Source organism: Mchenga conophoros, linkage group LG3 (assembly GCF_057382185.1).
Source record: "Mchenga conophoros isolate Kocher_MC1m ecotype Shallow Benthic linkage group LG3, M_conophoros_male_GT1.1, whole genome shotgun sequence".
NCBI classification, from domain to species: Eukaryota; Metazoa; Chordata; class Actinopteri; order Cichliformes; family Cichlidae; genus Mchenga; species Mchenga conophoros.
Genome location: NC_140528.1, coordinates 24,710,851 through 24,782,939, shown reverse-complemented (window position 1 = coordinate 24,782,939; position 72,089 = coordinate 24,710,851). Strand labels below are relative to the sequence as shown.

The 72,089-nt window shown below is 44.1% G+C and overlaps 2 protein-coding genes and 1 long non-coding RNA gene across 3 annotated transcripts; 1 reads left to right on the top strand and 2 right to left on the bottom strand.

Annotated features, from left to right (window-relative positions):
- Positions 1-2,150: 2,150 nt before the first annotated feature.
- Positions 2,151-4,418, bottom strand: LOC146577801 (mitogen-activated protein kinase kinase kinase kinase 2-like). Its single transcript, XM_085268415.1, has 5 exons — positions 4,220-4,418; positions 4,017-4,140; positions 3,799-3,857; positions 3,611-3,714; positions 2,151-2,447 (listed from the first exon to the last, which is right to left on the bottom strand). The coding sequence occupies exons 1-5, from the start codon at positions 4,245-4,247 to the stop codon at positions 2,397-2,399; spliced, it is 366 nt and encodes a 121-aa protein (XP_085124541.1). The 5' UTR covers positions 4,248-4,418; the 3' UTR covers positions 2,151-2,396.
- Positions 4,419-18,288: 13,870 nt separating this feature from the next.
- On the top strand, positions 18,289-36,020 carry LOC146577800 (NACHT, LRR and PYD domains-containing protein 12-like). Its single transcript, XM_085268229.1, has 10 exons — positions 18,289-18,416; positions 18,529-18,678; positions 18,790-18,903; positions 23,256-23,332; positions 23,449-25,303; positions 26,814-26,990; positions 28,724-28,930; positions 32,125-32,301; positions 34,681-34,854; positions 35,530-36,020. The coding sequence occupies exons 1-10, from the start codon at positions 18,328-18,330 to the stop codon at positions 35,537-35,539; spliced, it is 3,030 nt and encodes a 1,009-aa protein (XP_085124355.1). The 5' UTR covers positions 18,289-18,327; the 3' UTR covers positions 35,540-36,020.
- Positions 36,021-55,302: 19,282 nt separating this feature from the next.
- Positions 55,303-58,011, bottom strand: LOC146577799 (uncharacterized). Its single transcript, XR_014891414.1, has 5 exons — positions 57,091-58,011; positions 56,433-56,989; positions 56,069-56,234; positions 55,788-55,943; positions 55,303-55,556 (listed from the first exon to the last, which is right to left on the bottom strand). It is a non-coding gene; the product is annotated as an uncharacterized LOC146577799 (long non-coding RNA).
- Positions 58,012-72,089: the final 14,078 nt, after the last annotated feature.

The following is a 72,089-nucleotide window of genomic DNA, read 5'->3' as shown; positions in this document are numbered from 1 at the left end:
ATTCTTTTCTTGCACGTTTAGTTTTTCTTTACTACAGCACTGAGTTATTTCACGAAGTAAATTACTTTCATATTCCCGTTTTTCCCTGTTCAGTTCTTTGCAGAATTTTATAGTGAATTCTCTGATTTTGAATTTAATAAGTTCCCATTTCTGTATATTACCCACTACTGAGTCATCATTTTTTATATCTGTAATTTTATGTCTAATTTTATCACAATACTTGTCCTTATTTAAAAGGCTGGCATTAAATTTCCAATATCCCCTGCTACTACGTTTCATCCTTGTTGGTTCTAAGACAAGATCAATGAAACAGTGATCAGATAGGGGTGCTTTGGAGATTTTAGATGGTGAAGTACACCTCAAAATGTCATCGCTCACTAACCAATAATCAATTCTTGACCTGCTTTCTCCATTAGGTTTAAACCATGAATAATTCTTAACTCCAGGATTCAAACTTCTCCAAATGTCTGTAAAATTATTATCACTAGAAAAGTTCTCAATAATGTTATTCTGTTGCCTCCTTCCTAAGCGAGGAGGCCATCTGTCCATCCATTCATCTGAGGTCATGTTCCAGTCTCCTCCTATTAGGATGTAATCTGTGGGGTACATAACTTTAAACTCTGAAATAACATTTGTTAGATTTTCCAATAGACGTTTATTTTGACCTTCGTTATTATGTCCATAAAGATTTGTAACAATTAGAAATATACCTTCGCTCTTCAAGCTGCAGTTGACCAATGACCCTCACTATCAGCTTTATATGTTATAATCTCCCCTGGGAACTTATTAAAACAAATCGCCACACCTCCAGATCTGTTAGATCCACGACTGAAAAGAATCTTGTCTCCCCACTGATTAGCCCAAAAGGTAACATCGGCATCCACAGAGTGAGTCTCTTGTAAAAACAGACAGTGACATTTTTGCCCCTTGCAAAATAAAAAAAGTGCCTTTCTCTTAACAATTTCCTTCAAACCCCGAACGTTTAATGAACCAAAAGAAATTTTTGAGTGAACCATAATAAGAGTATGCTAAGAAAATAACTTTTTTTTTAAAAAGAAAAGAAAAATATATAAACATGAGTTTAAATTGTAACACTTGTCACCAACTCAGTGACTAATAACCTTTAACTTTAAGTAGAACTCTTTTGTCCCATTAATAATATTCCACTGTATACAGTCTTACATCAAGTCTTTCATTCAACGTCGATGATCCTCCGTCCTTCGATGTATCCATGAGGACCCCGGAAAAAGGCCCGTTTCCCAGCCCGTCTGGCTTGTTCAATTTGCGGCCACAGCCGCCTCCTCTCTTCCCAGTCCTCCCGCGGCAGTACCTCAGCGAAGTGGAAACCGCCGTTCTTACAGACAGCCGAATCTTTGGTGCGACGCCAAATCTCCTCTTTCACGTGTCTCAGAGCAAACAGAATGATGATATGTCGGACCTTGTTCTCAATCTTCTTCCCAACTCTATGCACCACATCCACAGATTCTTCAAGCTTTGATATCATATCAGGTGCGATCTTGCCAAGAATTCCAATAACCAGCGATCTGACACCTTCATCTCTTTTCTCTTCTAATCCTTTAATCCGGAGGCACCACCTCATTTTGTACCTTTCTTGCTCTCACACTCTCTCCTTGAGATCGTAGTTATCTTTGGTCAACTGCTCGTTTCGTCTCTCCAACTCTTTAACCTTTTGTTTACATTCTTTCACCTCCTCCGAGTTGAACTGAACCGCTTTGGCTAGGCTGGCTAGCATCGTACTAGCTTGCTTGCATTGCACACTCAGGTCAGCTAGCTGCTCGTCCACTCTTTTTTCAAGGTTTTTTCTACGTAGTCATGATCCGTTCCTTCTCTGCTGTCTTCCTTTCCATCACATGGCGATGTTGTTTCTTGTTTTTTGAGGTCGAGTTTGAATTTAGCAGGTTTAACTATACTTGGGGCAGTCATTTTACTACTTTCGAGTGGAAACAATAACGAACACAAAGTAAATTCTGGGACAAGTTCAACGAGCTCCTAATTCGTGCGACTGCTCATCTCGCCATCTTGCGCCACCGTCTCACTACTAGATGAACTTGTGACACACAAACAGTACACAGATTGAGAATGAGCATGAAAGACATTTGAAGGATTCACAATATGCGAGGGGACTTACTTTCCAAGGTGATGAGAACAGTGTCTCGGTCCAGCTGGGTTACCTGCACGACTCTGAGTGCTCCACTATCTCCTGATGCACGGAAAGAAGGAAGCTTGTTGCAACAAGTTGAAGCTTGAAGCTTCAGGAAGTCAGCAGAGACACGCAGAAACGGTCCTACCTGGCACTGGAACAGGAGCGCCGTTCAGCTCTATAATATCAAACCTGAGCTGTTGGCCGGTTGGTGGTTTATCATTACTACAGTCTCTCACTCCAACACACAGCTGAGAAGAGAATCTGGGAGTCTGATGGCGAGTTGCTGTGAAACAGTCACCAAGGAAAACAAAAAAAACTAAATAAATTCTCATGGATGGTTAAGTGATGCTTGTTAAACCTGAGCTGAACCTGTTCATACAACCGTCAAAAACAGCACAACAGAATTCTTGTATGATTATTAAATCTTGAGATTAAAGATAAACCGATGCCATCCACCCATCCATCCATCCATCCATCCACCCACCCATCCATCCATCCATCCATCCATCCATCCATCCATCCACCCGTCCATCCGTCCAGCCGTCCATCCATCCATCCATCCATCCATCCATCCATCCATCCATCCATCCATCCATCCACCCGTCCATCTGTTCGTCCAAACATCCACCCACCCACCCATCCATCCATCCATCCGTCCATCCATCCGTCCATCCATCCGTCCACCCGTCCACCCATCCGTCCATCCATCCATCCACCCACCCATCCCTCCATCCATCCATCCATCCATCCATCCAGCCGTCCATCCATCCATCCACCCGTCCATCCATCCATCCATCCATCCACCCGTCGATCCATCCTTCCATCCATCCATCCATCCATCCATCCATCCATCCATCCATCCATCCATCCATCCATCCATCCATCCATCCATCCCCTAACTGCACGTCTTTGGACTGATGCCACTTTTCCATAATGTTGTGGCACAGGCGTGTTTCTCCAAGCAGCACTGTGTTAGGACTGCAGACAGGCTTAACACAGAGCTCTGTTCTCACAGTACATACATTATCGTTATGAAATGTGCGAGACATTCACAAAAAAACTGTCAATTATCTGTGCTATGTGATCTAATGGTGCATGCTGGCGTTGAACTGTGTGCTGATAACACTGTTCCTGTAGCACAGAAAACACATGGTAACCATTCAGTTACACGAGCTTGGACCCAGAGAAGGTGCTGTTGGTGTTTTTGGACGGCGTTTATACAACGTTTCTTTTATTTAGTCTCTAAAATCTTGTTGGGCTTGAATAAAAAGTATGCATATGTTATTAAAAAAAATCAATTACATTCTTCAGCTTCAGATTTTGATATGCTGTCTGTCTACTTTTATGTAATCCAGGTCTAATGGCTGGTTTGCATTGTGGAAATAGGGGTAGAGTTAGAAAGGAAGACATTTATTCAGGTGGCAAGTTCGACATATCTGTACAAACCTTTAGATGCATGAACTTTTGAAGAGGCTCATACCACAAGAGTAAAACCAGGCCAGATGGGACAGCCCCGCACAGATATGTACTATCTGTGTATGGGTTTCTTGCTGAAACAGAGAGAGCAGGACTAAGTGTCTGCAGTTGTTCTCCGTGAACAAACAGACTGACCAGAGTAACTCGGCATTGCTTACCTACACTGCACCTCCTACAACCTTTAGTGTCAGGAATCTTTACAGATATGGTAAACTTTCTGTGGCCAACAGAGAATATCCAGGTCAGAACAAGCAGACAAAATTGGGTTTACAGTATCCTCCTTCCTCAAAATCAAGTGGTAGCATCATACATGACATTATTAACACTGCTGCACCTACAGCTCCTGTTTCCCTGCATCTGTGATGGCGTGTCGTACCTGAGACTGATCCGCTCAGTGAGGCGGTTGGTGCTGAGCGACAGGCTGCTGTGTTTCTTGTGCAGATGTCCTTTCTGTTCAAACAGAGCTGGCAGGCTGTGCGAGTAAAGCTGGGCCGACTTGCCTGCAGGATGGAGCCTTTTTAGAGCAGCATATTATCGAGTGGACACAATGTTCTCCGTTTGTGTCACGCTGTTTGTTACCTGATACGGACATCAGCACATTGTTCATAACATATAGCCATATACATCGCTGAGGGAGGAGCTGTGGGGAAAAGACAAGCAGTTCACTGAGACTTCAAACATCCAGCTTCAGTCATCAGACTGTTCCAGAAACACCATTTCCTGGTTTTCAGTGCTCCTCCTTTCATCAGGAGCTGCACTCCTTACTCAGGTTTTTCAGGGTGATGCGATTAATGACTTGCACCTTTTTGTTATTACTTACATTTTTACACAATGCTCTTCTACTCTGACTGACACTTTCAACTACCAGCTTGACCGCGCATCACTCTTTTCTACCTCAAAACGACCAGTTACACATGTCTGCATGAATTCTGCACGCACGTTTGCACTACAAGCTGCACACAAACACGTGCGCACATCCATGATTTACTCCAAACCTAACTTAACCTTCGGCGCTTTTTAACTTTCAACCCCTTCAGTGGAAACATCGGGAGAAGTTTGCCAGTGTGGGATTATAATATTATTTTATGCCACGTTAGACCCCTAATTGAAGATTGTGAATTATTATGTAGTTTTAGTTTGCATTATTCTCCTGAATTAGAAGAAGGTGATAACTATTGCATTTGTTAAACTGATTTGCATTACATTAGACTGCTGATTTATTGTGAATGAATGATATTGTTTCATGATGCATTATACTGCTGAGTTATAAGAAATACTGTTCGCAGAAAGTCATCGCCTTATTTGTCTGATTAGAAGAGAACAGAACATGCTGGAGTTTTCTGCCCCATCTCAGCAGGAGCAGATAAACAGGGAGCCAAGGTCGTAGCTTAGGCGCCGTGTGAGAGAAAAGCATGTGAATGTTTAGGCTTTTATGATAAGGTGGGGGCACCAGAGGCTATAAGAGTTTGATCAATGCTCCACCATTTTGAGATCTGATGCTGTCTGCGTACGGTGTCCATCTCCCACGCGTGTGATCATTAAAATCATCGTTTGACTCAACCCGGTCGGACCAGTGTTGTTATTGTGGTTTTTCCTCTTGTATCCATCCCCAATATTTGAATCCGTAACACCATCAAACTCGTCGTTGGAGGGGAGAGGGAGGGGAAACAGGAGGACAAAGGATGGCGGGAACAACTGAGCTGTAGTGCTTTTTGTTTTTCAACTGTGCAATATTTGCAATATTGCTTTATATTCGACCTTTTTTGTGGGGCAAATAATATTGACACCAGTCATTTTGTGTTTTTCTGAAATTATTCTGTTATTGTGTACAAAATATTAAAAAAATTCAGCTATATATGTTGATGCATGCTTTTATTACCAGTCGCATTGATTGCTGTAACGCCCTGCTCTCTGGTCTCCCCAAAAAGAATATATCACCCTTACAACTTTTACAAAACTGCAGCTCGTGTGCTGACGAAGACCAGAGGGCGGGCCCACAGTACACCGGTTTTAGAATCGCTGCATTGGCTCCCCGTGTATTTCAGGATCGATTTTAAAGTTCTTTTATTGGTTTTTAAATGTCTTAATGGTCTGCTTCTCTCAATGACTATCGCCCTGTAGCCCTCACCTCAGTAGTGATGAAGTGCTTTGAACGCCTGGTCAGAGACTTCATCATTTCTTCACTACCAGACACACTGGACCCACTACAGTTCGCTTACCGTCCAAATCGTTCCACAGACGATGCCATCTCTCATCTCCTCCACACATCACTCACTCACTTGGACACTAGAAGGGGGAATTATGTTAAAATGCTCTTCATAGACTACAGCTCTGCATTTAATACCATAATTCCCTCCACACTCACCACCAAGCTGGAGCATCTGGGACTCAGCTCATCTATGTGTCAGTGGATCTCCAACTTCCTAACTGGCAGACCACAGGCAGTAAGGATGGGCGGACATGTCTCAGCCTCCACCACTCTCAGCACTGGAGCCCCCCAGGGGTGTGTTCTGAGCCCCCTGCTGTACTCTCTGTACACATATGACTGTGTGGCCACTACCAGCTCCACCACCATCATCAAGTTTGCTGACGACACCGTCGTGGTGGGCCTGATCTCTGATAACAACGAGACGGCCTACCTGAAGGAGATTAGGAATCTGGAGAACTGGTGCCAGAGGAACAACCTCCTTCTAAACGTCAGTAAGACAAAGGAGCTGATAGTGGACTTCAGCACTAAGCAGGAGAGGAACTACCAGACCCCTGTCATCAACGAGTGCCCAGTGGAGAGAGTGGACAGCTTCAAATACCTCGGAGTTCACATCACGCTGGACCTGTCATGGTCCTGTCACATCAACACCGTGGTGAAAAGGCCCGACAGCGTCTCTACCACCTCAGACGCTTGAGAGACTTCCAACTGCCCTCCAAGGTGCTCAGGAACTTTTACTCGTGCACCATAGAGAGCATCCTGACGGGAAACATCTTAACCTGGTTCGGGAACAGCACCATGCAGGACAGACGAGCTCTACAGAGGGTTGTGCGGTCAGCTGAGTGCACCATCCGCTCCGAGCTCCCTGACCTGCACTCAATCTACAGCAGGCGGTGCTGGACCAAGGCCAGGAAGATCGTGAAGGACCTCAGCCATCCCAACAACAGACTGTTCTCTCTGCTGAGGTCAGGAAAGCGATTCCGCTCCCTGAAGACCAACACAGAGAGACTGAGGAGGAGCTTCTTCCCGCAGGCGATACGGTCTCTCAATCACACCACCACACAGTACTGACCCACACATATGGTTCTTACACACACACTGGACTTTCTGGACATTGTTTTCACTTCATCACTTAAATCACTTTAAGCATATTTGCACTGCACAAGACATAATGTGGATTGCACAACACTGGTCACTATATTCTTCATTTCCAGTTAATACTTGTACAGCTGCTGTTATTGTGTATATATTTATTTATTTATATTTCTTCATACATTCTTATATAGTTCTATATTGTGTATTTTGTTGTACAGTTATTTTATTTTCAACTTTAATTTATATATTTTATCTTATTCTCCCAGTTAAATTTACCCTTCATTCTAATTTGTGTTGTACAGTTATTTCATTTTTAACCTTAATTTATATCTTATTCCCTCCTAGTTAAATTTACCCTTTTTAATTTTTCCTATTTATTTCCTTTTTTTTTTTTCTTTAGGTCACGAGCAGTTGTCCAAGCATTTCACTGCATATCGTACTGTGTATGACTGTGTACGACTGTATACGTGACAAATAAAATTTGAATTTGAATTTGATTTGGGCCGTCTTATCTCTCAGATCTGCTTTTACCATACGAACCCTCGCGGACCTTGAGGTCCTCTGGTACTGGCCTTCTGACTGTTCCCAAAGACAGCACACATACTCACGGAGAGGCAGCTTTTCAGTGGTATGGTCCTCGTCTGTGGAACAGCCTGCCGGAGGAGCTCAGGGCCGCAGAGAACGTACATGTTTTTAAGAACAGGCTCAAGACCACCTTTTTAATTTATCTTTCACCTAACGTTTATTTATTTTATGCTTATTTATTCTATCCTGTTATTCTATTTATTAATTTAGGTTTTACCTAATATTTATTGATTTTATTCTTACTCATTTTTTATCTTCTTACTATTTCTATTGTATCCCGTTCTTATTTACTTTATCTTTTTACCCTGTATATATCCTATTGTGACATATCTCCAGTGTTTCCTCGGAGGGGGCTCTCTGCACCGGGGCTGTGATCGACCGTGGCTGCTGGGGCTCTGGGGGTCCTCTCAGCCTGGCTGGGGGGGGGGAGGGGGGGATATGGGTGCATTCATGATTGTTTATGTTAATGAGAGTGTGGGGGGTTAGTTGGAGGGTGGGGTGCTTTTAACCATGTAAAGCACTTTGTGCTACTTTTTTTGTATGAAAAGTGCTTTATAAATAAAGATTGATTGATTGATTAATTTCCCAGCTTTGGTCATTATATACAGTATTTTGGAGACAGAGAGTTACAGGACTCTCTCCCAGACCACGGACTCATAATACAAGTCAGAGCTTTATAAAAAAAAAAAAGTTGTGTTTTCTAAATTGGAGTTCAAGTTATTTGTACTTCCAATAGTGTTAACATACTACACAGGTCATGAACAAGATTTCTTTTACATTTTCATTGTAAATGGGCTGAAGCAGTTCATTAAAAGTAGTCTAACATAAATGTAAACGCTGTAATTTGATTATTTTAATAAACCATGAAACTTGGATGGATTCGATGCCGGCGTGACCACAGTGCACACGTCTGCTGTCGCTCACAGTGGTCCAAGGAACCGCTCAGGGAGTTTGTGTGTTCGCTCAGACACCTGAAAAATTAGAGGGAACATTGGGCCTCTGACATTCAATACCCAGTTATTAAAATGTTAAGTGTAAATCATCCCCAGCCCACAATAGCAGCTGAATTTACTACGATTTCAGATCTTTTTACACGTCAATAAGAAACCACCGATGTGTAAAACAGGCTGACAACAGAATGACGTAAACCACACTGCTGCAACTGTGCAGCTCTCAGGTTTTATCTATTGTTTCTCTGTGTGGCCAGCAGGGGGAGGTGTTTTTTTTTTTTTAATATTAATGAAAACATTTTTCATGAAAGTTGCAAATTTGTTATCTGTTTTTATGACATTTTTCACTGTGGATTACAACAACATCAACATTAGAAAATGAAATACATTTATAGTAGGTGATCATTAATCACTATTATTGGCACTATTAAAGGGCCCCAAAAATCAAACTTTGCTTAGGGCACCACGGAGGGCCAATCCTTTTTACACTTCAACGATTGTACACAAAATACAATCATCCATCCTTCTATCTATTTATTTTTGTCCACTTATATAATTCAGCATCACAGGGAAGCTGGATCCCAGTTGTTTTTCACAGAGGGCCAAGCAGTGGAGGGAGCTGCCGACCTCCCAGCAATACATGTAAAAGCTTTATTTTATGCTGACTCTGGTCATCTTTATCTATCATAAAAATTTGCTTCACGATCTGAAACACGTAAGTGTGGCAAATATGCAAATAGCTAAGAAATCAGGATGGGGTAAATCGTTTCTCACTGCACTTCTGTTAGGCGACTGAATAAAAACACAAAGTCAGCAGTCTGGCTATGAATGTCTTTAATGTTTCCAAGATCAGAATCACATCAGGGTGTACAACCTCACCCCTGGCGCCGTTGCCCACCTCTCAATTTTAAATACACGTAGACATTGAGGGGTACCAGGAGGGGCTATGCGCTTACCTGCTGCTGAGTAATTGCATATGAGAGCATGAGGGTGAGAATGGATGTTTGTATCTGTGTGTGCCTGTTTGTCTGTGTCCATATGTCAGGTCGGGTATCAGACGCCACCTCTCTGGGGACATCTCAGGCCCTCCAAGGTATGGAGGCCTATCTCCCCCCACCACTCCCCCTGCCAGTGGCAGACGCCTTCAGACATCGGTGCATTGGTGGTTCTTTGTGTCTGGGGATGGGCGTCCAGGTACTGCTTGTCGGGGCCTGGAGCCTGGGGCTCGCTCGGGCTCCTTCAGGGTGGGGTGCCTTTGGCCTCTCAGCCTGGGGCTCGGTCACTCTGGCACAGCTGGCTGCCGGCGGAGCTCACGGGCACGTCACGTTTAAATCATGCTTTTTATCCATTTTTGTTTTTTAATGTTCTGTAAAGAACTTGGGATCACCTTGTTGTTGAATTGTGCGATATAAATAAACTTGCCTTGCATTTTGGCTGCTACCTCAAAGCACACTGTGCGCTGTCGATCTTACGTGCTGCACAATAATATTCAATATTTAGTATTTACAGTTATATTCACATAGATCATCGCGATGCTGTTGTTTATTATATTGCTCTCTTTTGTTTGCTTGTTTTCTCTTTTTTCTTTCTCAACAGGTGATCCAGGTGATTGATAGATGGATTTTTTGTCTGTTTGTTTTGTTGGCTTGGACAACTTCCTACCAGACCCGTGGAAGTGGAAGCTTCAGTGAGGAAAGATTCCTGCTCCCAGCCGTTCATTGGCTCGGCATTTTAAACCCCTAAAGGGTCACCTGGCCTGTAAATAAACAGGGCCAATAAAACAAAAATCACAAGAATAATACAAAACTTTCAGCCAGTTTATCTTAATACATTAACTTATTCTTGTGTACACAGTAATTCATAAATAAATAATGTATATTATCAATAAAGATTGATCTAAACAGTTTAACTGCTATGTGCAGATAAAGGTTGCATAGCTTTAAAACATTTGCTATCCAGCAAATATCAGTCAAACTCAACACAAAAGGAAACACAACAATGGTTCAAATTGTTTGGACCGGTGATCCAAATCAACTGGCGTTGGTCAAACAGATGTGTGGTAGACTTACTCTGAAGGAGCTGCTACCGACAAACCAGCAAATAAACACCAAATATTTCATCTGTGACATTTGTGAGGTTTCCTCAAACACACTCCGTCAGTCTTGTTGCTGTTGAACGACAAACTATTTAAAAATGTCGCGGGTTTACCTGGTCATATTCTCATTCACGGGGCGCTCGCCAAAACAAAAGCAAACCATTAACACCACGCCGATGCTGTTCACAGGACAGCAAGAGTAACGATCAGGAGCATCTGGTCTTCGTTATCGTTCCCCTCGTACGTGTTATTACTGCGATTTCAGCGTTTTCGCTTCACAACTAAAGTGTGCAGTTTACTTTGTGTGCACTCAAATGGAGTCAAGTCAATTAGCGCCACCTGTGGTCAAGTGCCATAGCCTACAGCCAGATGAACTTGTGACACACATCTGAGTCACGTTTGAATTCCTGTTTCATGCACAATACATTTGTAACTTTTCATTTTTTCTGTTTTTGTGTCTTGCAAATAAACCTTTAAACTGATTTGAAATGATGTTATGTATTTATTTTTGGCCCTTATCTACGGTGGCCCTGAGAGGCCAAACGGACTGCAACTTAAGAAAACACCAGCAATAAAAAAAAAAAACGCTGCAAAAGCACAAAAAACACAACTGAAATAGGAAAAAAGAAAACGGAAGTGTTTCTGGGGAGACAATAGTAATTAGTAATAAACAGAGCCAGTGTGACTAAGTGGAGCTTGTGAGAGTGAGTGGATTGAAGAAAGTGAGGGACTCAGATGTGTCAGTTGGTTTGTCTTTGTTTGTGAGTGTGGAGGAGAGTTAGATTGGGTTGGTTTTAAAGCTAAGTTAAGAATATTCTGAATTTCAATTCATTTTTATTTACATAGCACCAAATCACAACAACAGTCGCCTCAAGGCGCTTTATATTGTACAGTTTAATTTCCAAAACTTGCATATGATCTTCAGTTTGCAGCTGGACTATCACATAGCAGCTGGAGCAGTCTCACATGGAGGCCAGTCCACTGCTGCCACCTGTGGCCAAGTGCCATAGCCTACTACTAGATGAACTTGTGACACACATCTGCAGCAGAGGCTGAGTGGCTGCTCTCACACCTGGAGCATCCAAATCGACCCACAAACACGCTGAAAGATGCAATGCCATCAATGTGGATTGTCCAGACTGAGAGACCTCTTCCCTCTGACCCCTCCCCAAACCCTCAAACCCTCCTACCCACCTCGACATACAAACTCTGTGTGGCTTCACGTGTTCTGTTGATGTTTACATGATCGAAATAACTTGAAAACAAACACAAACAAACAAAGAGGAAGACCGCACCGGAAGGAAACAACTACAAGTCCCAGCATCCTCTGTGTTTAGGGAGCAGCAGTGAAAGTGAAAGCAGGAGGAGGAAGGTGGAGCTGAGGCAGGTGAGTGTTAACATGAATATGTTTCTTCTTATGACATAAAATAATTCCACGCTGTTCGTGTCTGTGGGTGAAATGTGAGGCCGGTCGGCTCCTCTGAGCGCTGGTTTCCTGTAAGTAGAGAGGAAGTGAGTTTAGCTGAGCCTCCGTTTAGTGTGAGAGAGCAGGAGGAGAGTGAGAGCTGTGCTGAGGCAGGGTGAGTGTTAACACCGCTCTGACATTACTGTGTCTCTGTGGCGGGAACAACAGGCTCCGTCAGTGGAGGCAAAAATAATCAGACTTTGGTTTTTCAAAGGAAACAACTTTATGTCGGAAGTTCCCGCACGCTCATTGGATAACGATGTGTCAATCTCGAGCTATTAGCCAATGAGCGTGCGGATTCACAGAAAGACCCGCCTTTATCACGGGGTGACGTTATGAAACTGTGACGTTTGAGCCACTTCCTGTTCTCAGTCCCAGCGTCCTGATCACCGAGGTTTCTGTTGCTCTGATATCTGATATTGATTATATTGGTAAACAGGCTGTAGCATAAACATCAAACACAGCTGAAGCAGTTTTTGGATGGTTGGCTTCAAATGATCCGTCGGTTTGAAAAGTAAAAACAATTAAAAAAAGGTGAAGCTGATGCAGGGTGAGTGTTAACACCAGGACTTTAGAGGGAAGAAGAGTCACAGCTCAGCATGTTGTTGACGGGTTGTTGTTCAGTCGGGGGAAGACATCTGAATCATTGCAGGGGGAATGGCTTTCACAACTTTAATGAATTTACTCTGAGTACATAATATGCCATAATTATCTATGAATTTGTTATATGTTAACACATTTCCGTCATTGTCTAAAAGGTGTAAAACCGTCCAAATGCCATGATCCATCCAATCCTTATAAAAGATGGATTTTCTTTTATCGTATACATCTGTTGTTCCAAATCGAATTTGTATGTGGAGAAAAAATATGCTTGTGTATCATTTTCCAGTACTGGAGAACCTGTTTGTGAAAATTGGATAATTTAATTTGGAAATTTCAAAGTCGCACTTTATAAGAAATTCAATGCCACCCAGCTTCTCCAAAATTACTTTGGGAAAATAAAACCAAATACTGTTTGAATTATTTATGAAAGATTGCAACCATTTGAGTTTGATGGAACCATCATTGCTTCAAAATCAATCGCATTCAAACCTCCTTCTTCAAATGACTTCACTATATCATTCTTCCTAACATAATGTTGCTTGTTTCTCCAAATGTAATTGAAATTAATTTGATTTATATTATTGATTAGACTATTGGAAACATATAAACATTGTGATGGATAAATCAATCCAGAGATACCTTCTGTTTTAGTAAGCAAGACACGTCCAAAGATGGAGAGGTGTCTTTGTAGCCTGTAATCTTTTTGATTTCTGGGTAATTTGCTCAAAATGTAGATTTTCTCTATTATTTGTGTTCTTTGACATTATAATACCCAAATATTTAATGTCAGTTTTAATAGCTATGTTAAGAGAGCTACTAGGTCACAATCACGAATAGTTAATAATTTGCATTTTCTAATATTCAGGTACAAACCAGAAGCCTTTGAGAAAAGTGAAATTTCATTCATGTTCTATAAAAACTGACGATTCCTCGTCTAACATTAAAGCGTTTAGATGTTCCAAAAGGTAAAGAAGCAGAACTATTGAGTCAGAGTATAATAAAGAAATTAAATCCAAGAAGTTTTGTTTACCAAAACCAAAATAGGGTAGAGCTTTTAAAATAAAAGGATGTTCGACCGTATCAAATGCCTTATAAAAGTCTAAAAAAAGAATCACACCATCATCTTCAATTAAGTGATTAGAATCCAGTAGATCTACAACCAATCTAATATTATTGGTCGTAGATTATCGATTAGTCTTTTATCTTTACCAGGTTTGGGAATAAGGGAGATAAGACCCTGTTTCATTGTCGTTGCTAACATTTCATTACTAATGATTTCAGTAATAGTTTTGAAGAAAAATTCTTTTATTTCTTTCCAGAAGAATTTATAAAAGATTGCAGTCAAGCCATCCTGACCAGGAGCTTTGTCATTTTCAGTTTGTTTAAGGCTTGATCTCAGTCATCCAGTGATATATCAGAATCACAAATTTCTCTGAATACAGAATCGATTTTTGGAGTATAAGGTTCAATCTGATCACAAAAAGTTAATGAATCAGCAATTAAATATTTTGAGGAGAATAAATTTGAGTAAAATTTATGTTTTTCTTCCGCTACAGTCTTATGATTTGTGCATTCCTCCCCATTTATGATTAATGTATTAATAGATTTCTTTTCTTGCCTCCGTTTCTCCAAATTGTAGAAATATGAAGCACTTTTTCAGCTTCTTCTATCCATTTTGCACGAGCTCTAATGTAAGCTCCATGAGCCTTTTTCTTGTATAGATCATCTAATTGAGTAAAGACAACAGGGATTTCTTATCAGCCTCTGACATAAAATGTCTATTACAATAGTTATTTATATCGTAAAGTAATTTACTTTCAAATTCCTTCTGTTGTCTACTTTTCATTTTACTAAACGTAATTGAAAATTCTCTAACTTTAAATTAAAAAAATTCCCATCTATGTATGTAATTGCCAATTGTTACGTTGTTGTAAATGTTATGGAGGAGCTCTTTAACTATCTTAACATACCCGTCATCAATTAATAGATCTGCATTTAATTTCCAGTAATCTTTTTTAAACTGCGTTTTATTTTCAGGGTTAAGTTTAAAAGTAATAATACTGTGATCTGTCAACGGGGCTGCTGAGATGGAAACATGTGAAACATCTATATAGTAAAGTCGACCCAACCACAGTATGGAACGCCAGGAGTGCCATAATGAATTAATTAAATGCACCATTGAATAATAAATTAAATGTGACAATAATTAATTAAAATTTGAAATAATTAATTAAAATGGGAAATAAATAATTAAATAAACTTTTTTGACACATTTAATTAATTAATTAATTATTTCACGTTTTAATTAATTATTACCACATTTAAATAATTATTTAATGGTGTATTTAATTAATTCATTTTGGCACAGTTGACTCCTTCAGGTCTCACCATAAATTTATTTTATGTGTCAACCTCACCCATCAAACCCAGGGGGCGGGGTTAATGCTGATCGAGTCAGAACCATTGCTTTGGCCTGGTGGCCATTGTTTTTAGAAGGCGTTACTGCACACCAACAACTGCCATGTGGAAACTAACAGAACTGAACTTTGAAAAACCCTGTTTGTGTTTGTGTGTGGGATGGACTCAAGCGCAGACAAGGCAGCTAGAATACAGTTCCGTTTTTTACTATACAACACCAGGTGCAAATATATACAAGTGAGATGGCAGGGGGAATCCAGGGCACAGGGAAATCCGGGAAAGGAGCTCTTCACACACGAGGGACTTCATAAAAAACACAGCACACCAAGGGTTCCAGGGAAACGGAATTCCTGTTTACAGACAACAAGTGATTAATCCAAAGGGTCAGCGATACGAAAAGGCAACAAGAGACTAGTACTCCGGAGCTTACTACCGAGGTTACTCAATAGTCCAGCGACGAGATGTTTCCAGCCTCTGCCTTAAGTAGTGGATGAGTTTAGGCGATGAGCCACAGATGTGTGATTAACTTCAGGTGCAAGGGCCAGGGGCGGGAGCCCGCAATGAGCTCCGCCCTGGCGAGACACAGCTAGCGTGAGAGAGGTAGATGTAAACAAGAAACATATGTAGCCAACCTGAGTCAGCCGGGCAGACACGGGGACCATGACAGTTTGTGTCTCACCAAATACCGTTTTAATATTTTTTAGCCGAGAATGTAGCGGTTTAATCTTCAGATGTCTGGTCGGTTTGTCAAGATACAGCTTTTTTGCAAAAGTGCTTCGATGATTTCGGAGATGTCTGCCCAGCCCAGTCTCACGGCAAAGCGTGGGACAGACCCGCTCGCCTCGCAAGCAATCGAGCTGCTATTACCACCGACAAAGCGCAGGCCGGTACACAGCTGTAATAACCCCCGCTGCACACTGACTTCATTTACAGAGGTTATATTTATCGTGTTTTTATTTCCTGATGTTCGTATGTGTCATACGTGTTCCAGTCACCAATTCTGAATTATAACTAACATTAAAAACATGTTTAAGGAGGAGAGAGAGCAAAAAGATTCGATTAACATCTGATGTTTGGGTTTTTGTTCAATAATCAGCGTGACCTGATAAACACATAAAAGAAATAACGTTGGTGTTTCCGTCATGTAGTAACTGTTAGGTTTAACTGTACAAAGGTGGTTCGACACTATGAAACACACACAGACTTCATGATGTTCGCCTCATTTTTTTATTGTGAATATTAATCATGAGGGTAAACGGCCCTGTACACCACGGAGCGAGGTCAGCATGTCCACCATATCTTCAGCTCTCTGAGTTAACCCATCAAACTAATCTAACGCTCATCTACGAATAATTCACGGCTCATATCAATATGATTTTACAGAAAATCATCCTTATTACTGCCAACTATTCCAAATACCATCAAATGTTAAAGGAAAATATCAGGATGAGTGTCTGTGAGCTGAGAAGGACGTGAAGCGAGCAGTTTATCCCAGAGCTGAAGCTGCTCTGTGTGCAGAGATGAGCTCAGATTCCTGCTGTGATTGATCAACAGTCACAGAAATGTAGACTTGTAGTTATTACTGCAGTATGGTCACAGCAGATACTGATAAACATGTATTATGAGGATGGATGATCAAGTTTCTCACTCTCTCCTTTAAATCTCAGTTTTTTCTTCTTCACAGTTTATCTGTTAATTTATTAATGAATAACACTGAAAGAGTTTCTGTTATATTTCCCCTTGAACATCAGCTTATTAGGGCGGCATTAGGAAATAGCCCCCCTCCAAAGAATGAATAAATGAATGATGATAATAATAAAATGATTCAAAAGCAGAGCTCAGAGTGGTAGAATGGTCAAACATGGATCCACGGGTGGTTCAACTGCATTTGGTGACGTGACTAAAGCAAATCTTTCAAATAATCCCACCATCAACGGGATGTTGTCTCCTTTACTACGGTTACTTTACTTGGTCGCCGTGTGAATTTCTTTGAAATGAACCAAATTCTTTTATTTGTTGGTTGTTGCATATTTAACCTCTACAGTCAGGAAAGGAGGAGATGAGGCCTCAACAATGTTGGGTTGTAGCTGTGCTTCAGGTTAGAGTGAGTGTCCATGGAATAAATGTAAGTCAGTGAACTGGAAACATGACTGTGTTCAAACTTTGTTTCCTTTTTATAATGAGTCTAATCAAAGGTGGACAGAAGTATCTCCACTGTGACTTTTCTGTGTCACCATCAGAGCTTCTGCACAGTGTTTCTGGGGCAGATAACATTGCAGCATTATGGAGACATTATGGAGACAAAAAGAAAAGCGTCTGGACTTCTTTAAGTTAAACTTAAAGAAATCCAGACGCTTTTCTTGGACTGTTGGTTTCAGTGTTGAGTCTCATTCACACACTCCCTCAGACTCTTCACACACACTGATTTGCTGACATAAACACACTCCTGTGTGCTCTCTTGGCTTCACACACACACTGAGGACCATCTACAGACTGTGAGCTCCGTCTTCTTTGTCTTTGGAGCCGAACTCTGACAAAGTTAGGAACAAAACTTTCTCCAGCGTGTGAACTTTCCTCCTAGACTCAGTCTGAGCAGTCAGACCACATATTTCTAAAGCAGCACATGAAGGTGTGGCTCACACACACACAGGTGAAGGAAACAGCTGCAGTATTAAAAACTGCTTCACTGTCTACAAATATATGAACTGAATGTTTCTTTCAGGCTGTAAAAACCTTATTTATCCTCCATTACAGTCCTGCATTCAGAGCATTACTTCTGTTATATTAGTACATGTATTTTATTCTGATGAACACATGAAACTCTGAGCTGGATTGAATCCATTGAATCAGAGTCCAGGACTCAGACTAAACACACTGAATGTGTCCTGAGCTCGGCCGCTGTTCCACAGTAACTGCTGTCAGAGTCACTGTTACTGAGTTAGCTTAGCTAGCAGAGCAGCTAGCAGTTAGAGTATGAACTCTGTAAGCAGTCAGCTCGGTCCTGGACATGGTTACTGACATAAAGCTGCTCTCTGCAGCCATGTTTGACCTGCTGCTTTGTAGGACTACAGTAATGGAGGATTTGGAGGCTGAACTGGGCTCTGTGACACTTTTTGTAGTGAACTGATGAAAGCTGCGTCTCAGATGGATGTTAGTCCAACACATCAGACACGACCTCTGCAGCTCTCAGTTGATGTGCACATGAATGATTTGTGTTTCCTCTGCAGGTGAAGGTAGAAAGTGTGTGTGAGCTGATGTGAATTGAGCAGCATGGATCAGTGTGAGGACAGAGAGGAGGGAGTCCCTCCCTCTAAAAGCACTCTGTGTGGGGAACATGAGAGCCAGACCAAAGCTCAGAGGTGAGATGACCATCTCTAACTGTCCATGACTCTTCTCCATGTCACAGCTCAGCACTCACATCACTGCTCCATCATTATTCACACTCATACCTCTGTGTGTGTTGTTTTAAAGCCCAGAGCTGTGGGGCATACCAGGCTCAGCTGGACATAACCCTGAAACTAATCCAGAGCCTGGACCTGAACCCAGCTGTGTTTCCTTAAAGAGCAACAGGTCGAAGGGTGTTGTTGTAAAATTTAACAAAAGACTGTTATGTGACAAAGAGTAAGTACATTATTTTTATGAGTTTCACATTGTTCATCATGTCTTTAATTTAATGTTTCCAGTTTTTCTTCCTATCTCATGAAGCTGTGACATTTATTGTTTTTCTTTTAGGATCAATAAGAGGCCAGAATCTCCTGGACCTGAACCCAGCTGTGTTTCCTTAAAGAGCAACGTGTCGATGGGTGCTGATATAAACTTTAAAGGATGTTCTTCTGCCTCTGAGAGGTAATGTGTGTCTAGATGTTGTTCCTGACTCTGTATTTTTGAATAAATCCTCATGTTTAATATCAGCTCAGCTCTTTTTCACACATTTCTATGTTGGTATGTGAAGCGGTGTGTGTTGGAGTGTTTCCACAAACACAGCAGTCAGAGTGGAAAGAGTGGATGTTGTAGGAGGTGTTTGTGTAGTGAAGAGGCTGAGTGTCTGTAGGACTCCAGCTGCTCCAGCAGGTGTCTCCTTTGTGCTTTGCTTCAAACACAGTGTAGGGAGGAGCTTCCACTCAGGTCTTTCAGGTGTTGCTGGATGGAGGAGGACAAATAGTTTGTCCCTTCAGTGACACTTCAGCAGCTCAATGTTCTGGGAGATGTTTGTCTTTATGAATGTTTATGGATTATTGTTCTTACTTTGGTTAAACTGAGCAATACATTTTCCATCTAACATTTAAAGTAAATTTCCAGGTGAATAAAAGATCTGCAGCTGCAGCCTCTGTGATGTTTCACAGTCTGAAAGTAACAAATTCAACCAGAGTTCAAACAAAGGCTTAATATACGTGTGTGTTTGATATAATGCCAACAAGTACAAACAGGTGTTCTTACAGGTCTTAATCACAGAGCTCTGATAAGTCTGGTGACTTTCACACTCAGCACTTTTGCTGCCTTTTATTTTATATTGGCCTTTTTAAAGCCCTTCAAAGTCTCCCACATTCATACAGAGCTTTTAACACCAAACTCCTTTACAGTCCTTCTCCTCTCACACACGATCACACGACTGATTTGTCTGCAGCAGCTGTGTTACTGCTAGTATTTTATTATGTGTGTAATCTCCTCATATTGTTCCTGTGGTTTAGTTTGACTTCCTTCTGCAAACTCAGCTGCTCTGTTGCTGATACACGTCTCCATGAATATGATTGATCAGATGCTGCCAACACCATGTGTTTCATGTGAGCGCTCAGCTGAAACCCTGGGTTGACTTATCGAGTTAATAACAAGCTTCACGTGACTGTGAATGCTAAAGTGAATCCAGATAAAGGAAAGAGACCCTGCTAATGTTGGACTCACTTCTTAGTGTAGATCCCAGGAGGAAGTTCAACATAGCCATTCTTTGTGCTAGCTCGACCAAACCTGAGACCACAGTGCAGGATAATGATCATCATCTGTCTCTGTCAAGGACATTTAAAATCCACAAATAACAAACATAATTATATTTGATCATTAAAAATATGTTTTCACTTAAAAAAGCATGAGCACACTGGTGGATTACAGAAACATGAAAACTGGTTAACAGTAAAGTTAATTTAGGTGTAAACAAAGTGTCAAACATACTGAAGTAGAAGGACTGATGTTTGTGTTAAAATACCCTCTTAAAGCTGAAATACTGATTCAACTTCTTTCTCCAAAAGTTGATTCTGTTCATCTGGACGTAGCGTTTTGTGGGAGAAACGTTTCGTCATCATCCAGGTGACTCCTTCAGTCTCAGCTGACTGCAGGATTCAATCTTATAAACAGGACATTTGCATGATGACTGAAACCTGCCCACTGAAGGAACAATGGGCTGGGAGGTCAGTTCCTTAATCTTAATTATGCAATTCTCATGACCATTGATCAACAACCACTGATCAATGGTCATGAGTACCATTCACAGAGAGTTGGGGAATGGCTGCAATCACAGCATGTAAGATGGTGACAGATGTACCCTTAGGCCCCCTCCTCAATTCAGAGATGGTCTTTCCCTTTTCACGTAAATGGCCTCCTTGACTCCGCCCTCAAACCAGCGTTCCTCCCTGTCCGGGATGTTACATCCTCATCATTGAAAGAGTGTCCACTGGCCTGTAGGTGTAAATAGACTGCAGAGTCCTGGCCTGACGAGGTGGCTCTTCTGTGTTGTAGCCAGAGGTTGTTTGGTTTCCCCGATGTATAAATCCTGCCAATCGTCCTGCACTTAACAGCTACACTATGTTACTCTGTTTGTGTCGGGGGACCCGATCCATGGGGTGGACCAGTTTTTGGCGCAGCGTGTTTTGGGGTTTAAAAGCCACAGAGACCCAGTGTTTAGAAAAAATGCGACTCAGCTGCTCCGACACTCCTGACACATATGGGATAGCTACAGGTTTTCTCTTAGGCAGCGGTTGTCCTTCTCTCCTGGATCGACTGGAACTTTCTTTAGGAGCCTTTCCAGCTTTGACAAAAGTCCAGCTGGGACACATTTACGCTACGTCCAGATGAAGAGAATCAACTTTTGGAGATTTACTTTCCTGGATGATTGAGAATGCATCAAGACGTTCCTCCTAAAGTGTTATTCAGAAAAATGACAAAAAAAGTTTTAAAAATAAGGATTAAAATATTAAAAACTATGTTTTTGAGTTTCCTGATGTAGCACAAAAATATATGAACATAACTGTATATAGGACAGATATTTTACAGTTCTTTTAGGCAGCACCAAAAAACAAAAAGACTATTTTAAGCTGTCTGAGGTAGTGAGTCAACATGTCACACTGGGTCAAAGGTCAGGGAGTAAAAGTGTGTTTTAAAGGAGGTTTGAAAGCAGCGAGTGAAGGAGCCTGTCGAGGTAAATCGTTCCATAACTGATCAAATTCAGTTGGTGGACCTCTGTGTGAAATCAAGCATCTGGTTCGCAGAGAGGATAACCCTCACATGGGCTGTACAACATTATATAGGGAGACATTGTATTTTTATTTTATTTTTTATTCCTATTTATTCTATTTATCCCCTTTGTATATTTTATTTATATTTGTCTCTGTATTTATATGTGTGTGTGTGTGTGTGTGTGTGTGTGTGTGTGTGTGTGTGTGTGTGTGTGTGTGTATATATATATATATATATATATATATATATATATATATATAATAAAACAATTCTGTAACTGTAACTTCGGTCGTTGCTGTGCTTTTTGGAAGTCGAATTTCCCAGAGGAACCCACCCGAGGGATTAATAAAGTTCTATCTTATCTTATCTCTTATCTTATCTTAAAAACAGAGATTATCGTAGCCATCGCTCTCTCGCATGGACGTGGCAGTCTTGCTGTCTGCTGCGAATCCTCCCCGTACCTCCGTGACCTCGTCTGGTATCTGCTCCCTCCTCTGTAAGAGACAGTAAAGGAAAACACGTCTCTGCCTAGTCTTGAAAATCTAATCTTATCATCCATTGTTCTTCTAGGGCCTCTTCTTCTTGTGGCCTCAGCTAACTGCTAATATTTAAATGGCTAACATTAACATGTGTGCCAGCCAGGTTCACATTTATGATGAACTATGATTAATTAACTGATGTTGAAACTGGAGCTTTACTGACCTCTGAAATTCCTCCTAAAGTGTTATTCAGTGTTGTGACAGTCAGCTGCTTCAGCTGCTGCTGGGATGGGCTGTGGCAAAGAGAACAGAGAAAATCTAAATCAGAGTTTTTCTCTGAATTAAAAGCAAGGAAACAACAATATATTCTACATGGTGAAACTGATGGTTTCTGGTGTTTGGGTCTGTTTTTCTGTATTTATGCAGATAAAGTGTAAACTCAGATGAATTATACCATCAAATGTTAAAGGAAAATATCAGGATGAGTGTCTGTGAGCTGAGAAGGACGTGAAGCGAGCAGTTTATCCCAGAGCTGAAGCTGCTCTGTGTGCAGAGATGAGCTCAGATTCCTGCTGTGATTGATCAACAGTCACAGAAATGTAGACTTGTAGTTATTACTGCAGTATGGTCACAGCAGATACTGATAAACATGTATTATGAGGATGGATGATCAAGTTTCTCACTCTCTCCTTTAAATCTCAGTTTTTTCTTCTTCACAGTTTATCTGTTAATTTATTAATGAATAACACTGAAAGAGTTTCTGTTATATTTCCCCTTGAACATCAGCTTATTAGGGCGGCATTAGGAAATAGCCCCCCTCCAAAGAATGAATAAATGAATGATGATAATAATAAAATGATTCAAAAGCAGAGCTCAGAGTGGTAGAATGGTCAAACATGGATCCACGGGTGGTTCAACTGCATTTGGTGACGTGACTAAAGCAAATCTTTCAAATAATCCCACCATCAACGGGATGTTGTCTCCTTTACTACGGTTACTTTACTTGGTCACCGTGTGAATTTCTTTGAAATGAACCAAATTCTTTTATTTGTTGGTTGTTGCATATTTAACCTCTACAGTCAGGAAAGGAGGAGATGAGGCCTCAACAATGTTGGGTTGTAGCTGTGATTCATGTTAGAGTGAGTGTCCATGGAATAAATGTAAGTCAGTGAACTGGAAACATGACTGTGTTCAAACTTTGTTTCCTTTTTATAATGAGTCTAATCAAAGGTGGACAGAAGTATCTCCACTGTGACTTTTCTGTGTCACCATCAGAGCTTCTGCACAGTGTGGAGAAAGATCCAGAAGCAGAGCTGGACTGCAGACAGCCAGTCAGAGCAGCTGTGTACAAAGTAAGACTGAACATCTGTCTGCTGATGGACTCATTTCTGAAAACTGGACTTCTTGTGTTGTTCAGACATTGAAGAGTTTTCTTTCTCTTTAGTCTCATTGTTTTTCTTTCTTTCAGCAGATGTTGGTCTGCAGGAGGTTTTAGATGAACATAAGATCAGTCTGAGGAGGAGATGTGAACGTGTGACTGAAGGAAGTGATGAAACAGGAAGTAGAACCCTCCTCAACACCATCTACACTGAGCTCTACATCACAGAGGGACAGAGTGAAGAGGTTCATACCCAACATGAGGTGAGGCAGCTGGAGACAGCTTCCAAGATGGACGCCCTCCATGACGCTCCAATCAGGTGCCAGGACATCTTTAAAGCCTTACCTGACCAACAGAGACCCATCAGAGTGGTTCTGACCAACGGCGTGGCTGGTGTTGGAAAAACCTTCTCAGTGCAGAAGTTCACTCTGGACTGGGCAGAGGGCTTGGAGAACCAACATGTCAGTGTGGTGGTTCTGCTTTCATTCAGGGAGCTGAACCTGATCAGAGATGAGCAGTACAGTCTTCTGGAGCTGCTCCATGTTTTCCATCCAACATTACAGAAGGTCACAGCAGAGAAGCTGGCTGTCTCTCAGCTTTTGTTCATCTTTGACGGCTTGGATGAAAGCAGACTTTCATTGGATTTCACCAACAGGAAGCTGCTGTCTGATGTCACACAGAAGTCATCAGTCAGCCAGCTGCTGACAAACCTCATCCAGGGGAATCTGCTTCCCTCGGCTCTCGTCTGGATAACTTCCCGACCCGCAGCAGCCAATCAGATCCCTCCTACATGTGTTGACAGGCTAACAGAAGTACGAGGCTTCACTGACGCCCAGAAGGAGGAGTACTTCAGGAGGAGATTCAGTGATGGAGAGCTGTCCAGCAGAATCATCTCCCACATGAAGACATCCAGGAACCTCCACATCATGTGTAGTATCCCAGTCTTCTGCTGGATCACTGCTACAGTTCTGGAGCACATGTTGACTACAGAGCAGAGAGGAGAGCTGCCCAAGACCCTGACTGACATGTACTCACACTTCCTGCTGGTTCAGACAAAGAGGAAGAAGAACAAGTACCATGAGGGACATGAGACGAGTCCACAGGAGCTGACGGAGGCTGACAGGGAAATTCTTCTGAAGCTGGGGAGGCTGGCATTTGAACATCTGGAGAAAGGAAACATCATGTTCTACCAAGAAGACCTGGAGCAGTGTGGTCTGGATGTGACAGAGGCCTCGGTGTACTCAGGAGTTTGTACAGAGATCTTCAAAAGAGAGTGTGTGATCTTCCAGAAACCAGTCTACTGCTTTGTTCATCTGAGCATTCAGGAGTTTCTGGCTGCAGTCTACATGTTCCACTGTCACACCAACAGGAAGACAAAGGTGCTGAAGAACTTTTTGGGAAAAAAATACAACGAGTCCTCTCTGAAGATGTTTCTAAAATCAGAATCTTTCACCAGTCTTTTTGATAACAAACATCTCCAATCACTTGATGTATTTCTAAGCAGAGCCATGGAGAAATCCCTCCAGAGTAAAAATGGCCACCTGGACCTTTTTGTTCGCTTCCTTCATGGCCTCTGTCTGGAGTCCAACCAGAGACTCTTAGTAGGTCTGCTGGGTCAGACAGAGATCAGTCCAGGAACCATCCAGAGAGTCATCAACAACCTGAAGGAGATGAACAGTGATGAAATCTCTCCTGACAGAAGCATCAACATCTTCCACTGTCTGATGGAGATGAACCACCTCTCAGTACATCAGGAGATCCAAGAGTTCCTGAAGTCAGAGAACAGATCAGAGAAGAAACTCTCTGAGATCCAGTGCTCAGCTCTGGCCTTCATGCTGCAGATGTCAGAGGAGGTTCTGGATGAGTTGGACCTGCAGAAGTACAACACATCAGAGCGGGGACGACAGAGACTGATTCCAGCTGTGAGGACCTGCAGAAAGGCTAGGTGAGTCCAGATGTGATCATTAACATCATTGATCAGTGTAGGTTAGTAGTTTAATGTTGAAAATAAAATCAGATTGTAACCACAAAGTGTTTGTGTCCGTACGCTGCAACCTTCCACACCATTCCTTTATTGTACAGACTCAGCAGCAGCTCCATGGATCCCAAATCCAAGAGTGGAGAACAGATTTGAAGTGTGTCACATCCATGCAGTCACAGCTGTTTCCACCATGTTTCCACTGATATTAATCCTGTTCAATGACACGTTTCATATCAGTGAATATGTTCTTTAGGACGTCCACTGACATGTTTAAGTGTCCTGCTGGAAATCACTCAAATCATCCATGAAATCCATGAAAAATCCTTTTAGTGTTTCTAACTTCAGCCTCTGTCCTCTCTCTCTCTCCATCCTCCTCACTGCTTCTTTCACTGATAATCACACAAACATCGTATTCAGCTACAAAATAACACAATAATATCATCTGATGATCATTATTATAAGAGCAGGATCCATATTTGATATCAGAGTAACACACTGCTTGGTTATGTGCAGTCATCATCAGTGACTGTGGGTCAAACAGAAGCTCTCTGATTGGTTGCTGACCTTGGTCACCTGTCCACTCTCACCTGTTTGTGTTTGCTCTCTCTTTGCTGTCTCCATCCTCTCTCTCCTTTCTCTCCCTCTCTGTCTTTGTACGTCACTCAGGTCCAATGGAAACAGTGACATTTACAAACCAATCACAGACAAACTGATCCATGTCAGGTTATAACAATATTCAAAGTGAATACAGGCTGCTGCTGGACACAGACAGGTAACATCATTTTGACTTGCTGTCACCTGGATCTGGACTCATAAACACTGAAGCCCTGAACAGGAATACAAATCATTTTCTGCCAACTAGCGACACACCAGCAGATAATGGCTCAGAAAGCTCAAATGAGCCAATCATTTCTGTGTTTAGTTCCCCTGAAATCAGATCTGATATCAGCAGCTCTGAGTTCATTCATCATTATTGTCCAGTGATGAGATTTCTGCTCCGTTTGGTAACAGTCAGCAGGTTTTTCCTGCGTGTGGACGTGAACAGTCGTACCTGACAGCAGGTAGCAAACAGAGATCATCTTTCCAGCTGGAACTCTTCACTGAGCTGAACTCATTCAAAATGTTCTGGAGTCAAAACAGGAAACAGTCCAAATGTGTGTCTTCACTCTGACTCTGGATCAGATCTCAGTGACAGACTGTGGACATTATGGAAGCCTAAATGTGACACCATCTTCCTCCTTCATCTGCAGATTAACGCCAAACAAAGATTCTCATTAAAAGTCTGCAGGTCTGAGAGAGACTCAATCGTTGTGTCATGTCAAACACAGTAAGAGGAGCTGAAGCACAGATGTGAAGAGCAGATTCATCAGATTATGACCTCACTCTGTTTTGTCTTCATATACATTCAGTCTGTGTTTATAATGCAGATTTTCTGCTTTTATAATAACACATTTTATATTTTCTATCATCACAGACTGACTCAGTGTGGACTCTCAGAGTCTCACTGTGAAGTTGTGGCCTCAGCTCTGAAGTCCAACCCCTCCCATCTGACACAGCTGGACATGAGTGGAAACTACAACCTGCAGGATTCAGCAGTGAAGCTTCTGTGTGCTGGACTGGAGAGTCCAAACTGTCGACTGGAGACTCTGAGGTGAGTTCACTGACTGCGGCTGTTGTTGTTTTTCTATATTTCAGGTCTTTGGTGTTTGAAACGTTCTTTAGTTCCTAAATGTTCAGGATGTGTCTGAAGACAAATGTGAAGAAGTTTGAGTGCTTTCAGAAATGTTGTCTTTCCAAACGACTGAACAACAGTTTTTCCTTTTGGCTCCAAACAGAAGTGACAGACTTGAGCAGGGTTCATTTAAAGGCTGACAGAAGTGGAGTGGTGACGGGGAGATGTTTGACAGGACAGTGTTTCAGCCTCCACAGGTTCATGTTGTGCTCCATCAGTCAGTGAAGATGAAGTCAGTGCTGATGAGGCTGTAGAGTGTGTGAGGGATGTGAATGAGGATGATGAAGATCTGATGATAGCAGATAAAAACAGGCTGCAGAGACTTTGAGCCATACAGGGCACACAGTGTGTGTACAGAACAGCTGAAATCATTATGGAGGCCTCACTGGGATATGGAAGCATCACAGTACAGCTTCAGTGAAGCATTAAAGTCTCTGATATGAGATGAGAAATGAAGCAGCCAGAGCTTTTTCATGAGTGGAAATCCACTGTGACTGTGAGCTGCTGCTACAGCCTCCAGATTAGCCAGCAGCTCATCCTGCTCAACATTTCCTCACCAACTTTAATGGAAGTGTGATGTTTTCAGCTGGAGTGATGGTCAGGGTGGCCTCCCTCTCCTCTTCTTCTCCTCTTCCTCTTTCATTTGTAAAGCCACTTCTGCTGCTTTCATTCATTTGGAAGTCCTGTAGCTGAGTTTGGGAGAGACTAACAGCCTCGGCAGCAGAGGGGAGAAAGGCTGTAACACCACCACTTTACTCTGTTCTACCTGTCACATCATTTTATCAGGAAACAAATATGCTCATGTTTTTACTATGTTTGTCTTGAAGATGTAAGAAGATCACATGGTGCTTTTTATTATTGTGTTGGTTTGTTTGCTGTCTCTTGGATGGAGCCCAGCTGTGCGTGGCCCCTGGGCCTGTGGTCAGAGTGTGTGCTGGATAATCCGGCCCAGGATGAGGCCAAACTGACATGGGATGAAATGTCTGTCACATAATTGAGCTTAGTGTAGTTTCATTTCTGCACAATTTAAAAACAACCAAAACTTTGTTCTGTCTTTTCTATATTATACTGTAGACTTTCTTTGATACTGTGTCCAAAAGGAGCAGCTTTTACTTTGAAGGGGAGCCGTCCCTGTTTCCTCTTCAGGTTGGATGATGGAAGCAAATGAGTGTGTGATGTTCTTTCAGTGTTGCACTTTGTAGACGCTCCCTGAGCACTGGTCTCACAGCCAGCTGCACATAGAGACCAGTGTTGTTAGTCCAGGTCAGAAGATGACTTGTTGGAATGAAAATGAGCTTGTAGTTTGTCTGCTTTAATAATGTGACTGGAAAAAGGTGTTGGACTTCAAATATGTCCATTTCTTTCACACTTCACCTTTAAAAGTGAAGCCTTGTGGTTCCTGGAAGGAAAAACACGACTTTTTCAAGTCTTTGTCCTGTTTTTATGATAAATGTACGACTTTAATGTGAAACATTCAGAGTTTTTTCTCTTGTGTTTGTTTGAAGCTGCTTCCTGTTGGCTTCAGCTGTTTGGAGTTTCCATTTTCTAAACTTCTACATTCTGAACCTTCTTCAGCTCTGAACAGATGATGAAACACTGAATGATTTCAAGCACTTTGTCTAATAAACTTACATCTTTCATTCTTTATACAGATTGAGGGACTGTGGTTTGTCAGAGATCAGCTGTGATTATCTGGCAGCAGCACTGAAGTCCAACCCCTCCCATCTGAGAGAGCTGGACCTGAGCAATGACTTCTGGTGGTTGACTAACAAGAACAGGAACACCAACCTGCAGGATTCAGGAGTGAAGCATCTGTGTGGTTTCCTGGAGAGTCCAGGATGTGGACTTGAAACTCTGAGGTCAGTCAGCATGTTTTAGTTGTGCTGAGATGAATATGATGTGAAAGTTGTGCTGACACTAAACTGCAGACATCAGGCTGATATTATACTGATCCACACTGAGGATCTTCATGGTAAAGTCTGTTTTCTTCTTCTCTGGTTTAGTCCATTGACTGCAGCAGAACAATGTTCACATTTCAAACAGTGAGACTCAACGTATGGCCCGCGGCCCACACGCGGCCTGCCCACCTTTCCTGATTCAGAGAGAGGGGACCCTGATTAACTGTGTAGTGTTCTTCCTCACAGTTCTAAGTATCAGACACAACAATGAATAATCCACAGCTGACTGTCTTTAGCAGGTCAAAGGTCACGGCACACAGCAGACAGTGGGAAATATTATAACTCTGATCATTTATCAGCACATATCCATATGTATAAAAACAAAGCTGACACTGTGAGACTTGATCAGAGGTGTGATCATCACAGCAGAGGCCTTTGTGTCAAAGTCACTGAGGATCAAACAGAAACACATGAAGCAGATTTTCCTGTTCTGGCTTTTTATAGCAGATAACCTTCAAAATATTCTGCAGTCCATCAAAAACTGAAGCAAACCATGAATCAACATGTGAACATGAGCTGATGCTGCTGAAGTGAAGCAAAGTTACAGAGGTTTGATTACAGACACAGCTGAGAGTTTGTAATCTGTCATCATTTTAAAAGGTTTACATTTCTTCAGTATATCCACATTTGCAGCTGGTACCTCAACCTCCACTTGTCCAACACAACTGCTGTCCACTGCCTCCATGACATTGTGATTTTGCTGTTGGTCTTCTGTCAGATCTTCATCAATCACTTCTGCACGGGGCACAACTTCAGACTCTGCAGCTGCATAACGAAAGCCTGTAAGATAAAATTAGACATAAGGTAAATGTACACCAATATTCCAATGACAGGTGTGTGATTCATCTGGAAGTTATGTGCGGATTAGTGTACAGTGATAGCAATTTAGTATGTTTTTAGAGGGGGGGGGGGGTTGTTTACCTCCGATGGGTGCTCTTTTTCGCTTCCGTTGCGTACGCCTTGAGTGCCGGTCCGAGTCTGATACAGGTATGTCGTCATGCCCCATGTGCAGTGTTGGTGCCCAGTCTGGATTTGTTACATCCATTTCATATGCTGGTTTGCCTGCAATAATGCCAAATCATAAGCTACTCAGTCGACATGATGTGGTTCTGCAGCATCACACATTAGCATGTTTTATCTCATTATCTATGACCGCAGCACGTTGAAAATAACACTAAAAGCCTTTCAAGAGTGATATGAATTAATTTAGAACTCACCGGAAAGAAAATGCCGTGAGCAAACCAACAAAAAGCTGGGGATTGCAGAGAACTCGATATCCGCTCGTCTCACCGCTGCAATCCAAGCCTGACGTCTTTGTTTAGTAATATCGGATACATGGGATCCCTCACGTTGCCTCCAGGATGGAAAACGATGAAAAGAGAGCCCGTTATCCAGCTTCTTGCCTTCACGATCGTGTGATCTAACGTTGCAACCGACAACACAACACGTACGATCCATAGCTGAAATGGTATCCTTTGGCTGGCCTACTGTCATGGCGGAAGGGGGCGTGGCCCATCTCCCGTGACATCACGCTCCAAAGCCCTATAGGTGGGAAAATGTACCATGTCGACCAATCAAAAATGATATGGAAACATGACATTTGGTTGTTTAGCAAAAGGGGGAAGTTTTAGGAGTGACCGGCAAGAGAGAGCGAGTGAGCGAAAGAGAGAGAGAGTTTTGATACGTGAGAGATTTGTGACGTTTACCGTGTTTGGTCTCAAGTTAGTTTGTTGTCTTGTGTATTTAGTGTGTAGCTGTTGTTTTGTTTTGTGTGTCAGTTCTACTAGTGATCGTCACAGTTGCTGCCTTAAAGCCAACAAAGGCAGATTGCAGTGTAAACGCTGAGTGACACACCTGCTGTCAGACCTGCAGGTTTATCCCTGTGCTGTTCTCATATGTGTTAGAGTGACACAAACTATTGTTTGACACCTGATTGTTCTGTAAATAGTTTGAAATGATTATATGAAAAACGTCTGAGCCTTGGCTGCATTTTTTGGTAAATAGTACCATATAACTTTGTTGTTTGCAAAACGTGTGCGTATTTTTAAAAGTGTACAATCTCTATTTGCATTTCAAGTTATGAAGATGATTCGTTAAACATGTGTGTGGTTTTTACAGTCAAAATATCACTTTCTACTTGTATTTTAAATTTTGTCTGAATTTAGATAAATTGTGCTGATACAGTTGGTCAAAATGAGAAAATAACAGATTGGCAAGATAAACTGTTTTTAAAGGTAAAATATAGAGGCCACATCAAAAGTAGTCAAGAAGGGTTAAAGGCTAAAAGCAAAGTTGTCACCAAGTACTGTTTATATTTGTGTGTATTGCTGCAGCTTTTTTGAGTATTAATTTGGTGCCTTTGTGTGAAATAATGGTATTGTGAGTGATCCATATAGTCACAAAGAATAGCCACTTGTTTCTGTGCTACCAAAGTTCCCCGGCTTTCATTCAAAATGTGTTTATCGTCAGCACCTGCACATTAAACTACTTAAACATTATAAATGTCTTCAAGCTCACACTGAGGCCTGTGGGGTACTATCAGCCACTGAGACAGTACACACATTTATATGTGTTTGTATATGAATATTTCATACTTTAAGACTGCCTGTTTATTTAAGGGAGATGAACAAAATACATTGGAATTGTACAAAATAATATCATGGATGATAAATTAAATAGATTTTAAGTAGATGCTTGTGCATTCTTAAAGTCTTATATGTTGAACTGAACTATGTGATCTGTTCAAAGCCTTAATCTTAATTTGAAGTGAAATGTGCATTTTGAGTTTATACACTATGTATATAAGGCGACCGTTTCCTTTTGCAGTATTTTTGTGTGGTGTACTTTTCTATGTCTTAACAAAAGGGGAACAAAGGTGTTTAAGTTCACCTAGGATGATGTGTTTTAATTTTCACATGGTCTTGCTTGAATTTGACCCTGACAAAGGCGTATGAACTCTGTCAGCTGTTTGGAGTTTCCATTTTCTAAACTTCTACATTCTGAACCTTCTTCAGCTCTGAACAGATGATGAAACACTGAATGATTTCAAGCTCACACTTTGTCTAATAAACTTACATCTTTCATTCTTTATACAGATTGTGGGGCTGTGGTTTGTCAGAGATCAGCTGTGATTATCTGGCAGCAGCACTGAAGTCCAACCCCTCCCATCTGAGACAGCTGGACCTGAGCAGGAACAACAAGCTGCAGGATTCAGGAGTGAAGCATCTGTGTGGTTTCCTGGAGAGTCCAGGATGTGGACTTGAAACTCTGAGGTCAGTCAGCATGTTTTAGTTGTGCTGAGATGAATATGATGTGAAAGTTGTGCTGACACTAAACTGCAGACATCAGGCTGATATTATACTGATCCACACTGAGGATCTTCATGGTAAAGTCTGTTTTCTTCTTCTCTGGTTTAGTCCATTGACTGCAGCAGAACAATGTTCACATTTCAAACCTTCAGAGAAGAAGAAAAATCCTCCACTGGATAATTCACTGTGAAACTCTCCAACTCTTCATTCCACCTTAAAGTCTGTCTGACACTGAAATCCAAAGCAAAATGTGCGTTTGCTTTACAGACAGCAGTCCAACACAAACATACACACATCATCCAAAACACAGTCCAACATCCAAATCTCCTCCACTGCCAGCATGAATGATGGGAAAGAGAAGGAGGAACACTCTGACATTCAGGGTTAGAATGAGTTTCATGAAGCAGACTGTGAAGATCAAAGCTGCATTAGAAAGCTTACATGAATGAATGAGTGGACAGAAGTGGACAGAGATAATCTGAAGCACTTCAAAGGCTTTAAATCAGCACATTTCTCTTTATTCTTTATCAACTCTGTTAGTTTCTCTCAGTTTTCTGTGGAATGAAGCTAACAGCAGGCTAATAAGATGCTGACCAATAGGTTTCTATTAAAGGTTGTAATTTGTATATGAAAAAGTGCTTTGGCTCAGCAGGGATCAGCTTACAGGTAGAATACAGCTGCTGGATGGGATTAGCATGTCATAGCTATCTACCAAACTGCTAACTGCGGGATTTCAGGCCATCTATGGATCATTTTTGCTAACTGTTTATTCAGCTTAGGCTCACAGGGCTGCAGCCTGTGCCCTAGCTGTCATAGGGCAAGAGGCGTGGTCCACCTGCACAGGTGAGCAGTCCATCACAGGGCCAACAGAGAGAGACAGAGAAGCACTCTCTCACATCCACACCTACAGCCAATTTAGAAGCACCAATGAACCTAAGCAGCATTTCATTGGACTGTGGGAGAACATCCAACCTCCACAGAAAGGCCCAGCTGACCAACAAGCTTCAACCTACAACCTTCTTGCTTTAAGGCACTAGTGCTAACCACTTTTCCCCATTTCAGCCCAAATCCTGCATCTTCCTGTTTCTGACTCCAGGCCAGCTCCACTAACACTTTCTCATCAGACACTGCCACCTAGTGGAGGAAGTCTTAGTCCCATTTGAAGCTTCAGATGACAGTTAGTTCCTTTACAAAGAGGTGGAGGTGGTGGGGCCACAGCACCATCATCACTGAGTGCCATAGGACACTTAACCTTTGTTTCCATGTACTGGGAACTTCCTGTTGTTCCAAGGAGGACTGGAAAATGTGTGAAAATCTCCCAGTCAGTTCCTCACAGCACACTTCAATCATTTCCCTCCCACAGCATCAGGACCAGGGCTTTTTCTCTCTTTGCTCCCACTAAGAGATTTCCACACAAACACCTCATCAGTGGGACTCTCAGAGCTACCAGCCCTTTGCTACAATCACAAAGCTCTTCATTGAAATCAATGATATCAAAGCTGGAATCCAATGAGTCCAAGTCTTCTGCTGATTCAGCATCACATTCATCTTTGCTCCTTGTTCTGCATCCCCACCATGGACTTCATTCCTTTCCAAGCCAGCCTTGAGTGTCCTTTATTCAGCTCATCCTCTGCTTTACTTTTACACCTGATTTTAGCTGCTTTATCTCTCTTTCAACAAGTTTCTGTGCCTCAATCTTTTTCTTCTCTCCCTCATAACAAGACAGCTTCTTCTGCCTGAGAACATGTTGGAGTGATTTACTAATCCAGGGCTGCTTATTGGGGAAAATACTTCCTGTTTCCAAAGTAATCCCCATTTTTCCCAGAAAGAAATGTAAGTAGAAATCGATGATCTAAGTGAGAACATGAGCCTTTAAAAAGTCCCAGTGGGTGCAGTCAAAGCAGTCCCTCAGTCCCAGTATAGAGTCTTTGGTCCAGACTGGAACAACTGTGTGCCCAGTTTGAGCTCTCTTCAGTCCTGTGACCTGACAGACCCAGAGGGGCCATCACATCACATTTAGAAGCTCCCCTAATGGAGCCACAACACATGTCCAACACTTAGTCTGTCTTGTTGGACCAACTGGAAGAAATGATTCAAGGACTTAGTCACAGAACAGAGATTCAAATCTCCAAAATCCAACTGGCTGCATCAGGACATATAGTCTGAAACTCTGCACAGTTTCCTGTTTGAAGCTGCTTCCTGTTGGCTTCAGCTGTTTGGAGTTTCCATTTTCTAAACTTCTACATTCTGAACCTTCTTCAGCTCTGAACAGATGATGAAACACTGAATGATTTCAAGCTCACACTTTGTCTAATAAACTTACATCTTTCATTCTTTATACAGATTGAGTTTCTGTGGTTTGTCAAAGACCAGCTGTGATTATCTGGCAGCAGCACTGAAGTCCAACCCCTCCCATCTGAGAGAGCTGAACCTGTGGGGAAACAACCTGAAGGATCCAGATGTGAAGCAGCTGTCTGATCTTCAGCAGAGTCCAGACTACAGACTGGAGACTCTGAGGTCAGTAGAGTGATGGAGTGAGTGGGTGGTGCTGTCAGCAGTATTGTACTAAACACAGTCAGTATGAAACAAAGATCCAGTGTTTCCTGTAAAGCTGCAGCTTCTCAGTGAAGCTGTGAGAGGAGAATGGTGACAGGCTTCAGGATTGGACACAAACACTTCCTGTTTCTGACCTTTATGGTCACCATAGTAACGGCTGACACGCTCTGATCAAACACTGTCAACAGCCAATCAGCTCTCTGAACAAAGCAGCACGCAGACCAATGACTGCATTCGTTTCCAAGTTTAAAGCAGTGAAGAACACAGTCTGTAGGTGAGGAAGAATTTAGTGAGAGCAGATGTTTGGATGGAATTCCTCCAGTTAACAGCTGGAACCGTCCATCTGGATTGTTGGGCTTGTTGTTGGGGTTCCTACAGAGCTCAGAGTGGACACACCAAGGTTCTTCTAATGAATGAAAGTCCAAACTCAAACTAGGAGGGAAAAACATTTTCAGCAACTTCAATAAAAATCCAAAGATTAGAAAAAGTGAAGCAACAATGAGTCCTAGTACAGTCCCAGCACTGAAGTCCCTGCTGCTCTTTATACTGGATGTGCTGCATCACTGACTGACAGCTGATGAAGAGTCTCTGGAAACACACGTTTATCTCCTCTGCTCTTCCTTCTTCTCTCTGCAGGTGGTGGTGATGATGGTAAACAGGACGGTGTGTGTGCTGAGAGAGGAGGAGCTGTGTCCTGATGATCCTGAGAGGTTGAAGCAGCAGCAGCTTGTGTGTAGAGACGCTCTGACTGGGCCATGTTACTGGGAGGTGGAGAGGAGAGCTTCATCCAGCAGTGACTGACAGAGGAATGAGAAGAAGTGCAGATGACTGTCAGTGCTGCAGAGTGAACTGCTCTGAGAACAGCTCCACTGTCAGACACAATGTAGAGTCCAGCATCATCCCTGTGTGTCCCTCTGGATCTGACAGAGGATCATCAGTGTATCTGGACTGCTCTGCTGCTGCTCTGTCCTTCTACAGTCTCTGCACAGTCTCTGTCTGACTCTGGCTACATTTTTGGCATTTATATTCTTGGTTGCTCTCTTTATATTTTTCACATGCAAAATGTGCCCATCTTTGGCAAGATTCACACTGCACCTGGAAAGGAAAAATAAATGGCTCATATTCTGTTTGGTGAATACTATTACTCAACATTTTAATTATGATTGGCAAGTAATGATACTAAGACTTATGTGTTTCTTTTGTTTTGTTTTACCATTTCAATCATGCTGCGGTCAGCGTTAGCATCTAACATGGAGCAAACAATGCAGTAGTCCTCAGCGTTCCCTGAAACACAATCATAGTTAGGTTTTAATCAAACATTATTTATTGAATAATTAAAAAATAATAGTACATTTTTTCCAAATATACTTCCTGGAAAATTAGTCTAAATTAGACTTTGAGAAGGGTCTTATCTGAAAGTGTTTGAAGAGCACTATTTGTACTATGCTGTTTGAAAAGCACTATTTAAATTGGAAGTACGCACTAACGTGATAAGGACTTTACTGGACTTACCTCGATTTTCAAGTAGGGTGCAAGCTATCTGCATTCGCTCCAGCACAACTGGCTCTGTAGTGGTTGACACCTCACTGACCTCTCCAAAATCAAGGTAGTGTTCTGCAAACTGTGAGATTGATCATAATTAGAATGTAAAGTCTTAATTAGGTAAAGGATAGGATAATTATAAGCCACAAGGCTTCAGCCTATTCCTTTTTCAGTTACTGTATGATTAAGTACTTCTATGTAAAATGATCATCTTTGTTGTTGTTGACCGAAATAACTTTCACTTCACTTAAATTCACTTAAAGTCTTAATTCTAGCTAACAAGAAACTGAATCATTTGAATACGGGTTACCTTTAACAGTAAAACTCCACAACTGCTGGAATCCTGTCGCTTGTTGTGTTGCATAGTCTGTAACTGCCACTCCATGGTGTCTTCATGCCCTCTCATCCTCAGAAAATTCCTAGTTGAACAAAAGTGTTTGTAATGAAACAAGATTTTTTTTTTTTAATCTAAGAATAACACCTCAGTATCATACATACCTCCAGTTGCGCAGAATTTTCCTGTCATAAACACCTTCATTCCCATGGGGTCTATGAGCAGTATTTTCTGTGCAGAAATGTTGACAATCTAAAGAAAAAGTTAAATTAAAAATTACAATTGTTTGTGCCACTGAAAACTTATTTAAAAATAACACTTTGTGCAAGAAACTGCTTCACAACAAATTACGCAAATTAATAACAAAATGAACACATACCACAAGAATCCAGTGTGTACCAAAGTTCACAGGGCACAGCCACGTCTTCAACTGGGAACTTCATCTGTGGGATTGGAAGTGCAGAGTAATTTGGATTTACTTAGGTACCATGCGTCTCAGGGTGTTTTCAAATATAGTCTTCTTTAAAGGAACCGAACTCTTTCCTCAGCAACAGAAAGGAGTCAACTGTTTGGACCACTTCTGAGCTTTCAACATACCAGTTGAGGCATCTGAACTGCCCAGAAAACAACGAGCTTGCAACTACTGAACAGAGCAGGTGTGCAGCATTCTGCACAAGTATAGAAAAATGTTATAGAACAGTAAATAGGGTTTTGTTTTTTTTTCAAAATTAGTAGGTAAATGACATTTCTTACTTACCTTTCGTCTGTCAATAACACGGTGCAGATATGCATCAATGACCTGTTTTGAAAAATCTGAGTTTATACAACAACAGCAACAATTTTTGAAGTAACTGCTTGAGTGCTGTACACAAAAACATCTAAAGGAATAGAATTGCTGATAAAGGTTCTTTCTGCATATACTGGAACTGGGTATTATGATGTCACAACATCTGTGTTGTGGTTGATAACATTTTTTCCTATTGAAGTGAATGGGTGAAACCTTATCAGAGTTTTGCTATATAAATCCCCCACCTACTCGCACATTTTAAACTATTAATGGTCTCTGCACTGCAAATGCTTCAGAAGGAGCAGAACCTCGAAATCAGACTCAATAATGATAAGTTCTCTTACCTCATCAGAAAGCCACCGTGACCCCTGCAGTGTTCGAAAAGAGGAATCCAATAACTTGTATGGTCCAACAGCTGCCTCCAAGTGCCCAGTATCCTTTGCACGCCATAGCCTCTTTACTAAAAGAAAAATATGATAAGTTAGCTTAGGCATGCATGAGATTTCTAGTGGATACGCTTGGTAAAGGCCGACGGGCCACAACAGGAAAAAGTCAATACAATAGGCATGCATTTACACGCAGAGAAATAGGAAAGGTACAGCGGGTGGGCAAAATAGAAAATTACTGACAGGCAGATCCATTTCCAGACTTCCACAAGCTCAGTGCACGTTGCATGTTTCTTTACATCCAATATGAGTTGAAGACTGCAAAATGCAAACAAAGTCATGCAACAGTCAATTAAGTTGCAACGCCAAACTGGCAACAAATGACCAACTGGTCAAAAAGAGTTGTTCACTATGTCACCTTCATCTTCTAAGCTTTGTTTCTGGGAGGGAAGTTCTTGTTCACGCGTTTCTGGTCCTGGAACACAATTAAACTCCTTGTGTCAGCCGTTTTGGGTGCATAATGAATCCTCTGGACTTTGCTGGCACTGAGGGTTAGCAGTAGGATGGCAGGGAGGCATCTTCAGGTCTGTGCTGCTGTTCACCGTCTGACTGCGAGTTGGGTATTTTTAATTGTCACTGATATTTACATGGTGGCTTCTTCTGTACGGCTTGATATGGTCAATGCTGTAGTGATTTCTTAAAGTTGCTCCTTCTGTGTTTTTTAATCTCACACATTTGCCAGCGATGTCTTGAATGGTGTAGGGTCCTGAAAAATCTCGATCAAGTCTTCCTCCCTTCCTTCCACGTTTCATGTTCAAGAGAAGAACTTCATCTCCAACGCTGTACACAAGGTTTCTGTACTTCTGGACTCGTCTAGCATAAGCTTCCTTTTGTAAGTCTTGGGACTTTGCCATATTTTCCTCTACAGTTTTTTTAAAACTTGCTCTTGTGCGTCTCTTGTAGAAGATACAAAGTCACCGTAACTCGACTCCTCAGGGAGAATGATGGAGGACAGCTAAAATTTTCACATTTTAAATTACAATTAGTCCACCACCAGCACCTTTGTTTTGGCCACATTCAGTTTCAGGTGATTCTCCTCACGAACCGACCAATCAGTCCTCTGTACTCCTCTTCCCTTCCCATTCCCTCTTTAATCCAGGATCTCAACCAGTTTGTTATGTTCTCTCTTATAACTTAACTGGTAAAGTAACAACACATTTTTGGTTGTTAGCAACTTACTTTATTAACCATGTTGTGGAAAGGCACAGGCATATCAATGCGCACATGCACCACGCTTGGTGTTCTCTACTTTACCACAAAATATAGACTGATTTTACTAAATACATCACAGTTCCTCCCATCCAGCTTTGATGAACACATTAAGTATCAAACAATCGAGATATTTTCAGGTAAATGCCGTAACCCAATAATTGTACTTAAACTGAAATATGACACCTACTCAGTGATTTACAACATAGAGGTAGGTTGTTTCCTCTTAAACATTTTAACCGCTTTCCTTACAAAATGAACTGGAAACCTATAAGTTCAGTCTCTGAGGTGCTCTGCAATTTCTCTCAGGGTAATGTCTGCCTGTTTGGTCAGAGTCCATAGTGCTCTGTGTGGAAAGTTCAGGTGTTTGAACATTGGTGGTTTCACGTAAACCCTGAACCTTAGGTGGTGAAGCGAGGGCAAACTCTTCTGAATCTTGAGGTGTAGATGTGTCCTCTCAGGTTGCTCTGGAACTACGTGACATTCTGCATCTAGAATCTGATCAACATGTCTACGCCAGACTAAGTTGGCTCCAACATTTATGGTGTATATCAGCGGTCCGGTCCGTGAACGAATCGTGCCAGACTGCCATTTCTGACTTGGGTCTCTGTAGTCTCTGGCGAGAACTTTTTGTCCAACATTGAAGAACCTGGTTTTGTTTCTTGTTGCTTCCACCATGGAAGACTGTTTATCTTGGACATCCTTGCGAATGTCTGGTTTCAGCAAATCTAGATGTGATCTCAGATCTCATCCCATGAAGAGCATTGCAGGTGTGTGTCCAGTTGTTGCATGAGTGGTAAGACAGTAAAAAAATTGTCAATTTTCTGTTGTAGCGGTTTCCCCTCTGTGCGACTGGCTGGTTCAGCTTTGTTACAGGATGATGGGGAGCTGAAGTGATATGTCGTATGCCGTTACTCCCAAGGAAACACTGGAACTCCTCTCCAGTAAACTGATGACCATTGTCACTTACGAGCTGTTGTGGCGGACCTGTGCGTGCAAACGGTGACCAAAGACTATTGATCGTGCTGGCAGCTGTTGCTTGCTTTACGGGGAAGATTTCTGGCCACTTTGAGTGGGCATCAACCACAACCAGGAACATTTGGTCCATAAATGGGCCAGCATAGTCTATATGAATGCGTTGCCATGGAGCAGATGGCCACTCCCACGCGTGTACAGGTGCTGTTTGAGGCTGGCGCAGCGTCTGCTGGCAAACAATGCAGGATTTAGCCATATTCTCCATTTCACAATCAGTGCCTGGCCACCAAACATAGCTTCTAGCAAGACCTTTCATCTTAACACCCAAATGTCCATCGTGCAGTGAGTCCAGTACCTTTGTACGTAGTTTGGGTGGCAGGATGACACGAGTTCCCCACATGACACATCCTTGGCAAACGGATAGTTGGTCTTTGCGGGTGGAGTACGCAGAGAACTGAGTGTCACTACAGGACGGCCAACCATTCACAGTAAGATCGTTTGACAAGATTGTGTTTTGGCTCGTTTCTCTTTTCACCTGAGCACTTGTGACAGGTAGGGGTTCCATTTGTGTAACATGAAACACAGTAGCTGGAGCAGTCATTTCTTCGGTGGGTTGCATGTGTGGAAGACGTGAAAGTCCATCTGCATTTCCATGTAGCTTTGTCCCTTTGAACTCAATGGTGTAGGTGTGTGCACCCAGGAACAAAGCCCAAGCAAGCGTACGCAAGCCATGGTTGGAATACCTTTCTGAGGGTTAAAGATGGACACCAGCGGTCGGTGGTCTGTGATCAGGGTGAAGTGTCGTCCATATAAATACTGATTAAACTTCTTCACTCCCCACACTAGACTGAGTGTTTCTCTGTCTATCTGCGTATAGTTGTGCTCGGCTGCATTTAGGGACCTTGAGGCAAAGGCAAGTAGTCGTTCGGATCTATCAGGCATTTTGTGAGATAGCACGGCACCAATGCCATATGGTGAGGCATCACAGGCGAGGCGAAGTGGTAGATTGGGGTCAAAGTGTGTCAGAACCTCCTCTGATGTAATGAGCTGTTTAACTTAACTAAATTAAATGCCTCTTCATAGTTTTTTGTCCATTTCCATTTGACATTTTGTTGCAGCAGAGAGTTCAGCGGGTGCAGGACTGTTGAAAGGTTTGGTAGAAACTTGTGGTAATAATTAATTAAGCCCAAGAATGAACGTAGCTGACTCACATTTTTAGTGTCTGGTGCCTTCAGGACTGCTTCAACTTTGTCCTCGGTTTTGTGGAGCCCATGTCTGTCGATCTTGTGTCCACAATACTCAATGGCATCCTTGAAGAACTCACATTTGTTTTTGTTTGCTCTCAATCCATATTTTTCTAGCCTGGCCAGGACTGTTGTTAGGTTAGCCAGATGAGTCTCCTCATCAACACCAGTGACTATTATGTCATCCAGAAAACACTGTTCCTGGAATGCCTTGTAGGACCTGATCCATGGCACGTTGCCATACTGCTGGGACACTGGCGATACCAAATACCAGCCTGTTGTACTGATATAGGCCTTTGTGAGTGTTTATCACCACATATTTCCTGGATGTCTCTTCTACTTCCAACTGGAGATAAGCCTGGGCAAGGTCAGTTTTTGAAAAGTGTTTGCCACCTGCGACTGCTGTGAATATGTCTTCTATCCGCGGAAGTGGGTACTGATCTATGTGGAGAACTGGGTTCACTGAAACCTTAAAATCACCACAGATCTGCACTCTGTCACTTGCTTTCTTGCTTACTGACACTATTGGTGTAGCCCAATCTGACCATTCCACCTTGGTGAGTATTCCTTGCTCTTCCAAGCGCTGGAGCTCTGCTTCGACTTTGGGGCATAAAGCATAAGGTACAGGACGTGCCTTGTGAAATCTTGGTTTTGCATTGTCCTCCAGTATGATCTGTGCTTTAATATTTTTCAGGGTGCTGATTCCATCTTTGATCACCTGGACACGGTTATTAAGTTTCTGTTTCAGTTTTTCATCCACAGAATGTGCACTCGGGCCTCGTTCCAGTCTCATTGACATAAAGTTCCAGGTTGCGTTTCTTTTTCTCATATTCCACTTTCACTTTTCCCAGAGGAGTTATTCTTTCACCTGTGTATGTTTTCAGTTTCACCGAGGTGTGTTTCAGTTTCAGATTGGGGAATTTGTCTCTGTAATCTTCATATAAGATCAGTGAGAGGGCAGACCCAGTGTCCAGTTCCATCTGTAACTCAACCTCTTGTATTTTTGGTGTGAGCCATATTGCATCATTGTCTTTCTCTTGCATTGTGTACAGCTCCAGGCATGCCAAATCCTCCTGAGAATCATTTGAGTCTTTCTCAGTTACTTCATGCAGCTTTCGGTCTCTTTTGCACATTTAGTTTTTGTTTGATGCTGCGCAACAAGTTGTATGTTTTTCCTCCCATGACACTCAGGAACACAGCAACTTTCTTCTCATCCTCTATTTTGTTAGCCAGACAATATTGTTCATCTCTCACCACATATGTTGTTCAATCCTCTTTGCCATTATCAAAAATGTCCATTTGTCCAACGCCTCCTGACATTTTCTCAGTATTTTCAAAAACATCCTTCACTTAAAAGAACTGATGTTACTCACGTCCTCTCTGCAGCGCACTAGCCAGGCGAGTGAGTTAGTATCCACACGGATGATTAGTTGTTTTTGCCGTAACCTTTTTCGTGTCTTTTGGCCACTTTCACAAGGATTTCCCCCTCCTGTCGTCCAGTGCACATTGGAGATCCGTTTTAATGCCATTTTTCGGCTAAATTATCCACACCCACTGCCGCGCTATGCATTCTGGGATATGTTGGGCCACGAAGTCTACACTGCCACAGCCTTAAAATTCCGGGAAATGAAGGACGCATTTCACGGCCGCATTTGGAGCAGCCTTTGAATTGGGACAGCCTTCGGCGCGCCGCTGTGACGTAATCGGCCTTGAAATGCGTACTTTAAGGCTGCAGACCCTGAATTGGGATACAGCCACTGACATGAGACAACCCTTCACAATAAAACAGGAAACAAGAAACAGACGCAGACTTGACACTGAACCTATACTAAACACGAGACACAACCTAAGAACTAATCCCTCACTAAGAATAACAGAAACATGGAATACCAATAAACAAAAGCATCGGGATACAAACCATAATACAAAGTAATATAAGAACTGAAAATGCTGGGTCAAAATGACCCAGAACCGTGACAAAAGCCCAGAGTTCAGTTTGGTCTTGAATTCTTTTAGTTTCTTCTCCACGTTCAACGACCGATTTACTTTTTGGTCCTTTGTGAGATGAATTTCCAAATATCTTATTTCTGATTTAACAGGAATCTTACAGTTTATCATTTATGGCAAAGAGTTCACAGTTATTAGGATTTAACGTTAATCCAGATGTCTTGGAGAGTTTTTACATTTTTCACTAGTTATTGGAGCTTGATTTGTTTTATCTTGAAGATGGCTGTTAGAAAGTGTGTGTGTGTGTGTGTGTGTGTGTGTGTGTGTGTGTGTGTGTGTGTGTGTGTGTGTGTGTGTGTGAGTGAGTGAGTGAGTGAGTGAGTGAGTGAGTGTGTGTGTGAGAGAGAGAGAGAGAGCGCGAGAGGTTGCGTCTTGATTTAAATCGAGTAGTTAATAGTCAGTAAGTGTCCGGCTGCTCCTGTATGCGATTAGAATGATGCCACCTTATCCCATAGTCCAGCCAATGATGCGATTCACATTCGTGTATATACACAGCTAATCAACATGGTTGACAGGCTATGACAGCGTCCTTATGTGTTTTAGCTAGCAAAGCGGCGTGGCTGATGTGGAGTGATACATCTGCTGTTGTCAGGCCTGCAGGTATCAGGCTGTTGTTCTCCTTTATCTCATAGTGGACAGAAATTATTTTTTGCAGTGGCACAAATAATTTGTGTGGCATCAGATTTGATGCCGAACAGCTGATTGTTCTGTAAATAGTTTGAAATGTTTATTTTAAAAACGCCTTGGCTGCATTTTTAGGTGAACAGCTGCAAAAAACTTTGTTGTTTGCATAACTCACATAACTCATAACTCAAACATTACAAAATCCAAACGCTGAACTGCACCTATGCCACAGAGCTTCATTCCAACACATCAAATTAATGACGTTCCTTTCAATAAACCTTGGACACACACAATTAACAGGAGTAACATCCCCACTAATCTGCCTGTTAAACCTAACTAACTCAGCCTAGTCTTCCGTACATACTGGCGATGGGTATTTATGTACCTCCATACCGTCAGCTGTGAGGAAGACAAACTGTCTTAAACACAAACTGCGGCGGTACTCCCAAGCCAATGGCTTCAGCCGCCTGATGCACAATAGAAAGCAAATCAGTACAACGCCTAATGCAGGTGAAACTGCTGAAACCTAACAGGGGAATAAGACTCCTGATTGAAACAGCTGTGTGAAGCCACAGGCTTACTCTAAAAGGCAACAGCGAACCATAAAACTCTCACCAATAAAACTATATATAAATAATCCAATAAAACCTACAAACTCTTCTGTTGACAAGTTGTTGTGGCTCCTCCAGCAAATGGCCGCAGCAGGCTAAACATGAGGACGCTGATGACGACAACAACAAACACATGAGATGCACTTCTGCACTATTTGCTCCTTTAATTCCACATGTTACTGTCCACTATACAAATCAGCACATCGAACTATTAAACAAATGCACAGACTGCACAAACACAATGACTGCATCTCACAAGAATTACACCAATTACTACACCAAACTACAACATCGGCCTATGGCATCAATTAGTGCATAAAATATACATCAAGTTACAGCCAAAAATGCATCACAATGACTCAAGCTGGGGTCAACAGGTTCCCCTCATGCTCACCCGACCTTTCTGCTCATCAGGTGAGTACAACCACATTTATCACCTAACACGCCCACGAGTCACGCCTCACACCCGTGCACCAATACAAGGTGTGCATTTAAACCAACCCTCTTAATCCAAAACAAAAAGGAACAACTCATATGGCTCCTACACTTGCGCTCAAGAACTCAGTCCTATATTTTAGGTTATTCTGAATAAATCGTTCATGCCCTCTCTTGGGAAAGAAGCTGTTGTGGTTCCTGGTCCTAAATCTAGTCGTCCAAAAGTTCTAAACGACTTCAGGCCTGCTGCCCTCACCTCAGTCTTTGAACAAATCATCAGAAATGTGATTATGGAAGACACTGAACTTCAGCTTGATTCAATGCAGATTGCACATAAGCCCAACAGAGGAGTGGAGGACGCGCTTTTGATTCTACTTCACCTGATTGTCAAACATGTAGAGAGTAAAGGACTTCAGTTCATCGATTTCTCTGCTGCTTTCAATAACACAGCCCCAGATTTGAATCAAAAGACTTTTAGAACAGTTTGAAATCCGGACAAACCTGAGCAAGTGCAGTCATATAAATATCTTGGGGCCATTGAGTCTGTTTTATCATGAGAATGATGCAGGACAAAGTCTTATAAAAGCAGCTTTGTCCCTGCTGCCGTCACTAAACTTAATAACTAATAACTGTTTTTCTGATTTGATTCATCGCGTCTACTTTCCAAATGTGTGTCTGTCAGGTTTAAATCGATGTGTGTGTTTGTGAAGGGATGACAAACGCTATTATTTTTCTGTAAAGCAAATTTACGTAAAAGTAAAGTAACCTTGATATGTCAGGATGTAGATGTCCCACCCAAAAACGTCATCAGCCCTGAAACATCGGTACTGTTCCAGGCAACATTGCTGTCCACACGTCCATCAGAGTGTTAGAGGAGGCTGTCACAGATGTTGCAGTCTGCTCTCTGTTTCCATGAAACAACCACACTTGAAATGATCATTAAAGCTACCTGTACTAAAGGAAGCTGAGAACATGGCAGACGTGGGACTGACTGTGATCAGACTGTGACGATTGTTCTTGAGCAGATCTACAGGTCAGCTGTTCCACATCATGTTTCTAGGATGGAGCCGTTTGGAATAATGCCGCCCTCTGCTGGACAGATATCGTGTTGTCCCTGAGTCCTTCTGATCCTCAGCACTTTCTATCAGGAGACAACGCACTCAGGTCCCATCTGACGTTGTTCACTTGATGTTCTGAAGCCCAGTACGGACCTTAACACGGGCTCCATGTGGACACATTAGATTAACTGTTTTTAAGACCAGTTTCTTGAATTACATGACGGTGTGGTTTTTATTTTGTGCTTTTACTGCAGAGAGAGTCTCTGTGGAGGTTGGATGTTCTCCCCGTGTTTGTGTGGGTCCTCTCAGGGGACTCTGGCTTCCTCCCACAGTTCACAGACATTCAGGTAGTGGGGTTAGGTTAACTGGTGAATAAGTGTGAGCGTGAACGGTCGTCTGTCTCCTCACCCTGTGTTAGCTGGGATCCACTCCAGCTCGTACATGCCCGTCAGGCACCGTCCTCATACCTGTTCTGGTAAATCCAGTCCTGGAAGACACAGCTCACCTGGAATCTGTGTTCATGTTATAAAATGTTACATTTCATTAGAAGTTGGTTGTATTCCAGTTTTATGTTGCAGTTTTCACTTTTGAAAGGGAAGGTTAGTCCAGCTCAGTCAGATGCTGAATGCTCTCTTTCAGTACATTGTTGTATTAAACGATGACTCAGCAGACGACACATTGTAGCCATGTTAAAAATCATGCAACAGACCCTTGGTCACGATGTCGTTGTGGGGATGTCTAAAGGCTGGCTTCCTTCTAATAACCGTAACAAGTGTTTATGGCGCTCCTTGTGATGCTGGGTCAAAGTTCAGCCTCTGAAGACCTCGACGTGTTTGAAGTTATCCACAGGCTGCGAGGTCCACTTCAAAGGTGTTCTATGTTAGATGTTGGTCAGGTTAATCAAAATGGAAACTGTTGAGTTTACACATTAACCAACATGGTCCAGCACTAAACATCGTAACGCCTTTAGTTTTTGGAGAGAGGATGCTGCCATCAAATTCAAAATGGGCTAATATTTTTCTTTAAATGTTTCATTTTCTCACTTTGTTTAAAATACTGGTTTATAGGATTTGCAAATGATTGCATTCTGTTCTTAATCATATTTAACACAGCGGATCAAACGTGGGGAAGTGGGTGTTATATTCAGATTGTGGGATACATTTAGGAAATGTAAAACTTTTGATGTTAATGTTGTTTATTTGCAGGGTTTAAAAATAAATGTGTTTATTGTTTGAAACTCATACTTGGCCTTCTACTCTTCATGGCTGCTTAACGAAGCTAACAGGGTGGACAGTCTGAGGAGCTGGGAAAGAAAAGTGTCTGAACTGCTTTAAATTTCTTGAAGACATTTTATCCAAGAAGTTTCTTCAGTTCTGAGAGAACGGCGCGGCGGTGGGTGTGGATAATGTTGCCGAAAGAAAACGGCGGAAGAGGGGCGGCTGAAGAATAAACTTTCAGAAGTAAGTACTGAATATTATGTCACTTATTTATGTGCAAATGTTTAATAATGAAGAACATTAAAACATTCCTGTTGGCCACATGTTGGCAAAGTTATGTGACATTAGTGATGTTTGTACTTTCAGCGTTTACTTGGTTTTAAAGCCTTTACTTTAAAATATACGCTGTTCAATAGTCGACCTTAATCCTACAGAGAATGTGATGATTTTGTGGATAATTAAAGTCAGTCATTTATCCACAAACACAGCAAGCTGAAAGTCAGTGATGCTGCTCGGTTTGCAGTCCTGAATATCACGGCACAAGCAGGATTCACTGCACCGTTAATGTTAGCTGTTATATTGCTGCCTCTGTTCGGTGGTGTCAAGCCAAACGGACTTTAACGTGTGTTTGAACGAGCTGACGGTTCACTCGTTAAGCTGAAAGAAAGATGCTTTAATCACAGCAGTCACACATGTGTCCACTGCACCATCTGGAACTCTTCTTGTTTAGCACTCGTAATAACACAAACACTAAATCCTCCTTCTCTGGTGCTGTTGTGTAGCAGTGTGTACACCTGAGACTGTCACCTGTCTGTCTGTCCTGCACAGGGCTGAACTGGGACAAAAAATCGGCCCGGGCATTTTGACTAGAGACCGGCCCACCAAAAATGTGACGTCATTCAGGGGTAAAAACCGCAAAGGATTCTGGGAACTTGTGGCAAGAGGTACTAGCGCATGCAGGCTTTCAATTGAACTCAGCTACAGAGCGATAAAAAGAAACACAAAAAATAGCCGGTGTTGTGCCAAAAAGTGATTGTCTGCCAAAAAGTGATTGCTCGTATTTAAATTGCTATAAGTAACTTGTTGGGCTATAATATGTGAAACATATGTCAAATGCATCCCTCATGGATGACATAAAGTCATCTCTCCATCTCCATCTCCTGCTCTTTTATTTCTCTCTCTTGCTCCATCTCTCTCTGCTGCTCTTCTGTCTCCTCTGTCACAGACTTCTCCACTTTTGATGATAAATCAGCCTGGTGCAACATGTAAGGATTGGCACAATTTGTTAAGATTTTGAGGAGTTTGAGAAACTAACCTTAAGCATAAAATAAAATTTACTATCAGTAACTTCATAGCACCCGCCCAGCAGTATATAAACTCCGTCATGCTAGCTAGTACCAGTTATTCTAAGCGACTGTAAAAAGTCAGCACAACGAAAACAAACTACAACTAAACTTGGTTTATATCTGACACAGATAGACAGCAGGTCATAACTTCTTACCTGAAGTTCAGTTCCTCTGCCACTATGACCGGCGGCCGCCTCGGGTCTCTCCTCCTCTTGCCTCCCCTTTCCCTTATCCACCTGCTGGCCTCCACCACTTGCTGATGTTGCTAAATCTGTGGAAGCTATGCCACAGCTACCGCCAAACAATTCAGTTGTTTCTACACATTTGGCAGCGTCTGCCTGAAGGGCTTGTTTCTTTTTGGCCCTAATTTTTTCTGCACCTTCTTTCCTTTTTTTGTTCTCCATTTTCTTTAGTTCATCTATAAGATTGCTAAACAAGGGGGAGGGTGCATCCGCCCTCCTCGGCTGTAATTGGTCCAGCCCAGAGTCGATCATGACCAATTGGCCAATCCAACACCTTTCATTATTTATACCCTTCCAAAAAAAAAAAATCGATCGGCCCATAAAAGCAAAAAATCGCCAGCGGCCCACCGGGCAAATGCCCGGTATGCCCGATGGCGAGTCCAGCTATGGTCCTGCACTCTCTCTCTGTTTCTTTCTCTCTGATTGTGGAATAAAAGTATGAACATGTGTTTATAAGTCACACTTGTGTTTGAATCCTGCACCTTATCACACATTTGATTTCCATGTGTGACGACTGCAAGTGTCCAGAGTGAGGACAGACTGAGGGACCCACTGCTGCACATCATCTGTGAGGCTTTGCAGCCCTGATGATCCACCAGGACAAACTCAGCAGTGTGTGAGGAAGAGGAGGAGGAAGAGCCAGCAGCAGCTGACAGATGGAGAGAATAGACAGACTGTTCCCTGTTTGTGAAGGACTGCTAGGAAAGTTTAACATAACTGTCTGTGCTGAATCAGTCTTATTAGGTAATGTTCAAATAATGTTGTTATTCCAGTGTTTTCAGTGTGGGAGAAAGTACTCAGGGCCTTCAAGTTACACACTATGAAAGGCAGCAACAAGTTTAATGTTCAGAAACCTAAAGTCTGTATCAGCAGCAGAATGGAGCTAAAAATAAATGTTGGTTTCAGTTCTATGAAGCTTTGAGTATTTTGGATCAGTAGCACTGCTGTGTTTGTTGCATCATATTGCTGTAATTGTTTATTTGCTTTATATATTCTGAGCTAAGTTGATCTATAGTGTTACATCATATTCTATAAGGATGTTATGTGTTTGTAGACTTTCTGCCCAGTTTGACCCATTTAGCAGAAGTCAGCCTGTTTATGGCTCTGATATCTATTCTGTGTGACTTAAAGCAGTTATGACATGGTCTGATTTTCTCACCCAATAAAGGAATATTTCATTTATCAGTCTACTCTTCATTCTATCAGACACAGTTATCACAGCTCGTACATTTGCTTTTTACACATATATGTAAGCACTGAGCCACATTTAGTAATGCCAACATATTAAAAGAACAATATTTCTCTCTTATATATGATACATCTATATACACACTGTCACAGATACTTGAGTGTCTTTGAGTGAAGATTTAAGGTGATAGGAAATATAAATAACTGCAACTTGAATCTTTGACACAGAGTTCATGCTTCAGAGTTCAGATGTTCAGAGTTCATGGACCGTTGAGGCTGCGAACTTTAAGGCTGCAGACCCTGAATTGGGATACAGCCATCGACTGTGGAAACCTTGCAAGTGGATCGTAAAGGTTGTTACAGAGTCTTTCATGTCTAAATTTGCCGTTAATAATTATATAATTGTAGGAATCATCTAGTTTGCTTACACTGATTACGTTGGCACTTTGTTAGCGCTACAACAACGGTCAGACCCCCGAGGCATCTAAACTTTAGTAAGAATGTGCACTTTTGACACCTCTGGTTAGCATTTAGTGGTCAGTTTCAAACGTATTTGATTTTTGCTTGTTATGAACAAATTCACTTCACTACTTTTCACGATCTGTAACATCAATGCACATTGTTCCATTTACTGCATATTGCACTTTATTCATGTCTCTCATTCCACCTGCAAAAACATTGTAAAGGTCGTCACAGAGAGTTTTATATATGTATAAATACTAATATTCTCTATTTATTCTGTTTTATTGCCAAGATGTTAGTTAGCCTTTGTTCAATTGTCTTTTATATGTCAATAGATACGTATGTCACAAATAAAAGTTTCTTGTAAATTATGTTTTTGTAAAGAATTTTCTCCCAAATCTCTTACATGCTAACTGTAACGTGTTATTTCTGCTAAAACCTGAACTTAAATGTGTATATGGTGTTTATCTGTTTTTCTCTCTGTTTTAGATGCAAATATCAAATTGGAGTTCTGCCTCCAGGCCAGAGTTGCAGGAATGCACCACGTGTTGGCTGTTTCACTGCCCTCTGTGCCCCACTTTCAGCCCTGCTGTCAGGGCAAAGATTGAGCAGCATATAAATGGACACATTCAAAGTGCTTTGCCTTTCAAAGGTATGTTGGTATTAAATATACCTCATAGTTAAAGTCATAAATATGCACTTCTTTTCAGCACCTCTGCAGGTCTTTGTTGACTTAAAAGTTATTTTTCACATTGTACAGTTCAGTTCATTCATCAGCGAGAGAAAAAAAGTGTTTTCATTAAATATTTTTCCTGTTCACCACATTTCCTGACAGCTCTTGTGATCCACACCATTTTGCTTTCATTATTGAGGACGGCTTGGATATTTTTGTTAATATGTACAATCTGATTGTTAGATAAACTGACTGCATTCTATACAACTACATTTAAATTCCATGTTTTTTCTTTTTTTCTCTCTTACAGACAAAATGATGTGCCGGTGCACTTTCACTGCCCTTCTGTAACATGACAGTCATACAGCGTGGGGATATGGCAAGGCAATTATTGTCATGTCAGCATTCAGGACTGCTCCCCACTGAACTCTCCGTGGAGCCTCGTCTCCCTCTCCATGTCTCGTCTCCAGCATCTAAACCATTTCCTGAATCTTGGGTAGAACATTCATGTCCTCCACCCTCTGTGCTAAATGAAACTGGGGCTTGTGGAAAGTCCATGAAAATGAAACGTCGTCACTGTGGTCTTAGTCTTCTTACAAAAAAACTTCAAGGCTCACATGATGAGGAGGCATTCAAACAGGTCAATAGATGTTTGCCTGGCCTGTCATCCACAGTGTTTTTGTGTAGAGGGACTTCTTCCTCTTTGTTTTTCAGTTTGCAGAGGACATGGAGCTCTTTTTAAAAGCATGTGCTGACGAGCAGAGACTACAGGTCAAAGCGATGTTTGACATTTAATGGACAGATGAAGGCACTGGCTGTTTGTTTGTGTTTTTTATCTGTTGTTTGTTTTTCAGTGTACAGAATTCCAGTTAAACTTATTATAAAATGCTGTTCACTTGTTTCCATACTTATAGTAAAAAATGTAAGTGTAAATGTAACAGCATTGTTTATACTTGTAACTTCAGAGTAAAAAGCTTATTGTTGATATTAACATTAATGTATTATCCTGTAATCAATAATATTTTTATGCATTTTACGCATTAACCCTCTGATCTCTATCCTGGCCATTTGGGGCCACTTCACTTCTCCTTGTTTGACTGCTACACTGCAGTGGACCAAAAGAATGACGCAGGTTTGATCTTAAGGCTCTAATAGTTGTGTGTGTTGTGCATGACATTGCAACGCAAACATGTATTTGCAAGATAGACTGGAATAAATTATGATGCATCAAATATTACACAGGCTGCAGTGAATTGTTGTTGATACAGGTTATTGAGCTTTGAGTTTCCCAGTCAAACGTAGCTTTGACACACATGCTAACACTCTTACTCTTGTACATTTCATAACAAGACACCAAAGCCAAAATATTAGCTCTCAAAAAAAATTCAAAGCTGCAGCTGCAGCACACACAGCAACAAACACTGTTAGTAAATGTGTCCTGGAGTTTCTGCAGGTGCAGAAAGTGCTGCTGCTGTAAGTCAGCCTAACAGCTTCCAGATCACTGATATTTCTGGAAAGATGGCAAGAAGGGCATCACAGCTCATTTCTACAATCTCCCAGATCTTGGAATACAAGCCCCTGTCCCATGAAAACCACTTCACAGTAGTAGGAGTCCACTAAAACCTACAAATGAAGAGTGATCCTGGAAGAAATAGGGCGCACACTAGTGACCTCAACAGTTGCAAGACAGCCTTGTCCCCGATGCTTATATGAAAAAAAATATGAAGATTTATGAAACCATTAGGACTTTATTACTGTTTTATCTGAAAAGCTACTGGTAATATTTAACCTAACTGGGATTTAAAGTGTAAAAAACAGAATGTAGATAAAATTTTGGTTTTGATGAAAAGGAGTGGAGCTTGTGAGCCACAATGTAAGCAGTGTTGCTTTGCTGACATGCACTCGATGCTGGCAGTACAAGCATTGTAGTGGTTCTTATATTTTTGTAAACTAACTGTATAATATATTGAGCCATTCAACAGTACACAAATGTTTGTAGGCTCCTTTTTGTATGCAACCTGCATGTCTTTCTGAATTAATTGTTTGTTTATATCATGTTTTTCAGGAAAAAGAAGAAGTTAAAGTCAAGTGGAAGCCCTGCTCAACATGGTATGTAGTAACAACTTTGTTGGACGGGAACAGACATTCATACTGTTGATAAATAGTTATCACCTCAATTTGAATTCATGTATTTGGACTAAACTAAATTGGGAGCTGTTAGCTGTCAAGCTGCTCCTCTGTGAGGAGCTTGATAGCTGTCCACCTCCAAAGTCCATTATGAGTTTTGGAGGTGGACATGGTCAAGACTTTTAAGAGTTGGCATAAGACTTCACTTCTTTATAGAGCTTATAGTTGGGGCTGGTTCAGGTCAGCCCTTAGTTATGCTGTCATAGCACCAGACTGCTGGGGGTTAGTGTCTACTCGTGTCATTGTATATATCCAGGAATATGTGCCTGAGGATAGTTGTCATGAAATCAATATTAAATCAAAGTTTTCCTTAATGACCACAGCTGGCATGAGTTCTCCAAAGCTGCCTGCTGTCTCAGGATCTGTCTCCAAAAAGAACCAGGGAGCGCTAACATGTTATGTTCTAGACTGATGAAGAAAATGCACATTAAACATAGTATAAACTCACTATGTTAAGTAATGTGAAGAGGATGCCTTTAGCTCCTATTGGGTTGGTTCCTTGATCAGTGCAATACAGAATCATTCATCTGGTTTGATGTAATGTCCTTCAAACACGTCAAAATGAGGCTCTGTAGTCTGTGTGGCCTCCACATGCCTGTATGACCTCACTACAACACCTGGGCATGCTCCTGATGAAGTGGCAGATGGTCTCCTGATGGATCTCCTCCCAGACTCCAGGACTAAAACATCTGCCAACTCCTGGACAGTCTGTGGTGCAGTTGGTGGATGGAGTGAGACGTGATGTCCCAGATGTCCTCAAATGGATTCAGATCTGGGGAATGGGCGGGCCAGTCCACAGCATCAATGCCTTCGTCTTGCAGGAACTGCTGACACACTCCAGCCACATGAGGTCTAGCGCTGTCTTGCATTAGGAGGAACCCGGGGCCACCCGCACCAGCATTTAGTCTCACAAGGGGTCTGAGGATCTAATTTCAGCACCTAATGGCAGTCAGGCTACCTCTGCCGAGCACACGGGGGGCTGTGCAGTCCCCCAAAGAAATGCCACCCACACTATTAGTGACCCACTGCCCAACCATCATGCTGGTGGATGTTTCAGGCAGCAGAAGGTTCTCCAATATGTCTCCAGACTCTGTCACAAGTACTTAGTGTGAACTTGCTTTCATCTGTGAAGAGCACAGGGCGCCAGTGGCAAAGTTGCCAAGCTTGGTGTTCTCTGGCAAATGGCAAACATCCTGCACGGTGTTGGGCTGTAAGCACAACCCCCACCTGTGGACGTCGAGCCCTCATACCACCCTCATGGAGTCAGTATCTGACCGTTTGAGCAGACGTGCATATTTGTGGCCTGCTGGAGGTCATTTTGCACAGCTCTGGCCTTTCTTTCCTACCCCACAGTACCTTTCCTTATCTTTTGTTTCCTACTCTTTTACTTAGTCTTTGATCACGGTTGTCTTTCTAGATAATTAATGTCATTTGTTCTGGGGCGAGTCACTGGCTCGGGTGCATTCTGGGACTGTCAGTTCACCAGTGTGCTGGCATGCTTCTTAACAAACACACCACTACAGCAAACATCTCAGTTGTACTTGTTGATTTCTTCAACAAAACACTGAACAAAACATGTCCTTGTGAGTGTGCTGCCTGGTGCTTTTACATTTTGTGGTAATTTGAGCAGCCCAGAAAGCATCCCATGAATTCAATTATGTTATTGTATCTGAACATGTACACGAGTCATTAAATTAGATGGGAAAGAATGATTCAGGGTAAACAACTGCACCAAGGGAATTACATTTTTCTTCTCAACATGTAAAATGTCTGTTGATAAGCAATTTCTAAAACAGACATTATAAAAATCACATTAAACAGATGTGATTAACTTTTTATTTTACCAAACATAACATCAATGATGACACAATCAGTCTTCATCAGAAGTGCTCAAATCACTCTCATCGTCTGGAACGTCCTCCTCCTTCTCCGAGTCCATTTCCAGGAGTGGTTGGTGGCTGAGGATTCTCTTGTACACGTCCTTTACTTTGAGCGTTTCAGCTTTCAGTTCACTTTGTTTTTAAACCAGGCTATGGAGTCCTTTCTGTGCATCCTCCGACATGCCAACAAGGGAGGCTGTAAAAACAACAAAACTATTAAATATAAGTAAAACAAACAAACAAACAAACAAAACTCACCTCATAAACACAAGGAGTTAGGATCATGTGATTAAACTTTTTTTAAGGGAGAAGGCAGTGTTAGCTAGCAACCCAAATATAGGTAAAAGATCCAGTAAGACTTTAGCATCTGCTATTATTTTCAATCAATTCATCACTAAATGTATAAATAAATAAAAGATGTGCTTACAGTCTGAGGAGATTGTCCCCAACACCACAGATCGCATTCGCAACACTGTCCAGTGATGCTGCATCTCCCTGCAAAGGATCATCTCCTCCTCTCTCAGGCGCCTCACAGCCATCACCTTCTCAAAGACCTTTCTCTTTGTCCGGAGGTCAGCAGCAGCTGCAGTTTAACAACATCAGATGGGAAAACATAGCAGCATATTATGATTCAAGAACAAAACATTCATCTGCTGCTCAGATACTGGGAGTTTGTTTAAAAAGGATATTTAGAAATCAAGAGCTTACGTTCACTTGTGCTCTGCCAGGGCCAAACGTCGCTCTGCATGAGGGCATCACTGGATACGATTTGCTTTGTTGCTTGTTTCCTTGTTGTAGTCGTCAACAGCAGCCGCCAAGCGTTTCTTCTCATCTAAGATGACCTTGCGAATTCTGTGTCGCCTCTTGTTGCTATCTGTAAATAATCATAAAAAGGAACACCTTCACATAATGCATATATTTACATTTTAATCTACACTCATCAATTCGTTTGCTAGAACAAATCACATCCAGCTTAAACAAACCTGGATCTGATTTTATTCTGTTTACAAAGTAGCTGTACGAGCTGTACAAACTGAGCATCAAACGGTCCGTTTCAAAGAAACTGTGACACCATTTTGTCTGTAAAGACTTTGTGTTCGCACTCTGATGATGACGACAAGCTCCTCTACTCGTGCCTGCAACGCTCCAAGGCTGCCATCAGTTTGATCCGTTTCTAAGTGAGAGGAATATTAATCAGAACACAGGATGAGTAACAGTCACCAAACTACAGTGGACTCTGTAATCACTGACTTGATGATATTCATTATAAGACATCTGGAGCCTTCATGTGCTGCATTATCATGAGATAACAAGTATGTTGGTGTTCAGCTTTATAAAACCAACTAGTACGACATCACTTCAACCCAGGTCCAATCCAATTTGATCAAACGCAACAACTCTGCCATCAATTCTGCTTTTACAAGCTTATTTTTCATTGTTTGTTGACACTGTCAGAAAGATCTTAACTCTAAGTTCTTTAATGAGGCCATGGTGGGTCCTGTTGTTATACACGAGTGCATTATATTGAGACTCACCTTCAGCCCATTGCTGCAGTGTGTCGTCATCCACACCCAGCTCATTTCTGCTCGCATTCAGGCTCTCCACTTGTTCTCTAAGGATCCTTATGATCTAAGAATACATTAATAAATGTCATTCATATGGACATTTTTAGAGTACTGGTGTTTTTGCCCCATTACCACACACATTAAAATGGGTGTTGAAAAAATGACCTTTAGATATCTCTGGCTCAAAGTGCGGCCCAGTTGTTCCACTTTCCTTTTGTTCCAGCCCAAAGCCAGGAGGCTCAGCATGTCTGTTCGCCCTGCATTTCAGTTAGTATACAAATAAGAATGAATGAGCAGGAGACTGAGTGGAATCTCACACACAGACACACACCTGCTTTAGACATGTACTTCGTTGTGATGGCCGCCCTAGACAGGAAACTGTTTACTTGTTCCACCTCTTCTCCAACTGTAGAACCGGCCCCATCCTGAAACGCACCTCCCCATTTGATCTATAGAAAGGAGGTCACAATACATGACTGCTGAATTCATTCAACCTTATAACAAAATGTCTTAAACGTATCCAAGACTACAAGCTGCAGTATACCTCGCACATCCAAGTGTGAGCTACTCAAAATGAAGTACACATTAAGATAAAGTCAAGTAAATAGTATTACGACAACACCAAGAGAAAAACAAAATAAATATCCACCCATCCAAATATGTATCCACACACACACACGTATGAGTATATGGTTATGGCGTTAACGTCATTTTAACAAGATTAACGCTGACAGCACTGATATATATGTGTATCTTACATCATTTGTGTGTCTCTGGATGTATTTCACAAACTCAGCAACTTCCTCATCTTTCTCAATGAAGACACCTTCAAAGTTCCCCTGCTCTGAAGTGCTGAACGAACACGGTGACAGTTGTTTGAAAAGAAACATCAAAATACAATTTTTGTACAAATCCATATTTGATTTATGTACACAATGCATAACGTACCTTGCATTTGATTGAAAGCGATAAAGCTTGCAGTTTCCATCAACTGAGACGGCGAGCATGTCTGGAGTGCAGGCAGGGCAGCTAAAGCATGGCTCCTTGCACATCCTGTCCACCTCAAACTTTACAGCACTCCACTCCAAGAAACTTTTGCTGAAGGCATCAGCTGATATTCGGCCAGTCTTTTAAGTAGAGGACAAACAACAGAATATTCACGGACAGTCATCATAAACATTGATTTGCACAATTTCCTTAAACTTGACAAATTTAGAAACTCACCCTTCCAAAATGGGCTGTTCGTTCATCCAGCACTTTGACAAAGGCCTTAAGTGACATCCCTGCTGCAGCTTCTTAATGTCATAGAAAGACTGAAAGACATCCATTGAAAACAGGGTGCAGAAATTTAAGGTGCCAGGCCAATATCCACCACCCTGGAAGTCCTTAACTGAGGGGGACCACATTAGGCCACAGCTGGTGCAGCTCACCACTGGCAGTGCAAGGTTATAACGGCCTTTAGGAAGGATAAGGAGAAATCCAGTCATGGCTCAACAAAGACATTCATTTTTTCCCATGTTGTTTTCAAAGCGGTCTGGTAAATCCAAATGACCTTTGACAGGTGCCCACATATACTGCGGGCCGAGGGTAATTCAAAACAATGTAGCAATGTACAATTTGCAATAAAACCTGCAAACACATCTATTGTGTGTGTACTGTGTGACAAAAGAGCAACTTACCATTTATGGTTACAAGAGCCACAATTGCACCGGGTGAAACCTCAACGTTACCTGCTGGGCAGTCACACACAGTCTGGTCTTTGCACAGGCAACAGCCGAACTAACATTAAAAACACACAATATATATAAAAAGAATTGGAAATTAAATGATACACAATAAATATACAATAACAGCACACACTCATAGTACATAGCAATAAATGCATAAGACTTAAAAACCGTACATATTGGATTGTGAAACTCTGATGAAGGCTGCAAAAACCCTCCTGTTACTGCCTCTCTGCTGTGCAGGACAAAGCGTGTGTGAACTGCAATATCACAGTCAGCACAAAGGAATGGAAGAGGCAGGCAGTCCAGACACCTCACAACTACTTGTTTGCCACACTGACACACACGGTGTGACTGTGGATCCAGAGTAGCTAACATATTGTCTATAAGACAAGGCCTGGCCTCTTTCCACTTTAGCAAGGACACCATGTTTCTGATCGCCCAGTGAGTAGCAGCTGACTCAGACAACGTCTCACAAGTCATGGCTGCGTCCTCTTCTCCATCCTCCAACAACTGAAGGAGCTCCTGACGAAGCACCTCAGTTCCACACACTAACAGAAAAAAAATAAATAAACTCTTCCACAAAGTGAAAAACACTCTAGGCAGTATGTTTCTTAGGACTGCACAAAAGCCCTGCCTAACTCAACTATAACAACAAATATAAAAGTAAAGGAATCACAATATATACAAGAAGGTAAAGTACCTTTTGTTGGGTTGACACTGGCAACATAACTAGGTTCTTCACGTGGACACTGATGCTGATCTGCAGACACTGGGGGGAAAAAGAGATTGAAGAATATTTACTTACTGAAATTCTTTGGTGAAAACAAGTTGTGAGATAAAATCAATGGTTGTGAGAACACTGACCACGTGGCAACTAGTACTTCGACTGGATGATGGTCTTTGAGGAATAAAATCTCCCTGTCTGTCAAGGGCGGCATCACTTACATTTTGATTAGATACCTTGAGTTTGTAAATGATCAGATTACATAATTGGAATACAATGTATCCAATTCAGGGTTGCAGGAGGATGAAGCCTATCCCAGCTGATACAGGACAAAGACAGGCTGCCAGTTTATTGCAGGGCTAACACGATATGTGTAACAGAAAATCCACTTAAATGTTTGATATTTCTTATAATAATCATAATTATGACTATTATTTAAAGGTTTCTTTAAATAATACATTTTGATTTTTTATAACCTCTAAAATATAAACCTGAGCTGTTTCAGATTCTGACCTCTGACCTCACTGCAGCTCCCTCTTGGAAGTACGTCTGCTTCTTGTCTTCCCCCAGTGATGACCGCCTGCCCTTGATATCACGTACTGTACCTGAGGAACAAAAAAGGACAAACACTTGCCTTCATTTAAGAAGTACATTCATACAGAGGTAATCTATGGAAACACACTAGTTCACCCTTTGGGAGAAATCAGTTCCTGTGAAACATTTCTGTAAATGAACATCATGTGGAGAATGAATGAAATGAGTTCTTCAGGTGACTCAGCAGTCCCACACTGACAAATGAAATCTAGTTAAACTATTAAGCATATTTGCTCTTCTGAAATCTGTGTTAAACAACAACAAACATAAATTAGTAACAAAAATACAGCTGAGTAGAGGCTTTACAAACCACCAGCAGCCATAATGCTAAATTTTAATCTTCAAATGTTTCTGAGCCGTCTTCAACCTGCTTTTAACACATTAAAGTCCCACAGTCAATGCAGCCTGACTCAATCCTAGATGTTCAGCACACAGAGACACAGAGGTGCCGTTTAAAGTTTAGTGATAACCTGAGTCACTGATCATTTGCAGTATTACAGAGTCTGGCAGTCTTTGCATGATGTCCACGTCACTGTGAGTTTCTAGCTGACTCTCAGGTGTGACAGGTGTGCCAGCAGGAAAGAGTAATAATAACCTGCATCCTGAGGTTTGTCATGCAGGATTAAAGCAGCCAGGCTTTGTTCACACAGCTAGGATTGTATTTTACACTGACCCTGGGTCAGTATAAGTATCATACAGTTTAAACGAAGCACTGAAACTTGCACATATTTATTACAGATGCACTGAAGCTAATCGAGATATTTGCTGTCAGTCTGTGGCTGCGATTAAACACTTTACTGGAAACTTTATTAACTAGTAACTTCATCAGTCATGACAGAAGCTAATATTTCTGTGCTAACATCGTTTAAACAGTAACAGCTTTCCTCCAATATAAGCTAACGTTTACACCGTAACTTTAAGCTAGCACCATAAAGACGGTAAAACACGTAATAATATCTACAAATGCATCTTAAAGCTGTTATATTAGCACTCGGTGTATTACTAACATAACCACATTAACATTACTGACACTCGCAGACTTTTAATAGTCATTCTATAAATGCTGTCCGTTTAAATGGTCTTACCTGGTGGTCCATATGGTCCATAAGTGAAGCAGAGGGAGCCTGACCATGCGTCACACGTTTGACGAGTTGGGAGTGAGAACGTGTTGGGCTATAAGGAACACACTCACTTCCTGAGCCCTGGGCAATAAGAGACGTTTTGTGTTTTATGATTTATTGATATGTTTGATCCTTTCTGACCTGCGTTAATGAAGCAGTCATTAGAGCACCATGTCCGCTAGAATAGTTCTGTAGTTTGATGCTTGAGTCGTTGCAGACTTGTTGAAACTCCCTCACCCGTCAAAGCAGCGTCTTTGTTATTCGCGTCCAGCAGATGGCAGTGTTTCACTGTCTGACGGCTGTCTGAAGCTTCAGCTGGATTATCCGTTTGCTATGTTTGCCATGTTACAGTGGGGAGGAAAAACTCCTTTTTAACAGGAATATCTAGACATGAGTGATTACTGCAGTGGGGCACTATCTGTGCTATCTATAAGAAATGTTAGCAACAATAAAACTCTGAGGATCAGGGCTCCATTTCACTCCAGTGTTCAGTGGCATTTTAAAAGAGTGAATACCGACGCTGAATGTCTTTGTAAAGCAAAAGCACTTTGTTAGCCTTTACAGAGCAAAGCTATGGATCAATGTGCAGTGAAGAAAAATCGAGGTGGCCAGTCTGTCCTTTCCTAACCAATCACAGAGCTCCTTACATTGTTGCGCTGGAGAATAACTAAATATAATATAAAGATGATATTGAAAATAATCTTTTGTAGAGTCACTACTTAGTGGGCAGAGGACAGTTATCACTTTGCTGGATGCTTTAAAGTCGCATGTTCTGTATTTGCTGTATGCAGATTAGCAGGATATTAACAGATTAACAGCTTTTATTAGACTTCATATGATAATCAACAGTGAAGTGTTTCTCTTTCAGTGTTTATTCTTGCTCATTGAATGATCTCTGTTCAGATAATATGCTGCACTCATCTCATGTTTCTTTAAATACGGCATCACTTGTCCAGCTGTCAAACTCTGAATGTCATGGTCCGCGGCCCGGCGTCCGGGGTGTTGCTGGGATGTCCACGCCCACGAGCGTGGCTGCTAACCCCACACCTGCATCCCATCCCAGGCGATCACCAGGTGGACTATTTAATCCTGCCCTACCTGCTGCTCCACGCCAGTCCGTAGTCGCCTCTCAGCGGTAACGTACGCCTGCGGAAAAGAACTCGTATGACAAACTCTCCATCGGACCTAACACTGTTTTTCTTTCCCTGTGTACCCAGATCACAACTCGGCGTGTTTTTTTGAGCCACCTGCCTGTCCACCTGTCCGCCTGAGATTCGGTTCACATTCAGCTTCGCCGTCTCGACCCCTTTTGGAGCTCCACCCCCCTCTGGTTCTCTCGGCCCGGCTATCACCGTGAGACGCACACTCCACCTTCCCTCGTATGCTGCCTTTTTTCCGCACCCCAGTAATCTGTCTCTCTTTTTGTTTTACAGCCTCTCACAGCCCCGCTCTCGGCGTTCCCTGTGCGGTCCCTCGGTTTCATCTGGTTTCACCCGTTGTTTTTCTGGCTACCCTCACGGGACACCTTTAGTTTCAATAAAAAGATTACTTTCTTTATTCGCTCATTCCCTAGTGTGTGTGTTCTGCTCCTGGGTCCTGCCTGCGCTCGGAACTTCGGTTCATGACAGTACGGACTGGCCAGTATGGACCCAGCAGATCCACTCCGCTCCGCTATTAATAAACAGGGCGCTATCCTCGGTCGCCACGATCAGCAGCTCCAGTCTCTCCAAGACCGTTGTCAAGAGCTCAGTGACACTCAGAATAAATTACAAACTAGGCCGTCCGACCCCGTGCACCGCGGCGTGTCGCCTCCGCCGCTGGAACCCTTCCACGGGGAGCTAGACCTGTGTGGGGGGTTCCTTTTCCAGTGCTCCTTGTTTTTCAGTCGCACGCCTGATGCGTTCCCCACGGATACTGCTAAGATCTCCCACTTCGTGGGATTGTTACGGGGGCGTGCTCTAGCATGGGCTGAAGCCTACTTAAGTTCTCACCCCATTCGTGATTGCGAGTACGATGACTTCCTGGAGGAGTTCCAGGCTACGTTTTCCCCTCCGGTATCGGAGGACGATGCCGCGCAGAAGTTGCTGGGGCTCCGTCAAGGGCGGCGCAGTATTGCGGAGTACCTCGTTGAATTCCATACTCGAGCGGTCGCTGTGGGTTGGCCCGATTCGGCTCTTCGTGGGGTTTTTTTACGGTCGTTAAATGACCAGATGAAGGACCAACTGGCTTTTCACGAGGAGACCAGATCCTTTGATGAATTGGCCTCCCTTTCCCATAGGATTGACAGACGCTTGCGGGAGAGGGATGCCGAGCGGCGGTCTAAGCCTATGGGCTCCGTATTGCGCCCCGGGTTTCGCGTTTCTCCGCCCCCGCCCCCAGCTGCGTGTGCGCGCTCTCCGTCGCCGCCCCCGCCTGAACCCATGCAGATCGGACGCTCTCGGCTTTCTCCGGAGGAGAGGGAACGCCGATTTCGGGCTGGAGAATGTCTGTACTGTGGGAGGCCCGGTCACCGCATCGCTGTTTGCCCGGTCCGCCCAAACGACCCGGCCCACCGGTGAGTCCGGGGATACGGGTGGGCAGCACTCTAAGCACTACTAGACCCCGATTGTTACTGTCCGTTACTATCGTGACTTCTAATCAGACTTTTACATGCCCCGCGTTAGTGGACTCCGGGGCGGAACAGAACCTTATGGATGAGAAGCTGGCTAAGAGGCTAGCTGTGTCTCTTACTCCACTCGAACCGCCCATCCCTGCGTCTACATTAAACAACCAAGTGTTTGCATACATAACTCACCAAACCGCGCCCGTACGGTTAATCACATCAGGTAACCACCAAGAGCAGCTGTCCTTTTTCACTTTTCCTGCTCCTGACACCCCGCTTATCCTAGGCTACCCCTGGTTACAGAGACATAACCCACACATAGATTGGGCCGGAAAAAGTATCGCGAGCTGGAGTGTGTTTTGTCTGGCGAACTGCCTGAGGTCAGCCGTTCCCTCCGCCTCAACGGAACGGAGGCCCGCCCCGCCACCCGCGCCGGACCTCTCTTCCGTGCCCCCCGATTATCACGATCTCCAGCAGGTGTTCAGTAAAGATGAGGCGCTCTCACTCCCGCCTCACCGTCCATATGACTGTGCTATCGATCTGCTCCCGGGAGCTTCGCTGCCCTCTAGCAGATTATACAACCTGTCTCGCCCCGAAAGAGAAACCATGGAGAATTACATCCAGGAGTCGCTAACTGCAGGACGTATTAGGCCGTCATCCTCTCCCGTGGCTGCAGGTTTTTTCTTCGTGGGAAAGAAAGACGGGACGCTCCGCCCGTGCATCGATTACAGGGGGCTGAATGACGTCACCGTCAAAAACAAATATCCCCTCCCACTCATTAGTTCTATTTTTAGCTCACTCCAGGGAGCTACGGTCTTCACCAAACTAGATCTGCGGAACGCCTACCACCTGGTACGGATACGTGAAGGCGACGAGTGGAAGACCGCCTTCAATACCCCACTAGGGCATTTTGAATATCTAGTGATGCCGTTCGGGTTAACGAACGCCCCGGCGGTTTTTCAAGCCCTAGTCAACGACGTGTTACGGGATTTCCTGAACGTGTTTGTTTTTGTTTACCTGGATGATATTTTGATTTTCTCCAAGACGCTCGAGGACCATCGCATCCATGTGAGGAGCGTGCTACAACGGCTGCTCGAAAATAGACTGTACGTAAAAGCGGAAAAGTGTGAGTTCCACGCCTCATCCATTTCCTTCTTGGGCTACATCCTCGCTGGTGGGCAGGTGAAGACCGACCCGGTGAAGATCAAAGCCATATTGGAATGGCCGGTCCCGGAGACACGAAAGAAGCTTCAGAGCTTCTTGGGGTTTGCGAATTTTTATCGCCGTTTCATTCGAAACTACAGCCAGGTGGCCGCGCCTCTCACCCAACTCACCTCACCCAAGGCGTCTTTCACATGGTCCCCTGAGGCCCACGCAGCCTTCGCTAAATTGAAGCGATTATTCACGTCCACACCCATTCTAACCCATCCTGACTCTTCTAAACAGTTTGTTGTTGAGGTCGACGCATCTGACGCGGGAGTCGGGGCGGTTCTTTCCCAGCGGTCTGGGCCCCTGAACAAACTCCGGCCGTGCGCCTTTTTCTCACGCCGACTCACCCCCGCAGAAAGGAATTACGACATCGGCGACAGGGAACTCCTAGCGGTAAAACTCGCATTGGAGGAATGGCGTCACTGGCTTGAGGGGACCGAACAGCCCTTCGTTATATGGACGGATCATAAAAATCTACTGTACCTTAGAACCGCCAAGAGGTTAAATCCCCGTCAAGCTCGCTGGTCCCTATTCTTCGCCCGTTTCAACTTCACACTCTCCTATCGTCCCGGGTCACGAAACATCAAACCCGATGCGCTCTCCCGTCTGTATTCCCCCGACAGCGAGGCGCCCCCCCCCGCCACCATCCTGCCTGCCTCCTGCGTGGTGGGTGCTCTCACCTGGGAGATTGAGGAGACCATTCGTCAAGCGCTCCCAGGGGACCCTGACCCAGGGACCGGACCGCCGGGACGGCGCTTCGTTCCCGCCGCCGCCCGGGGAGCGGTCATCCACTGGATCCACACAGCACGATTCGCGTGCCACCCGGGCGTGAGCAGAACGGCGCGCCTCCTCAGCAGACACTTCTGGTGGAAATCGCTACTACGGGACGTGAGGGACTACGTGTCTGCCTGTGCCGTCTGCGCTCGTAATAAACCATCCACGAAACATCCCATGGGCCAGCTCCACCCACTCACTACTCCCCACCGGCCCTGGTCTCACATCTCGCTCGACTTTGTTACCGGTCTCCCCACCTCTTCTGGAAAATGTGTCATCCTCACCGTTGTGGATCGGTTTTCTAAGGCCGCCCACTTCGTCCCGCTAGCCAAGCTGCCCTCGGCTGCTGAGACTGCCCAAGCGTTAGTCACGGAAGTCTTCAGGCTCCACGGAATTCCCCTGGACATTGTCTCCGATCGCGGTCCCCAGTTCACCTCACAAGTGTGGAGGACCTTCTGCTCCATTCTCGGCGCCAAGGTCAGTTTGAGTTCCGGTTTCCACCCGCAATCCAATGGGCAAACTGAACGCCTTAATCAGGAGCTGGAGACTATGCTGAGATGCGTAGCCAGTCAAAACCCCTCCTCCTGGGTTACTTACCTGCCCTGGGTGGAGTACGCCCACAATACTCACACCTCGTCCTCCACCGGCTTCTCTCCTTTCGAAGCGTCCCTCGGGTATCAGCCTCCGCTCTTCCCGGAAGAGGACCTGTCCCTCTCCGTCCCGTCGGCCCCTCATCACCTCCGGCGCTGCCAACGTGTGTGGCGCTGCGCTCGCCGCGCCCTCCTGCGCGCAAAGGAACGACAGGCGCACTACGCCGATCGTCGCCGCACCCCAGCCCCTGACTACCAGCCGGGACAGAAGGTTTGGTTGGCTGCTGGGAACATCCCGCTCCGGGGCACGTCCCGCAAACTGGCTCCCCGTTTCATCGGGCCGTACGAAGTGGACCGAGTCATCAACCCGGTGGCAGTCAGGCTCCGGCTTCCGGCCTCTCGGCGTGTGCATCCCACGTTCCATGTATCTCAACTTAAGCCGGTCCGCCTCAGCCCCCTGTGCCCTCCTTCCGAGCCCCCTCCTCCCGCCCGGCTCGTCGGCGGCCATCCGGCCTATGCGGTCCGGCGGATCCTGGATGCGCGCCGGCGCGGGCGCGGCTGGCAGTATCTTGTGGATTGGGAGGGATACGGCCCCGAGGACCGCCTCTGGGTCCCGCGCTCCTTCGTTCTGGACCCTCGTCTCATCTCTGCTTTCCGTGCTTCTCTCCGCAGGCGGGGTCCCGGCCGGCCGCCTGGGGGCGACCCTTGAGGGGGGGGTACTGTCATGGTCCGCGGCCCGGCGTCCGGGGTGCTGCTGGGATGTCCACGCCCACGAGCGTGGCTGCTAACCCCACACCTGCATCCCATCCCAGGCGATCACCAGGTGGACTATTTAATCCTGCCCTACCTGCTGCTCCACGCCAGTCCGTAGTCGCCTCTCAGCGGTAACGTACGCCTGCGGAAAAGAACTCGTATGACAAACTCTCCATCGGACCTAACACTGTTTTTCTTTCCCTGTGTACCCAGATCACAACTCGGCGTGTTTTTTTGAGCCACCTGCCTGTCCACCTGTCCGCCTGAGATTCGGTTCACATTCAGCTTCGCCGTCTCGACCCCTTTTGGAGCTCCACCCCCCTCTGGTTCTCTCGGCCCGGCTATCACCGTGAGACGCACACTCCACCTTCCCTCGTATGCTGCCTTTTTTCCGCACCCCAGTAATCTGTCTCTCTTTTTGTTTTACAGCCTCTCACAGCCCCGCTCTCGGCGTTCCCTGTGCGGTCCCTCGGTTTCATCTGGTTTCACCCGTTGTTTTTCTGGCTACCCTCACGGGACACCTTTAGTTTCAATAAAAAGATTACTTTCTTTATTCGCTCATTCCCTAGTGTGTGTGTTCTGCTCCTGGGTCCTGCCTGCGCTCGGAACTTCGGTTCATGACAGTACGGACTGGCCAGTATGGACCCAGCAGATCCACTCCGCTCCGCTATTAATAAACAGGGCGCTATCCTCGGTCGCCACGATCAGCAGCTCCAGTCTCTCCAAGACCGTTGTCAAGAGCTCAGTGACACTCAGAATAAATTACAAACTAGGCCGTCCGACCCCGTGCACCGCGGCGTGTCGCCTCCGCCGCTGGAACCCTTCCACGGGGAGCTAGACCTGTGTGGGGGGTTCCTTTTCCAGTGCTCCTTGTTTTTCAGTCGCACGCCTGATGCGTTCCCCACGGATACTGCTAAGATCTCCCACTTCGTGGGATTGTTACGGGGGCGTGCTCTAGCATGGGCTGAAGCCTACTTAAGTTCTCACCCCATTCGTGATTGCGAGTACGATGACTTCCTGGAGGAGTTCCAGGCTACGTTTTCCCCTCCGGTATCGGAGGACGATGCCGCGCAGAAGTTGCTGGGGCTCCGTCAAGGGCGGCGCAGTATTGCGGAGTACCTCGTTGAATTCCGTACTCGAGCGGTCGCTGTGGGTTGGCCCGATTCGGCTCTTCGTGGGGTTTTTTTACGGTCGTTAAATGACCAGATGAAGGACCAACTGGCTTTTCACGAGGAGACCAGATCCTTTGATGAATTGGCCTCCCTTTCCCGTAGGATTGACAGACGCTTGCGGGAGAGGGATGCCGAGCGGCGGTCTAAGCCTATGGGCTCCGTATTGCGCCCCGGGTTTCGCGTTTCTCCGCCCCCGCCCCCAGCTGCGTGTGCGCGCTCTCCGTCGCCGCCCCCGCCTGAACCCATGCAGATCGGACGCTCTCGGCTTTCTCCGGAGGAGAGGGAACGCCGATTTCGGGCTGGAGAATGTCTGTACTGTGGGAGGCCCGGTCACCGCATCGCTGTTTGCCCGGTCCGCCCAAACGACCCGGCCCACCGGTGAGTCCGGGGATACGGGTGGGCAGCACTCTAAGCACTACTAGACCCCGATTGTTACTGTCCGTTACTATCGTGACTTCTAATCAGACTTTTACATGCCCCGCGTTAGTGGACTCCGGGGCGGAACAGAACCTTATGGATGAGAAGCTGGCTAAGAGGCTAGCTGTGTCTCTTACTCCACTCGAACCGCCCATCCCTGCGTCTACATTAAACAACCAAGTGTTTGCATACATAACTCACCAAACCGCGCCCGTACGGTTAATCACATCAGGTAACCACCAAGAGCAGCTGTCCTTTTTCACTTTTCCTGCTCCTGACACCCCGCTTATCCTAGGCTACCCCTGGTTACAGAGACATAACCCACACATAGATTGGGCCGGAAAAAGTATCGCGAGCTGGAGTGTGTTTTGTCTGGCGAACTGCCTGAGGTCAGCCGTTCCCTCCGCCTCAACGGAACGGAGGCCCGCCCCGCCACCCGCGCCGGACCTCTCTTCCGTGCCCCCCGATTATCACGATCTCCAGCAGGTGTTCAGTAAAGATGAGGCGCTCTCACTCCCGCCTCACCGTCCATATGACTGTGCTATCGATCTGCTCCCGGGAGCTTCGCTGCCCTCTAGCAGATTATACAACCTGTCTCGCCCCGAAAGAGAAACCATGGAGAATTACATCCAGGAGTCGCTAACTGCAGGACGTATTAGGCCGTCATCCTCTCCCGTGGCTGCAGGTTTTTTCTTCGTGGGAAAGAAAGACGGGACGCTCCGCCCGTGCATCGATTACAGGGGGCTGAATGACGTCACCGTCAAAAACAAATATCCCCTCCCACTCATTAGTTCTATTTTTAGCTCACTCCAGGGAGCTACGGTCTTCACCAAACTAGATCTGCGGAACGCCTACCACCTGGTACGGATACGTGAAGGCGACGAGTGGAAGACCGCCTTCAATACCCCACTAGGGCATTTTGAATATCTAGTGATGCCGTTCGGGTTAACGAACGCCCCGGCGGTTTTTCAAGCCCTAGTCAACGACGTGTTACGGGATTTCCTGAACGTGTTTGTTTTTGTTTACCTGGATGATATTTTGATTTTCTCCAAGACGCTCGAGGACCATCGCATCCATGTGAGGAGCGTGCTACAACGGCTGCTCGAAAATAGACTGTACGTAAAAGCGGAAAAGTGTGAGTTCCACGCCTCATCCATTTCCTTCTTGGGCTACATCCTCGCTGGTGGGCAGGTGAAGACCGACCCGGTGAAGATCAAAGCCATATTGGAATGGCCGGTCCCGGAGACACGAAAGAAGCTTCAGAGCTTCTTGGGGTTTGCGAATTTTTATCGCCGTTTCATTCGAAACTACAGCCAGGTGGCCGCGCCTCTCACCCAACTCACCTCACCCAAGGCGTCTTTCACATGGTCCCCTGAGGCCCACGCAGCCTTCGCTAAATTGAAGCGATTATTCACGTCCACACCCATTCTAACCCATCCTGACTCTTCTAAACAGTTTGTTGTTGAGGTCGACGCATCTGACGCGGGAGTCGGGGCGGTTCTTTCCCAGCGGTCTGGGCCCCTGAACAAACTCCGGCCGTGCGCCTTTTTCTCACGCCGACTCACCCCCGCAGAAAGGAATTACGACATCGGCGACAGGGAACTCCTAGCGGTAAAACTCGCATTGGAGGAATGGCGTCACTGGCTTGAGGGGACCGAACAGCCCTTCGTTATATGGACGGATCATAAAAATCTACTGTACCTTAGAACCGCCAAGAGGTTAAATCCCCGTCAAGCTCGCTGGTCCCTATTCTTCGCCCGTTTCAACTTCACACTCTCCTATCGTCCCGGGTCACGAAACATCAAACCCGATGCGCTCTCCCGTCTGTATTCCCCCGACAGCGAGGCGCCCCCCCCCGCCACCATCCTGCCTGCCTCCTGCGTGGTGGGTGCTCTCACCTGGGAGATTGAGGAGACCATTCGTCAAGCGCTCCCAGGGGACCCTGACCCAGGGACCGGACCGCCGGGACGGCGCTTCGTTCCCGCCGCCGCCCGGGGAGCGGTCATCCACTGGATCCACACAGCACGATTCGCGTGCCACCCGGGCGTGAGCAGAACGGCGCGCCTCCTCAGCAGACACTTCTGGTGGAAATCGCTACTACGGGACGTGAGGGACTACGTGTCTGCCTGTGCCGTCTGCGCTCGTAATAAACCATCCACGAAACATCCCATGGGCCAGCTCCACCCACTCACTACTCCCCACCGGCCCTGGTCTCACATCTCGCTCGACTTTGTTACCGGTCTCCCCACCTCTTCTGGAAAATGTGTCATCCTCACCGTTGTGGATCGGTTTTCTAAGGCCGCCCACTTCGTCCCGCTAGCCAAGCTGCCCTCGGCTGCTGAGACTGCCCAAGCGTTAGTCACGGAAGTCTTCAGGCTCCACGGAATTCCCCTGGACATTGTCTCCGATCGCGGTCCCCAGTTCACCTCACAAGTGTGGAGGACCTTCTGCTCCATTCTCGGCGCCAAGGTCAGTTTGAGTTCCGGTTTCCACCCGCAATCCAATGGGCAAACTGAACGCCTTAATCAGGAGCTGGAGACTATGCTGAGATGCGTAGCCAGTCAAAACCCCTCCTCCTGGGTTACTTACCTGCCCTGGGTGGAGTACGCCCACAATACTCACACCTCGTCCTCCACCGGCTTCTCTCCTTTCGAAGCGTCCCTCGGGTATCAGCCTCCGCTCTTCCCGGAAGAGGACCTGTCCCTCTCCGTCCCGTCGGCCCCTCATCACCTCCGGCGCTGCCAACGTGTGTGGCGCTGCGCTCGCCGCGCCCTCCTGCGCGCAAAGGAACGACAGGCGCACTACGCCGATCGTCGCCGCACCCCAGCCCCTGACTACCAGCCGGGACAGAAGGTTTGGTTGGCTGCTGGGAACATCCCGCTCCGGGGCACGTCCCGCAAACTGGCTCCCCGTTTCATCGGGCCGTACGAAGTGGACCGAGTCATCAACCCGGTGGCAGTCAGGCTCCGGCTTCCGGCCTCTCGGCGTGTGCATCCCACGTTCCATGTATCTCAACTTAAGCCGGTCCGCCTCAGCCCCCTGTGCCCTCCTTCCGAGCCCCCTCCTCCCGCCCGGCTCGTCGGCGGCCATCCGGCCTATGCGGTCCGGCGGATCCTGGATGCGCGCCGGCGCGGGCGCGGCTGGCAGTATCTTGTGGATTGGGAGGGATACGGCCCCGAGGACCGCCTCTGGGTCCCGCGCTCCTTCGTTCTGGACCCTCGTCTCATCTCTGCTTTCCGTGCTTCTCTCCGCAGGCGGGGTCCCGGCCGGCCGCCTGGGGGCGACCCTTGAGGGGGGGGTACTGTCATGGTCCGCGGCCCGGCATCCGGGGTGCTGCTGGGATGTCCACGCCCACGAGCGTGGCTGCTAACCCCACACCTGCATCCCATCCCAGGCGATCACCAGGTGGACTATTTAATCCTGCCCTACCTGCTGCTCCACGCCAGTCCGTAGTCGCCTCTCAGCGGTAACGTACGCC

What these genes read in the sequence shown, in the direction of transcription:
- LOC146577801 (XM_085268415.1), bottom strand. Translation starts at nt 4,247, where the DNA reads ATGAACAATGTGCTGATGTCCGTATCAG. An exon ending in ACTGAGCGGATCAGTCTCAG is followed by an intron (nt 3,858 to 4,016) that starts GTACGACACGCC and finishes TGTTGGCCACAG; the next exon opens with AAAGTTTACCATATCTGTAA. An exon ending in TTGTAGGAGGTGCAGTGTAG is followed by an intron (nt 3,715 to 3,798) that starts GTAAGCAATGCC and finishes TCTCTGTTTCAG; the next exon opens with CAAGAAACCCATACACAGAT.
- LOC146577800 (XM_085268229.1), top strand. Translation starts at nt 18,328, where the DNA reads ATGGATCAGTGTGAGGACAGAGAGGAGGGAGTCCCTCCCTCTAAAAGC. An exon ending in TCAGAGCAGCTGTGTACAAA is followed by an intron (nt 23,333 to 23,448) that starts GTAAGACTGAAC and finishes TCTTTCTTTCAG; the next exon opens with CAGATGTTGGTCTGCAGGAG. An exon ending in TGTGGACTTGAAACTCTGAG is followed by an intron (nt 32,302 to 34,680) that starts GTCAGTCAGCAT and finishes TTCTTTATACAG; the next exon opens with ATTGAGTTTCTGTGGTTTGT.